General features: G+C 44.2%; 1 protein-coding gene across 3 annotated transcripts; it reads left to right on the forward strand.

Annotated features, from left to right (window-relative positions):
- The first annotated feature begins 31501 nt into the window (after positions 1 to 31501).
- Positions 31502 to 60747, forward strand: LOC120940169 (protein QNR-71-like). Of its 3 annotated transcripts, none has more exons than XM_040352852.1 (11): positions 31502 to 31592; positions 34134 to 34277; positions 35699 to 35842; positions 35921 to 36079; positions 36489 to 36647; positions 37637 to 37987; positions 38076 to 38252; positions 38332 to 38431; positions 39016 to 39221; positions 40148 to 40235; positions 41522 to 41777. In XM_040352852.1, the coding sequence occupies exons 1-11, from the start codon at positions 31520 to 31522 to the stop codon at positions 41673 to 41675; spliced, it is 1755 nt and encodes a 584-aa protein (XP_040208786.1). In that variant the 5' UTR covers positions 31502 to 31519; the 3' UTR covers positions 41676 to 41777. The 3 variants fall into 3 exon arrangements, with proteins under 3 accessions (XP_040208786.1, XP_040208787.1, XP_040208788.1); XM_040352853.1 differs by lacking the exons at positions 34134 to 34277; positions 35699 to 35842; positions 35921 to 36079; ... (5 more) ...; positions 40148 to 40235; positions 41522 to 41777 and adding exons at positions 53121 to 53264; positions 54561 to 54704; positions 54784 to 54942; ... (5 more) ...; positions 59052 to 59139; positions 60491 to 60747 and having other exon boundaries at positions 31505 to 31592; XM_040352854.1 differs by lacking the exons at positions 31502 to 31592; positions 34134 to 34277; positions 35699 to 35842; ... (6 more) ...; positions 40148 to 40235; positions 41522 to 41777 and adding exons at positions 50480 to 50595; positions 53121 to 53264; positions 54561 to 54704; ... (6 more) ...; positions 59052 to 59139; positions 60491 to 60747.
- The last annotated feature ends 5327 nt before the right edge of the window (positions 60748 to 66074 follow it).

Genomic DNA, 66074 nt, shown 5'->3' on the forward strand with positions numbered 1-66074 from the left:
TAGAGATGACTGGTCACCATCTGGTCACCAGTCATCTCTATGCTTTCCAGCAGCGCCGACCGATTCGCTCTCTGGGCCCCCGATGGCACGGGAGAGCCTGGAGAAGCACCGGATGGTGGCGGGAGGGGGGGCGTCCCCTCCCGCTGCCTATAGGAACGATCAAGCGACAGGATCGCCGCTTTCATCATTCTTATCGTGCACAGAATCGGCGGCTGAAGACGGCGATATCTGAATGATGCCTGTATCTGCCCCCATCATTCAGATATCACCGCACAAAGCCAAGGACGTCCCAGGCACGTCCTCGGTCTTCAAGAGGTTAAAGTTAGGGTGCGTGTTATACGCCGATAAATACGGTAGTTTAATAAACAGCAAAAGTGGCCACCCAGCATATGCAGACATTAGTGTTTATTATTTCCATCTGGCCAGATAAGTTAGGACAACAATGATTACATCTTCACTACAACACACTTTGAACAAAGAATTGGAGTCTCTGACCCAATGTTATATTTTTCCATAGTAGGGCCCAGAAATAATAGTGTACACAGGCTGCCAGATCATGTGATCACTGTGAGTGGTTGTCACAGTGTTTGGGAGACCCTCCTACTGGTTCATCACTCTGTGACTGGGTGCTGTCAGGTGCGACTGAGTGCAATTCCAGAACAAAACGCATATGTGTGGCAGCGTGGAATAAGATTGACTCAGTGCTGCAATGACTATCAGGAAGGGGTTAAGTACATGCAATTCAGTTATTTCTTTGGACTTTTATTGCAGCCTTTTTCTCCTCCTCATAGGTGCATAGCAACTGCTATTGCACCTCTTTCTGCTCTTTAAGGGTGCACATTTCAGCCGCCTCTTTGAACTCCTAGTGCATCCTTCTCATTAGATCTCCAAAAACCTATGTTAAGAATGAGTGTTGGGGATCTGGCAGTGAGGAGGAGGAGGGTTGCTGTTGTTGGTAGTGAAAAGGGAATCTGGATGTTTCACTCCTCCTTGGCACAAGGATAAAATTGGGGATCCATTGCCACCATTCCAGAGGGAACTAAAATTCCAGTACTATGAGGGGGTCGTGCATTAGCAGCCATATTTTATATTTTAGCCATATTTTAGCAGCTCTCTTTTGGAGGTATGTGCTACTCCAGTGTCAGGTGCCCCACTGACATTATTTGGTTCAGAAGGTGTCACTCTCAGGGATCAGGCTAAGGGACCAGTAGCTATAGCAGTAGAAAGGTTCCTACGGACCAGCAGGATACGTACACAAGCAGGTCACCCTGGCGGATGACAGGGGCTCACCCAAGGTACAAGGTCTAAGCACTAACCTGTCTCCACCAGAGCTCCTGATGGTGAAGATGGCTTTCAATGCCTGCTAGTGCCAGTCGTGGTCCTCAGGATCACCCCACCAGGAGGTGAGCAAGACAGGGTCTAGTAATGAATGTAGTAGATAGGGATTAGGCAGAAGCATAGTCAGTAAACAAGCCAAAGGTCGGTAACAAGTGGCTGCAGATTGGGATCAAGCAGAAATGTAGTTGAGGATAGCTAAAGTTCAGTAACAAATGGTAGTGAAAGATAAGGGCAACTGCAGGTACGCAATAAGCAAAATATTGTCTTGAAGTGCAGAGGCATGGCTCAAATCAGGAAATTCTTTAGTGGAGCAAATAGTTAAGAGTTCACAAGATACAAGGCTAGGTTGTCCAAGGGAGCAGAGAAGGAGCTGTCCTGTATTTCAGGTGGCTTAGCAAGAAGAACTACAACCAGATACCACAGAGGTCCCAGGTTCAGATCTGGACCCACACAGAAGGTCTTTGGCCAGCACCATTATTTTGCAACCAGAGTGTTGGAGAGGTTAAGAGAAGGAGGAGCATTGGAAGTGAGGAGGAGGAAATATTTCAAGGAGGCTTCAATACGGGGGCGTGGCTTGCGTGCGATCGTGATGGACGCCTAAGCAGACAGCTCTGACTTGAATCAGGGGAATCAGCGGCAAAACGATCGATATACCGATCATCCAGATGCCAAAACTATATACCCTGGAAGAGGGGACCACAACCGATGCAGTCCCGCAAGCGGAACAAAGAAAATCACCCTAAAAAGCTTATTGACACATCTGTTATGTCAGCAACAGAGGAAGATCAGCTACAAAATGGCGCCCGCAGCTCTGAGGTAAATCCAACCTCCTCATACACTGATCTCCCAGATGAGAATCCGAACGCCTGGGACTCTGAAACTCACATAGTAAACGCGGGGATCTCTCCTTTACACAGTCAATCTTCCCAAAGCCTGGCTAAAGCTAGGATGCGGTATGATTATACTGACCAGACCTTAGTCAGTGACATGGCGTCGCTATGTCAGGATCAAGTAGGCCTCAAAATGGCATCACCTATTGCCCACTATCCTACTTCAGGCCAACCGGTCCTTGATACAACCATGAAGGACGTGCTTCTGTCTCTTCAATCTTGACTCATGGTGAATATTTCAACTATGTTTAATAACTTTACTGTTGAAATGAAAGGCTTAGGAGAGAGAGTTTGTCATGTGGAAAATGAAATGGAAAAACAAGCTCATACTGTGAATGACTTGGTGGATGCATACAAAGAGCAAATGGAAGATGCAGACTGGATGCGCGCAAAAATCGCAGATTTGGAAGATCGCTCAAGAAGAGAAAATCTTAAATTGAGAGGGGTACCCGAATCAATCACTCAGGCGGATCTACAAAAATTTGCAGGTGATATGATAGCAACTTTACTACCAGACATATCCCCTATTGAAAGAATGATAGATTGCATACACCTCATCCCTAAGCCTAAACACCTAGAAGCATCCATCCCATGTGACATTCTTATGAAAATCCATTTTTTTCCCACTAAAGAGAAGTTATTGGCTAAAGCTAGGTCACAACCGGAGCTTCCTGCACCTTATAATGAGATCCGTATAGACGCAGACTTATCGCAATACACTTTAAATATGAGGAGACAGCTAAAATCTACCACAAAAGCCTTGAACAACCATAAAATCCCATACAAATGGAGACATCCTGCCACACTGCTGATAACCTATAATGGGATGACTACCGCCATCTCTAAGCCTCTAGATCAGGGGTGCCCAACCTTTTGAAGAGCGAGGGCCAATTAAGCAACTTGGTAACCGGTCGCGGGCCACAATGACTGGAGCGGGTGGATGGCATGTCCGTGTCTGCTCTGCATATGCAGAGCGGACGAGGACACAGCCCACTATACTCTTTTTTTTTTTTAGCGGATCGGATTGGAGGTAGGACACAAGTCGGTTTATGTCTGCCACTCCTTAGAGGTAAATGGAGGGTCCAATTAGCCGGACTGTCGGTCTGATAGTGTGAACAGCTGCTTTCACACTGATGCGCTGCGGATTACTCACACCGCGGGTGCAATACCTTTGGCATTCCTTTCTATTATATTCTATTCCATCCCAGAGCAGGAGGTCGCAGGCCACATGTGGCCCCCTGGTTTGGCACCCCTGCTCTAGATGGACTGTGACTACTTCACTCATGGGGCATCATCCCTGAAATTTCTACTGAAGAAAGAAAAGCCATGGAAGGAGCTCGCCTAGGGAAAGGAAGAAGCACAGAATATCATAACCCTTCTGCAAAGTGACACAATGGAAAATTGATTTTTGTTTCTATTATTTTCCATTGCAACGATCTCCCCTAGATACTTGTCTTGCACCCTTTTACTGTTTGAACATTACCCACCATTTTTGTCGGCCTGATTATTTTACCCGACACTTGTTATTTTTACTACATATGTTATTGTATTACTCATTGTCCCACGGTTGTGGGAAATATTTTTTTTTTTTTTCTGATAAACATAAGTTGCTATAGAATAGCAACATTTTTAGTTTTGTTTTGCTTTAGCAACTTATTGCTACATATTTTATCTTTGTTTTTGTTTTTGTTTTGCTCCTTTTTCTTCTTTATTTATTTTGCTTATACAGAGGTGATTTAATATAGGTAAATATTTTCTTCACAAACCTTCAATCTCCAGAGTTTTCCAACGTTTTCCAACATATAACTTATCTTCATCATTTTACAATACAAGTAATTCAACAATTCCTTGAAATGTCCATACATTTTCTGACGTAATGTGAAAGGGTTAAACCACCCGGCCAAAAGAACTTCACTGTGGAAAACTGCTATCTCCCATAACAGTGATGTACTCTGCGTACAAGAGACGCACTTTATTCATGGAGCAACTCCTCAATGTTGTCATAAATCTTTTCCACACATTTTTAACCACTTGAATACCGGCCGCATGTAAAATGACGGCTTCACAGTGGCTCTGGAAACTCAACAGGACGTCAATTGACGTCCTGGATTTCTCCGGCCACTGGGGGGCGCGCGCGCGCCCGGCGCGTCCCCGAGATGCCGATGCGCGTGCCTGGCGGTCGCGATGTCCGCCAGGCACCCACGATCAGCAGTGACAGAGCAGGGACGTGGAGCTCTGTGTGTAAACACAGAACTCCACGTCCTGTCAGGGGACAGAGGAGACCGATCTGTGTCTCTTGTACATAGGGACACAGATCGGTCACCTCCCCCAGTCACCCCCCTTCCCCCACAGTTAGAACACACCTAGGCTACACATTTAACCCCTTACTCACCCCCTAGTGTTAACCCCTTCAATGCCAGTCACATTTATACAGTAATTAGTGCATATTTATAGCACTGATCGCAGTATAAATGTGAAAGGCGCGAAAAATGTGTCAAAAGTGTCCGGTGTCTCCGCCATAAGGTCGCAGTCCCAATAAAAAAATCGCAGATCGCCGCCATTACTAGTAAAAAAAATAAAAATAATAATAATAATAATTCTGTCCCATATTTTGTAAGCGCTTATTGCGATTTTTTTTTTTTTTAATATTTTTTTTTTTTTACCAAAAATATGTAGAAGAATACGTATCGACCTAAACTGAGAAAAATGTTTTTGGAAAAAAAATTGGGCTATTTATTATAGCAACAAGTCAAAAATATTGATTTTTTTTTCAAAATTTTTGCTTTTTTTGTTTTATAGCGCAAAAAAAAAAACCCGCAGAGGTGATCAAATACCACCAAAAGAAAGCTCTATTTGTGGGGAAAAAAGGACGCCAATTTTGTTTGGGAGCCACGTCGCACGACCGCGCAATTGTCAGTTAAAGCGACGCAGTGCCGGAAGCTGAAATTTCACCTGGTCAGGAGGGGGGTATATGTGCCCGGTATGGAAGTGGTTAAAGCTGACTTTTCCAAGAAACAAAGGGGAGTCTTCATTGCTATCCGAGACACTCTATCTTTTCAGTTACTGTCTTGAACTACTGACCCTGGCGGTAGATTTATTATTTTGGTCTGTATGTTGGACAATGTCCTATATATACTATTGCAACATCTATGCACCAAACCACGGACAAATAAAATTTCTTAAATCTTTACTTAAAAAAATGTATGAGGTAAAGAATTTACTAATATGTGGGGATTTTAATTTGGTTCCAGATATGACTATTGATTCATCCTCCAGTCCTAAAAGGCTATCATCTCCACTAAATTCCTTTTTTAAAGAAAATGATATGTTTGATATATGGCGGTGTTGTCACGCGACAGAGAAGGATTATACGTTCCTTTCTTCACGTCACAACACTTATTCCAGAATTGACCTATTCGTGTCTGATAAATGGTTATTGCAAAACATATTAGAATCTTGCATCCACACTATCACCTGGTCGGACCATGCACCCGTTAGTATTAAATTGGCTAAAAACACTTCTAAACAAAATTCATACATATGGCGTATCAATAATTATTTAATGCAAAACCCAACTAATGCTTCTTTTCTTAACCAAAAATTGGCTAATTTTTTCTCTGACAATATCGGATCGGTGTCCGACCCGACGGTAGTGTGGAACGCTCGCAAATCTTTTATGCGAGGCCTTTTTATTCAACTTGGATCACGGGCTAAAAAAAATTATAATTAAGAAACTGGATGACCTGACTACTAAAATTGCAGACGCAGATCTAAAGAATAAAACTAATCCATCACAGTACCTTCAATCCCAACTATTTAAACTTAGACATGATCTACGGTCCCTACTCCTTGAATCTTATGAGTTTAAACTAAGAAAATTAAAAGCCACCTCATACACTGCCAACAATAAAGCGGGTAAGATTATGGCCAACCGCATTAGAGGGCTTAGATTTAAAACTAGAATAGCCTATCTCTATCACCTATCTCTATTAATCCTCAATCCATTGCTGATGCATTTAGTACATACTATAATGACTTATACAATCTCAAATTGGACACCAACACTCACCAACCAACATGCGAGGAAATCAATTCTTTCCTCGATCATATTAAACTACCTAAACTATTGAAAGACCAACTTGAACAGTTGAATGCCCCCTTTACGGAAGCCGAGATTCTTAAGACCATAGACAATCTACCTTCATCTAAATCTCCTGGCCCAGATGGTTACACTGGAGAATATTTTAAGTTATTTAAAAGCTTACCAACCCCACACTTGACAACATTATATAACTACTCAGTCTCCTCCTCTTCCTTTCCAAACGAAATGCTATCGGCCATTATAATTACTTTACCCAAACCTGGTAAGGAACCCACCTCTCCCTCCAACTTTAGACCAATATCCTTACTCAACGTTGACTTGAAAATATACGCCAAACTAATTGCGAATAGACTAGTTCACATTCTCCCAGGACTGATTCACACGGACCAGACTGGTTTTACCAAAGGATGTCAAACTTCAGACGCTACTAGAAGACTGATAAATATAATACACAATGTGGAATTGACCGGAACGCCTTCTCTGCTTCTTTCTTTAGATGCAGAGAAGGCGTTCGACAGGGTTAATTGGGATTATCTGAACATGACCCTTCTAAAATTTGGCTTTATGGGTACTATTCTCGATGCTATATTGGCCCTTTATACCACTCCCACAGCCCGAGTCTTTACTTCCGGCCTTCTTTCTAAACCTTTCCAAATCTCTATTGCCCACTGCCCCCTCTAATTTTTAATATGATGATTGAACCCCTAGCTGAACATATTAGAACTAATGCCAACATATCAGGAATTCATATAGGAAATCAGGTCCATAAAATTAGCTTATTTGCTGACGACATAATCTGTTAACCAATCCTTTTTCCTCTTTAACAGAAGTTCAACATTTTTTATCCTGGTTTGGTGAGGTCTCATTTTACAAAGCAAATGCTTTAAAATCATCAATTTTGGACATTGGAATTAATGCTGTGTCTAGAAATTTATTACAACACCAATTCCCTTACATCTGGGAGGACACTAAAATTCCATATTTGGACATCCACCTCACCAGAACTACTAATTCACTATATAAATATAATTACCTTACCCTTAGGCCTCGTACACACGACCGAACATGTCTGCTGAAACTGGTCCACCGGACCAGTTCCCGCGGACATGTTCGGTCGTGTGTAGGGCCGACCGGACAATTTTCCGGCCGACCGGACAGGTTTCCAGCGGACAACTGTTTCTTAGCATGCTAAGAAACATGTCCGCTGGAACCATGTCCGCCGGACATGTCCGATGGTCAGTATGACTCACCGGACATGTCCGCTGGCCCGAGAACCCGCGCATGACGTTGAAGTGATTCGACGCATGCGTGGAAGCATTGAACTTCCGGGTTCGCGCACGTTGCCATCACGTCACCGCGCTGTCTGTCCGCGGGGATTTTGGTTTGATGGTGTGTACAACCATCAGACCAAAATCTCTGAGCGGACCTGTCCGATGAAAACGGTCCGCGGACCGTTTTCATCGGACAGGTCCGCTCGTCTGTACGCGGCCTTAGAAGCAAATTACAGGCAGACCTTCAAAATTTGAGTAAACACGAATTCTCTTGGTGGGGCAGATTATCTGCTTTTAAAATGATTCATCTTCCACAGGTTTTATACTTTTTTCGGAATTTACCTATTCCTATTCCCAATATTTTTTTTAAATCCTTGCAAACACTTTTATCTAAATTTGTTTGGAATGGAAGGAAATCCAGATGTGCTCATAACAAATTAATTAAACATCGTATGTCTGGAGGAGTGGGATACATTGACTTTCAAGATTATTATCATTCCTCCATTCTAACACAAATGAGGGAGTGGTTTTACACTACTTTTACTACTCAATGGGGTAATATTGAATCCAGTTACTGTACATATGGTCCAACCAATCTTTGGTTGTTTGGGGCCATTTTGGGTATTAAAATCCCAACTCATTTACCACCTACAATGGATGTTTCCATTAAAACATGGCTTAAATTCTTAACCTCTTATGAACAGACAGATCCCAGCATAGATATTAAGATCCCTATCCAAACTTTATACCTTCTTATTAGTCACATTCCGATTGCTTCCTGGCACAAAAAAGGCATTAACTATCTACAGGACTTTTATTCGAATGGATACATTAAATCCTTCCAATCTATTCAGTCCGAATAAGACCTGCCTCACATCAATTATCCCCAATATACGCAAGTAGTACATTGTCTATATAAGCTAGGCCATTTCTCTAAGCTCAGTCACACTTCGGCTTGGTCCTATTTGACATCACCAGTACAACAAAAAAAAGGCATTTCCTTATTCTATAATTTAATGCAACAAAAACGTACTTTCACTAAATCTTCTTCTCATCTACTGTGGGAAAAAGACCTTAAATGTTCCTTTACGGCTAACCAATGGCATAAGGCTTGTAAAGCCAATCAATATGCTTCTAAATGCACCTCCCTATGAGAATTATCTACCAAAATTACTCTACGTTGGTATTTTACTCCAGCAGTAATGTCCAAATTTAATTCCCAAACCCCTAACACATGTTGGAGACTTTGTCCCACTAAAGGGGACATATTCCATTACTTGTGGAGTTGCCCTAAGCTTAATAAATACTGGACAGAAATTTTCAAAATTATTTCTGATATGACACAAACACGAGTAGCACCCGATCCAGCATTGGCTCTGTTATCCCTAGGAATAGAAACTTTCCCAGCTAATCTACAAAGAACAATAACTCACTTCCTCTTAGCGGCTAGACTATCTATTACTAGAAAATGGAAAGATTCTACTCCACCATCTCCCGATGATGCTGTTGACCTTATCAACCTTCATAACTCCTATGAGAAAATTCTAGCATCGTCCTTAGGCTTGCTTCACAAATATGCAATCCAATGGGCTTCTTGGAATCTCTGGTACGATAATATGACATGATTTACTTTTTTAATTTAATTCCAATAATTATTATTTTTTTGTTTAGTTGACATTTCTTGTGGAGGGATTGCCTCCCGAGCACTATGAGTCCCCTCGGGGGTGTTCGGGAGAGTCAGTCCTACCTTCTATGATTGATGTTAGATTTTTATTTCAATATTAAATATAACTAGGAATTCTTTTACCTTACTTATACGGCATTGCATGTATCGACTTCCTAAATAGCATTTTATCTATGTACTTGAAGATATATACTGTTTCACCTCTTGTATACTGTACAGCATTGTTATTTCATTTACTACTATTGTAAAATTTTGAATAATCCAATAAAAATGCTGTGTTCTGCATCTTCCCCCTGTGATATCCACCTCCCCCATGCTCTCCGCTGCCCCCTGTGCCCTCCAGTTCTCACCCAGTGCTATCCATCCCCTGTGCTCTCCTCCTCCCTCCTGTGCTCCCCACCTTCCCCCATGCTCTAGGCTGCCCCCTGTACCCTCCACCTCTCCCCTTGTGCTTTTTACCTCCTCCTGTGCTCTCCACCTCCCTAAATGCTCTACAGTCTCCCCCTGTGCTCTATGCTGCCCCCTATGCCCTCCATCTCTCCCCCTGTGCTCTTCACCTCCCCCATGCTCTACGCTGCCCCCTGTGCCCTCTGCCTCTCCCCCAGTGCTCTACGCTGCCCCTATGCCCTCCATCTCTCCCCCTGTGCTCTCCACCTCCCCCATGCTCTACGCTGCCTCCCTGTGCCCTCTGCCTCTCCCCCAGTGCTCTCTAGCCTCCCCAGTGCTCTCTAGCCTCCCCAGTGCTCTCCACCTCCCCGTGCGCTCCGCCTCTCCCCTGTGCTCTCCACTTCCCCCTGTGCTCTTCACCTCTCCCAATGCTCTCCAGCCCCACCAGTGCTCTCTAGCCCCCCCCCCCCAGTGCTCTCCACCTCCCCCATGCTCTCCACCTCCCTCCTGTGCTCTCCACCTCCCCCATGCTCTACGCTGCACCCCTGTGCCTTCTGCCTCTCCTCCTCCCCCTGTGCTCTCCACCTCCCCCTGAGCTCTTCACCTCCCCCTAAGCTCTTCACCTCCCCCCAATGCTCTCCAACCCCCCCCTCCAATGCTCTTTAGCCCCCCCCAGTGCTCTTTAACACCCCAGCCCAGTGCTCTCCACCTCCCCCCATGCTCTACGCTGCCCCCCTGTGCCCTCCGTCTCTCCCCCTGTGCTCTCCACCTTCCCAATGCTCTACGCTACCCCACCTGTGCCCTCCACCTCTCCCCCTGTGCTTTTCACCTCCCCCTGTGCTCTCCACCTCCCCCATGCTCTATGCTGCCCCCTGTGCCCTCTGCCTCTCCCCCTGTGCTCTCGACCTCCCCCTGTGCTCTTTTCAATTCCCCCTATTTCTCTCCAGCCCCCCCCAGTGCTCTCTATCCCCCCCAGTGCTCTCCAGCCCCCTCTTCTCTCCACCTCCCTCCTGTGCTCTCCACCTCCCCCCATGCTCTATGCTGCCCCCTATGCCCTCTGTCTCTCCCCCTGTGCTCTCCACCTCCCCATGCTCTACGCTGCCCCCTGTACCCTCTGCCTCTCCCCCAGTGCTCTCCAGCCCCCCCATTGATCTTCACCTACCCTCTGTGCTCTCCACCTCCTTCCATGCTCTCTGCTGCCCCCCCTGTGCCCTTCGCCTCCCCCAGTGATCTCCGCCTCCCCATGTGCTCTCCTGCCCTCCCTCTGCTCTCTGCCCCACCCCTTGCTCTTTCCATGTCCCCTCGCCCCCTGCACATTTGCAGGATTTCCCCCTCCCCTCTCCCGGGGGATCCGTCAGGATGGAGAGTGGAGAATGGGCCGGTTAAGATGTCATGGGCTGCTCATTCCAAAATGCCCGGGCCTATTTTTTGTCCCAGTCCGGGCCTGCTGACCAACCATCATATCTATGGACTATTAGTTGTCAAATGCGTAAAATTTCCTGGAGGTGGCCTAATATGTGCTTTAGCTACCAGCATGCCCTGTCAGAGAGGGCCTTCACCTCAGCAGGGGAAATTTGTGACTGATTTTAGTGCACTTTTTTCAAGGGGTACAGTGAGGTCAAAAAAAGGCAGCTCTTCAATAGTTGTTAGCAACAATTTCCTAATGTGGTCCATTCACCCCCGGCTAAAGGTCATAATCTTAAAAAAATAAAAAAAATGGCCAGCAGCAGCTAAATTTTATACAGCTATTTTATGCCCAGAGATTCTCACAGCAGTGAAATACCATCAGGCAGCAGAACACTTTTAAATAGAAGGGCTAAGCCAAATTTACTACTGACAAGCGCACAGGCTGGGGCTTTATTATATGTATGAAGATACCAAGAAGAGCTGGGAGTAAGTGAAGGGCAGTGGTGAGGACGCGGGAATATGACCCTTTTATGTCTGCTGCTGTGAAACTTTTCAACATGGATGAGGATTCTTCATATAAAAAAAGTGCGGAAGATGCCGATGCAGCAGGAAGCAGAATAAATGTTTTTACAACTGTATATAAGAGAGATATTTGACTGTAACATCTGTGCAATCCGTTTCGTTACAAATAAAAATGTGGAGGAAATTATTGTTATTCGGATGCACCTGAATTTCCGAATCACAACAGTAACAAATTTCAACTAATCTAAAATGAATTCTATCAAAATTAATTATCTGAATTCAAATGCAAAAATAAATTCAATTTTTAATTTGAAAATGAATTTGAATTTGGAATGGGAACATTTATGTGATAAATACATATATAAAAGTGAAATAAGATGATGATTCTTACTTATGCCCTGTACACACGATCGGATATCTGATGGAATCTAATCCGATGGATTTTTTCGTCGGATATCCGATGAAGCTGACTTTCATCAGTCGTGCCTACATACCATCAGTCGAAAATCCGACTGTGTCCAACGTGGTGATGTAAAACACAACGACGTGCTGACAAAAAATAAGTTCAATGCTTCCAAGCATGCGTCGACTTGATTCTGAGCATGCATGGATTTTTCTCCGATGGAGCTCCAAACAGACGATTGTTTTTTTTTGTTTTTTTTTATCCATACGAAAATTTTAAAACATGTTCTATTTTTTTTCACTGATGGAAAACAAACCGATGGGGCCCACACACGATTTCATCAGACAAACCGATCGTGTGTACAGGGCTTTAGACTGCTTTAGAGAATAGAGTAGAACAAATATAGGCATTTTCTGAAATTCTAATTTTGAATAAATTCAAATTTCAAATCAATTTTAAAATAACGGATATACAAAATGAATCTCAATATACAAAACTAATTCCAAAAACAAATTATTCTAACATAATGAATATGATGGAAAAAAATTATTAACTTAGTGAGTGAATCCGGAAACTAAGCGAAATACATTTTTCCATTGTGCACATCTCTAAACATCTGTCATCCCATTGAACACTAGTGTTGATTTGGCAAATTTGACTGGCTAGGTCAGTGTCCTCCTCCCTTACCACTCTATGGCCACCCCAGTAGACATCAAGGGTGTACTTAATGCTGCTTTCTCTTGCTAGAGCATACAAGGGAGTGTTTGTCAGTTAATGTATTCCAATGGTCAGAATAAATTAATATTATGGCCAATGGAAATGGAATCAATTATAAAACAAGAAGTGCAATCAGTGCAAAAATATTTAAAGATAATAACCTCCCACCTATGCAAGCTGAACACTGAAGGATAATCACAAAAATCCAATGACAAGTATAAAAAGGTAGGTATAAGTGCAGCGCAATAGAATAATCAAAATTAATAAGCAAATTCCAAATGATGAAAAGGTGGAATAAAGTCCAGAGAATTGATGGACAACAGGTTCCAGAAAGCCTTCACCAGTGACGTGAAATTTATAATAAGTGGTGATCCCTCCACCTCTGGTATGGTTGGCTACTCTCACCTTAAGGCATGGACCCCTGTGTTACCAGGCAGTCATGCAAGCAGAAACCAATATCACAGACTAAACACAAATCCTATGCTCGTTTCAGTTTCGAGGAGATATCTCCATACCGAAGGTGGAGAGATCACCACTTATTATAAATTTAACATCATTGGTGAAGGCTTTCTGGAACCTGTTGTCCATCAATTCTCGACTTTATTCCTCCTTTTCATCATTTGGAATTTGTTTATTAATTTTGATTATTCTATTGCGCTGCACTTATACCTACCTTTTTATACAATGGAATCTATTAATGCTCAAATGCTTGATGCACCTTAACGCATGTTCTATACACAATTTTTAAGCAGCTTTTCTCCTGCGGGGATAAAAGATGTTCAGAGAGCCTGAACAGATGCCCTGTGTGCAATGAGGCCTAATGGACCAGGTTCTGGGAACATAAGGTTCTCCATGTGCCCAATTAAGTTATAAACTAGTAGTCATCAGTCAATGGAACTTGGTCCCTCTGAACACCTAAAAACTTGATTATTTTGGCACCCATTTGCAAGAGCCATAAAACCATTTTCAGTCCTTATAAGCTTACAAGGCTAAAACAGAAGAGATGAAAACAAAGTGATGTGAAGGTAAGATGACTTTTCCTGACCTCAGTTAAACTCTTTGCATCTCCAGATACTATTTCCTTGTTTAGGACCTCACTCCAGACTAGCCCCCGAAAACAGTGGGGTTTATTTACTAAAGGTAAATAGATTGTGCACTTTGCAAAGTGAAATTGCACTCTGCGAGTGCAGTTGCCCCAGAGCTTAGTAATTGAGTAGAAGTTCTGCTGACTTCCATCATCCCATCATGTGCAAGAAAAATGCTGTTTTTTTCTTTTCCTTGCATGTGATTGGGTATTCTTTACAAAGTGGAGCTATACATAGTTACATAGTTAAATAGTAGGTAAGGCTGAAAAAAAGACAATAGTCCATCCAGTTCAACCTGTGTAGGTGTACTTGTGCCAGTGTCTATAATATTTTCCCATATCCCTGTAGGTTGTGTTTGACTTCATTAACTAAGCTCTAAAGCAGTGATGGCGAGCCCGTGACACAGCTGGCACGCAGAGCCTTCTCTGTGGGCACCTGAGCAATAATTAGAAGAAGAGCACACACTGACTGACCAACGCCAGTGCGTCCCCCCACCCCCCCTTACATCTCCCACAGGGCTCTGAGACCAGGAGTGACATGTTCAGGATGCGTGTTGACAAGACAAGACGAGGCCGCCAGGCCGCATGAATACTGAGACCAGCACCAAAATAAAAATATGCTCAGATAATACGGCTATCTGAGTGGGACCGAGCCTGACCGAGAGAGTGGGCGGAGCACGACTTCTGGGGGTGCAGGGGAGGACGTATATGTACATGGATCTCATGTATCATGTCTGCAGTCTCTGAGTATCTCCTGTATCCTGTCCGCAGTATCTGACCATCTCCTTTATCATTCCTGCAGCCTCTGACTATCTCCTGTATCATGTCTGCTGTCTCTGACAATCTCCTGTATCATGTCTGCAGTATCTGACCATCTCCTGTATCATGTCTGCAGTATCTGACCATCTCCTGTATCATTCCTGCCGTCTCTGACAATCTCCTGTATCATGTCTGCCGTCTCTGACTATCTCCTGTATCATGTCTGCCGTCTCTGACCATTTCCTGTATCATTCCTGCAGTCTCTGACTATCTCCTCTATCCTGTCTGCAGTCTCTGACTATCTCCTGTATCCTGTCTGCAGTCTCTGACTATCTCCTGTATCCTGTCTGCAGTCTCTGACCATCTCCTGTATCATTTCTGCTGTCTCTGACCATGTAACATGCCCGATGATTTTGTTTTGTTTCTCAACAAAAAACTGTATGATTGAAGCTCTGTTATTGTGTATTTCAAAAAAGGCTAATTCGTTTGGACAACTGTATACGTTGTTTTTTCTAAACTCAAACCTCTGTATTCAGGCTCATTGCAGTGCTGGCACTTAGAAATAATTGCATTGGCTTTGTGTTGCAGTTTGGGCACTCGGCCTCAAAAAGTTTGCCTTCACTGCTCTAGAGCAGCTACACTTGCAGTGTGCAACTGCAGTTTTCAAAGTTCACAGTCTATTTGCCTTTAGTAAATCAACCACAGTCTATCAGATTAATACTGTATGTTCTTTATAATGAAGTTTTTATTACAGCGATGTAACAGTCACAGTGGATTTAGCCATTTACCCTGGAGCAGATAAAAAAAAATAACACTGAATGTTTTGTGCAGCAGTTATAACATGCAAGAAATGTTGTACGTCACAAAACGCTGCTTTTGTATTCTTGTGCAATGTAAATAAATTCATAACAGAATCACATGTTTAAAAAAAACATTTCAAGAGGGAAAGCAAAATCTTAGAAAAATATCGCTGACCACTTTAAAGCAATGTAGAGAGTTCCCAGCAAAAAATAGCCCTGAAGGTCAGAATCTCCTGAAAGTGCTTGTAGACTGTACACAGTCTGAAATCATTACTGAGAAAAAAAATCATCACAAAGCCAGACATTCATTTTTCAAACCATGTTTTACATCCCTTGGCTTGTAACGTCAATGACTGCATAGGTGGAAACCCCCTCTTTGCCTGTGCTACCCTATGGCACAAGGGCACCCTCCATAATGGTACATTCAGCACTGGCTATCATCAAAACAAAATGTAACGGAACAAACCAAACTTGAAAAGGTCTTATAGCCAAACGAGTAGCTTAAAGCTGTAACATGCATTTAAAACCTTTCTATGGTCAAAATTTGGAAAGCATATATTAATTTCCACATTGTATTTCAATTATTTCTAGACTATGCCGATTAATCTGCATGATCTTGAAGTTTGTAAACTTACTTTGTGAAGCTCCCCACACATTTACTGTACAGTGGAACGTCAGTTTAAGGCCGCGTACACACGGTCGGTCCAAACCGATGAAAACGGCCTGAAGTCCAGTTTCATCGGTCCAAACCGCCCGTGTGTACGCCCCATCGGTCTGTTGTCCTTCGGTCAAAAATTTTAGAACTTGCTTTAAAATCGAACCGATGGACCGCTGCCCGATAGGTCCAAACTGATGGTTAGTACACAAAAGCATCGGTTCAAAACCCTCGCATGCTCAGAATCAAGTCGACGCATGCTTGGAAGTATTGAACTTCGTTTTTTTCAGCACGTCGTGTGTTTTACGTCACCGCGTTCTGACCCGATCGGTTTTTGAACTGATGGTGTGTACGCACATCAGACCATCAGGCCACTTTAGCGTTGAACCGATGAAAACGGTCCGTCGGACCATTCTCATCGGTTTGGATTGACCGTGTATACGCGGCCTTAGGCCCCGTACACACAAGGGGATCTCCGCTGGAAACGGTCCGCCGGACCGTTTCCAGCAGGGATTCTTCCTCCGGATTTGGATCCGATGGCTTGTACTCACCATCGGATCAAAATCCGCGCGGAATTCATCCGCGGTGACTAGTTGCGCCGTTGCCACGATGATGACGCGGCGACGTGCGCGACGCTGGAAGGTAAGTACTTCCACGCATGCGTCGAATCATTACGACGCATGCGAGGGAGGGGAGCGGACGGATTGATCCGGTGAGTCTGTACAGACCACCGGATCAATCCGCTGGACCCGATTCAAGCGGATAAATTTCTTAGCATGCTAAGAAATTTATATCCGCTTGAAATGGATCGGGCCGAGGAATCTCAGCGGATAAATATCCGATAGGCCGTACAGACGACCGGATTTGTCCGCTGGAACTGATCCGCGGATAGATCCGGTCGTGTGTACGAGGCCTTAGAGTAACTTGGTTTGAGAGAGTTTTGATTTGCGAGCAACTTTTTCTTTTTAATTCTGACTCGGTTTGCGAGTGTTGACTCGCAAGACGAGCAGAATTCAAGCTAAATAGGCCTGCAGTACCTCATTTGGCGTAAGGTACGGGGGCGCAGGAGCCGAGAAAAGCTGAAAATTGGCCAGCAGTACCTCATTTGGCCTGAGGTGCAGGAAACGAGCCAAAGTGTCCTCTGGCCTTTTCGGGCCGTTTTCGGCGCTCCCTGGCACCCCACACCTCTGGCCGCATTCATTATTGCATCCCATTGAAGTCTATCTTTTCAGGGACTGTAGTAGGTGCAGGTAGAGTATTAGTCTTTTTCACAGACACCGTACCTCTGAAGTCTCTCTTCACACGTTTTCTTGTAGGAGACGGAGACTGGATTAGATACACAAAACTGGCAAAAATTGCACTAAAAGCTAATTTTTTACATTTGTTTTACATGCATTTTGGTGTGTTTATGGCGCCAAAATCACTGCAATCACCATGGTAGCATGTGTATCTTTTCCAAAAATGTGGTGTGCTGGATTGAGTGTAGTTGAGAATGCAGGCTCTGTTAAATGTGTGACACAGCAGTGTCTGCATACAGGGCATTTTCAAGGAAGTACAGTTGAACCTCGGATTACGAGCATAGTCCGTTCCAGGAGTATGCTCGTAATCCAAAGTACTCACATATCAAAGCGAGTTTTCCCATTGAAGTCAATGGAAACCCAAAAAATTAGTTACAAATTTTTTGGGTTTCCATTGACTTCAATGGGAAAACTCGCTTTGATATGTGAGTACTTTGGATTACGAGCATACTCCTGGAACAGATTATGCTCGTAATCCGAGGTTCAACTGTACTTCCTTGAGAATGCCCTGTATGCAGACACTGCTGTGTCACACATTTAACAGAGCCTGCATTCTCAACTACACTCAATCCAGCACACCACATTTTTGGAAAAGATACACATGCTACCATGGTGATTGCAGTGATTTTGGCGCCATAAACACACCAAAATGCATGTAAAACAAATGTAAAAAATTAGCTTTTAGTGCAATTTTTGCCAGTTTTGTGTATCTAATCCAGTCTCCGTCTCCTACAAGAAAACGTGTGAAGAGAGACTTCAGAGGTACGGTGTCTGTGAAAAAGACTAATACTCTACCTGCACCTACTACAGTCCCTGAAAAGATAGATCAGAGCAAGAAAATCAAGAGCGCAAATTGCCAATGTCCTACAGATAATAAACCATACCTACTTAGGAAGTGTATAGGCTTCAGATAGAAACCCTTGCAAGAACGCAAAGAGCTGTTAAAGAAATTTGGGGTTTATTTTAAATGCTGTGTTTCCACAGAACACCATGCTAAAGACTATAATGCCTCGTACACACGACCGGTTTTCCCGATGGGAAAACTACCATGTTTTATTTTTGTCGGGAAAACCGGCCTTGTGTATGCTCCATAGCAGTTTTCCCGACGAGAAAACTGCCCGCAAAAAAATTAGAACCAGCTCTCTTTTTGCCCGTCGTGGTTCCTGGTGGTCTTTTTCCCATCGCGAAAAACCACTCGTGTGCATGCTTTTCCGAGGAAAAAAAAAAAACATGTATGCTCAGAATCAAGTATGAGACGTAAAACTAGCATTAACGTCTGCATGCAAGACAGGCTGGAGAGGAATCACGTCGGGGAAAACATCATTTTTTTTCCTAACAGGAAAAACGGTCGTGTGTACGAGGCATCCGGCTACTATTAATGCAACAGTGATGATCAAGTGCAAGCGCTTCATCCATTTCAAGACAGTCTCAATGGACAAAACCATGGCGGGTAGAGAATACACCAAAAAGGGCCTCATACTCCAGGTTTCTCTACATGTAATGATGTCTGTGGAGAAGGACTCTGTGACAAATCATGTGGCAAAATATGCTTATGTAGCAAAGTCCCGGGCCTCTCTAGGCCTAATGGTGACCTCAAGAGTTAGGGACAGCTGACATCCTTCTGTGTAGAGTGGGTTACAAGGCATGGTGGATGTAATGCAAAGTAGATTGATGGGTGCCAGTCACTTCTTTGATGCAAAGAGATTTATTGTCTCCTAAACAGAACTGTGGGAGAGAGGGTTGGGGCCAGGACACCCTTAAGTAGATGCAATGTTAATTGGCAGACTCTGAGACTTCTATAGGCAGACACCCATGCAGATAAAGGCATCTAGCCAGACACCACATCTGCATGTGTGGAAACACTTTCCCCTATGGCAACAGTCTTGTAACAGTTTCTAACAGGTTGCAATGAACTCTTTCACGTCTTCTACAATCTTCTATTGTAGAACTCAGAGAGCCTAGCAGCCAGATGTCCTGGGATAGGCCCAAGCCTTATGGCCTAGCAACCCGGGGCATTACAACACACATCCACCCAGACAACCGTCCAGGTGGCACAGAATCCTGATCACCTGACTCCACCCGAATAAACAGGCTCTCCCAGCAGGCCAAGGGACCCAAGAAAATCCCTGCCCATTGGCCGAGACACCCAATTCATTCCTAATCTGTCTTTGAAATACCCTTGTCATATCTAATGTCACCAGATACCCGGCCATCTATTGATAGAAGAGAGAAAAGCAACAATTCCTGAATTAGGGTGAAATCAATTGACCACCTTTGAATTGGCCAAGGCAACTATCACTTGGCAGATAAATTTAATAGCCACCCTAACTAAACCTCAGGGTGCTAAATCTTGTTTGTGTATACCCCAAGGGTCAACCTGAAATAAATGGAAGGCCTCGTACAGATGAGCAGACATGTCCGATGAAAACAGGATCATTTGGTCTGATGTGTGTACACACCATCAGACCAAATTCCCAGCGGACAGAATACACGGTGACGACGCGGTGACGTGGCGGCGACATGGCGGCGACAATGACGCGGCGACGTGCGCAAACCCGGAAGTTCAATGCTTCCACACATTCGTCGAATCACTTCGACGACATGCGTGTGTTCTCGGGCCAGCGGACATGTCCGATGAGTTGTACTAACCATTGGACATGTCCGACGGACAGGCTTCCAGCGGACAAGTATCTTTTGTCCGCTGGAAACCTGTCCGCTAGGCCGGAAAATTGTCTGGTCGGCCCTACACACGACCGAACATGTCCACGGAAACTGGTCCGCGGACCAGTTTCAGCGGACATGTTCGGTCGTGTGTACGAGGCCTAAGACTTTATAATATTCGAGATGATCAGAGTAACAGATCTCTTGCAATATCAAACCTTTTTGATTTGTTAAACATAAACAGAGATGCTTTACCATACACCCTGGGCACCTGTGCTGGCATTACAGAAGTTTCAGGCAGAAGAGCCACTGGTCTTGTAGTAGCACCCATGAATGTCAGTGTAGAAATACCATTGCCTACTCCCATCAAGTGCAACTAGATTGCAACCAACAGAGAGAAGATCCCTACTCCTGCAGCTGCCTCTCGCCGCTCAAAAGAGACCACTAATCCTGTAACACATCCTGTGCCAAAATATGAGAGGCTTAGTTGACCACGTACCAGCTCTTGACAAAAATTCTGATATTCTCTTACTTCTCGGCAGGGAAATCCCAAGGGTATACAAGGTTTATCAACAAATCAATGAGCCACATGACGCATTATACCGGTATGCACATGGACCTAGGCTGGATTATCATGGGCAATGTCTGTCTGGGTAATTTCAGGAGGACTTCCACAGTTTCTTCTTTCGAGACACATGTCCTGCCAAATGGTTGCATTATTTGTTTTGAGCAGTGCCCACATCACTACCATGTCAAAGAAAGACTTTAAAGTAAAAGCATGCAGTAGTTCTTCACAAACTGCAATAAAAAAAGACCCTTCATGTCTGGCATGAGAATGAATACACCACAGTTTTTGATGTAACAACTAAAGACAATGAGCTGACAGCCATCATTGAAGACAAGGAATTCCTAAAAACGATGGCCCGGATTCACGTAGAAGCGCGTATCTTTGTGCGGGCGTAACGTATCCTATTTACGTTATGCCTCCGCAACTTTGACAGGCAAGTGCAGTATTCTCAAACCAAAGTTGCGGCGGCGTAGCGTAAATAGGCCGGCGTAAGCCCGCCTAATTCAAATGTGGAAGATGTGGGCGTGTGTTATGTAAATTTGATGTGACCCCACGTAAATGACGCTTTTTACGAACGGCGCATGCGCCGTCCGTGAAAGTATCCCAGTGCGCATGCTCCAAATTAACCCGCAAGAAGCCAATGCTTTCGACGTGAACGTAAATGACGCACAGCCCCATTCACGGACAACTTACGCAAACGACATTACATTTTCAAAATTTGACGTGGGAACGACGTCCATACTTAACATTGCTATGCCTCATCTACGCCTCATATAGCAGGGGTAACTTTACGCCGGGAAAAGCCTAACGTAAACGGCGTATCTGTACTGCGTCGGCCGGGCGTACGTTCGTGAATTGGCGTATCTAGCTGATTTACATATTTCTAGCCGTAAATCAGCGTACACGCCCCTAGCGGCCAGCGTAAATATGCAGTTAAGATACAACGGCGTAAGAGACTTACGCTGGTCGTATCTTAGTGAAATTTTCGTGTATCTGATTCTTAGAATCAGGCGCCAAGATACGACGGCTCGGACTCAGAGTTACAACGGCGTATCTGGAGATACGCCGGCGTAACTCGTAGGAGAATCCGGGCCTATGAGTAAGGTGTTCTAACAAGACAATTAGAGTACAATAAGCGTACTCAATCTTTCTAAGCATAGCCTGCTCTTCAAATTGAACCCATTGACCACAACAAGTTACTTTGAGTTGGAGGTCACATAGGGAAGTCCAATCTCTTCAGCGAAGAACAGAATCCCCTTATTGTCCCAGGTTGATATTACATCAATGTGCTGCTGGTTTGACATTACCACAAGCAAGTTCAGCACCAAAGACAGCACTTTACATGAGAAGCAGTAAGATCTGCAAGGATTTGGATTGTCAAGATAAAAAGATGCATATCCTCCATCCTTCACAAATGTTTCAAGTATCCAAAATGGCAAGGAAGTCACCCTCCGCCCCTCCCACCAGCTGCAGCTACTGCTGGGGCACACATGGAAGTTGTCAAAATGCAGAGCGGCAGGGAAGAGGGGCTGGTAAACATGTGTTTACCAAACCTCTTCTTTTCATGAATAAACACAGTGAGTGATCAGTACCAATCACACCTGTGTTCGTTCATCACTGAAGCATAGTAAACTTTGTCTATACAGAGACTTCTATTCACATCTACAGTACAGCTGAGGCTACAGAGAGGGGGACTATCTAATGCTATCTAAAAAAAAAGTGACATTAGAGGTCTGTTTGGACCCCTGTTATCTCACCAAAGCTCCCGTTCCCCCCCCCCCCAAAAAACATTTGTAAAATATATTAAAATTAAAATTGTACCTGTTAAATAAATAAGTAAAATTGCAAGAAAACAAACAAACATAGTAAGGTCTTGTTCTCGCAGGTAAGTAAGGTATAGTAAGGCCACGTTTACCTGCACCAGGATGCATAGGTGCTCCATGCATCCCCATGCAGGCAGTCCCATTAATGTCAATTGGGACACAGCGGCTGTATGGGAATGCACAGGTGTTCTGTTCATCCCTGACACAGAGGCTACATGGACACAACCACTGCTCCCAAGTGTGGGTGCTTGTCCGTGAACTGACACTGTCTGCATTTGGGACAATCAATGACTCATCAGCTGTCAGCGGGCTTCCCCGCTGACAGCTGAATGTATAAAAAAAGAATTGCCAGCTAAAAAACAAATTGTGAAAAAAACAGCATTATCATGGTAAACTCACTGGCCCGGATTCAGAAAGGATTCAGAAAGGAGTTACGTCGGCGTATCTCCAGATACGCCGTCGTTACTCCGAATGCGGGCCGTCGCATCTCGGCGTCTGATTCATAGAATCAGATACGCCTCAATGTTGCCTAGATACGAGCAGCGTAAGGCCCCGTACACACCATAGAATCCATCCGCAGATAAATCCCAGCAAATGGGTTTCAGCGGATAGATCCTATGGTGTGTACACGCCAGCGGATCTGTTTCTGCGGATATATCTCCCCTGGGATGGATTCCAGCAGATCGAATATTCGCTGACATGCAGAACATATCCATCTGCTGGAGTCCATCCCAACGGATGGATCCGCTGGTCTGTATAGACTCACCGGATCCATCCGTCCGAAGGGATCCCCCGCATGCGTCGTAATGATTCGACGCATGCGTGGAATTCCTTATATGACAGCGTCGCGCACGTCGCCGCGTCATAATCGCGGCGACGGCGCGACACGTCATCGCCAGAGGATTTCGGCGCGGATTTCAATGCGATGGTGTGTACACTCCATCGCATGAAAATCCGCCAGAAATCCTCGAGAGGATTTATCCGCGGAAACGGTCCGCTGGACCGTATTCGCGGATAAATTCTATCGTGTGTATGGGGCCTTAGTCTCCTACACCGTCGTATCTTAGGGTGCAATATTTACGCTGACCGCTAGGGGCGCTTCCCAAGACTTCCGTGTTGAATATGCAAATTAGGTAGATACGCCAATTCAGAAACGTACGTCCGCCCGGCGCATTTTTTTACGTCGTTTACGTAAGGCTTTTTCCGGCGTAAAGTTACCCATGCTATATGAGGCGTAGCCAATGTTAAGCATGGACGTCGGGCCAGCGTCAAATTTTGCATCGTTTACGCCGTTTGCGTAAGTCGTTCGTGAATAGGGCTTTGCGTAAGTTACGTTCACGTCGAAACCAATGAGGCTTTGCGGCGTAATTTGGAGCATGCACACTGGGATACGTCCACGGACGGCGCATTCGCCGTTCGTTAAAACCGTCATTTACGTGGGGTCACACTGAATTAACATAAAACACGCCCACATCTTCCAATTTTGAATTAGGCGGGCTTACGCCGGCCCTCATACGCTATGCCCCCGTAACTTAGGGCGCAGCTTCTTTCTGAATACAGAACCTGCCTCACTAGGTTACGGCGGCGTAGCGTATCTGAGATACGCTACGCCCGCACAAAGTAACGCCGGGCTTTCTGAATGCGGGCCACTTTTCCTTAATTTTCATTTCCTGGGGCATCTTGATAACAGCATACACTGGGTTGTGATTCCACCCCCACAACCATATAGAACTGGTTAACTATATGTTTCAGCTAGGCCCCAGCACAGCATTTTCTGTAACTATCACCTCAAGGGTGGTAATCTGTATGCTGCCATTAAGATGCACCAGGAAAGGAAAATTACAGGAAGGTGAGCGTACAATTTTCAGTTTTCCTGGCCCATCATGGCAGCATACACTGGGATATAACTGCCACTTGGGTGGTGCAAGAAAAAAACTAAAATGTATTAGCCGAGACCGGCCTGCCCCACTTGGATAACGGATCTGCCCAGCTCTACTGTCGTAAGCTGTGCCTAATCCATGTGATAGTGCGAAATAAACATATTCCTAGGCAACTATGCTGCCACCTTACAGATCGTTTCTGTAGAGACTCTGCTATCCGGAGGTTGCCATTGCCCTCGAGGAATGTGCCCATGAGCCCTTCGGAGTTGGACGCTGTAGGATTGAGTTGGCCTTCTTTATGATCTTGATCAACCAAGAGGATATGATGTGCAAGGATGCTGATGGAGCCCTTCTGCCCCAGTGGTGGATTACTAGAAGGTTATTCGGTTTTCTGAATGATTCAGTGACTGTCAGGTATGCCTTTATGTGCAATCCAACATCTAGTGGATGCAGTGTTCTTTGATCATTGAGAAAGGATGGCAGAATGATCTCCTGATTGAAATGGAAGGTGGTACTCACCTTCAGAATAAACCGTTCAGACGGTCTTTGGATTACTCTGTCTGGGTAGAATATAAGGTGAGGCTCTTTAGTAACAAAAGCTTAAATTTCAGATATTCGCTTTGCTGAGGTTATGGCGATGAGGAAACACACCTTTAGCGTTAAGTACCTTCTGAGGTTGACCCTAGCGGATGAAAATTTGAGTGTGATAATGATGACAGATACCAAGCAGGGAATATCCGTTTTCTGGGTGGCCTGGTTTTTAGACATGCTCTTATGGATGACCTGGGGATTCACGGCCCATTTAATTCCTGTAATGGCTGACACCTGGACTTAGGGTACTTCAATTCAGGCCCTTGTCGAGACCCATTTGCAAGAATTCCAGAACTTGCTACACTGCCGGATTCCAGGACCGCCGCTGGAAGAGGAAGCTCTGCCATATTTTTTGATTTGTGTTGTTTGTGGAGCTTTTTCTGGGCAACCAGACCTATGAACCTGTGCCTTTCAGTTTCCAGGCCATCAGATGCAGCCTTTCCGGAGCTGGGTGATTGATTGGTGCATTGTTGCTCCATCCTATTGCACAATAAAGGAACTCTGGAAGGTTTTCGTGTTCCATTGGGCCCACTGAATCATTGGAAACGCAGAGGTCATAGACCCCAGGATACTGGCACAGGATCTCACTGGCAGAGGTAATGCCGACAATGCTGTTTTTATTTTGCAGATTGAAGGGCCTATCTTCTTCCTTGAATCCATGCTGCCTTAATATCCATAAAAATACCACGCTGCCCTACAGGTAATCCGCTAACACTCCAAATAGACAAATAGCAAAAAAAGTCTTGGAGTCGAGACAAATGCTCCTGTTGAGGCCTTTTAGGTCTAGTACCAGGCGCAGATCCCCAGTTTTTTACTTTCTAGGAACAAAGGGGAGTAGAATCCTCTGCCCTGTTGAGATTTTGGCACGCTAGCGCGTTTCTGAAGAAGTTCCATGATGTATTTCACCATTATCTTCATGGGAAGGGTGATGTGCCTGGCTAAGCGCATAAAAGTTGCTTCAACTACTGCAGCTGTGATCAGAGGGTTTACCCTGCATTCTTTCAATGAGTATATCTTGCCAGCCTCCCACTGAAACCTGTATTTTTGTCAGGTTTTTGCCATTCATCCATGATAAGTTCATTGATAAAGAGAAAGATATATTGGGGCAAATCCACAAAAACCTAGCCTAACTTAACTTTTACCATTTAAGTTACACTGGCGGAAAATTTCTACCTAAGTGCCTGATCCACAAAGCACTTACCTAGAAATTTTCGGCCGTGTAACTTAAATGTCTCCGGCTCAAGGCGGTCCTCTTCTGCAGGGGGCGATGACAATTTAAATGAGGCGCGCTCCCGCGCTGGCCGTACTGCGCATGCTCGTGACGTAATTTTCCCGACGGGCAGCGCGCAAAATTACGTTACGCCGGGCTTTGTGGATTGCGACGGGACAATAAAGTTGCGTCGGGTAAAAAAAAAGTTACGCGCCGAAAAAAATAAAATTCAAAATTTAAAAAAAATTGTGGCGATCGAAAAAAAGGTCTGTTTTTACAAGGTGTAACTAGTTTACACTTTGTAAAAGCAGAACTAATTTTACGTATGCAAACGTAAACTTACGCAGAAAACACAAAGCTGAAAAGCTTTGTGGATCTCCGTAAGTCCTCATTTGCATACGCTAGGCGGCATTTCGACATGAAATGCCCCCAGCGGCGGATGCGGTACTGCATCCTAAGATCCGACAGTGTAAGTCTCTTACAGATGTCGGATCTTCTGCCTATCTTTGGAAAACTGCTTCTGAGGATCAGTTCCAAAGATAGGCACAGGGATACGCAGGCTGAACAGCAGTTCCGCCTGCGTATCCCTTTTGAGGATTTGGCCCATGGTACCTTTTTACGGTTGAGAAAATATATTTTGACTTTGTGCGGTTCTTCCTCTGCCTCCTGCCAGCCAGTGGCTTCCTTGACTGGTTCCACTAGGGATTAATCGAATCCAGATACCCCTTCAAATTCCTAATTTTAAGAGGAGCTATTCCACTTTTGTGGAGCTCGCGGAGCTGAAGCAGCGGTACTTTGGGCTTCAGCCTCTAAGTCGGGAGCAGATTCCTCCAAAATTGACCCCCTGATGGATTATCTGAATAAGTCCATTACCTCTCTGACATTTGCTTCTTTAACTTTAGTTTCCTTTTCTATACAGAAGCGGCAAGCCAGCTTATCTGGTAGGTACGGAGCCCCGCAAACCCAGTATGCATTATCCCCTGAGCAGGAGTTGTGACCCCAAGAGGCTGGACAATTGTGCAGAGAGGGTCACCTTGCTTGCTGGGAGGGATGATGATGATAGGAAGACCTGGAGTGACTTTTCCTTGACCAGAGGGTTATTTCCGTTTTGAAGAGGATGACCTGGGAGGCCTGTTATAGAACGACAGCATCAGTCATGTGCCTCTCTATTGATCTATATTCACTACTTACCCAACCACCTACCTTTTGTAAGCTGGGAGGTCTGCTTGGGTAGCGGTCTTCATAGACAGAAGGATAGTAACACCTAATGTATATAGTCCATGAATCGACAGACCATACAAGCGAAACCCAGCAAAGTGACAAGCTAACATAGCTCCATACACTTACATACAATGTGCCAGGAAGAATGATACAAAGGTACAGGCTAGAAGAGCAGCAGGGTCCCAACCTCTGTGAAGCAAAACCACCAGAGCAGCAAAGTCATAAAAACAGGAATTGCAGGGCGGAAGTGATGTTTTTGCCGAGCTTGCTCAAACGCCACCTGTAGACTCCAGAGCCATCTTGGAAACTGGCAAAGGAGATCCCCGCTGTTGTCACTGCCGGCATGCTCAGAATCCCTGAAGCATGGCAGCTTAGACACGAGTTTCACAACTCGCATTCGGCGCTCTATAAGTATTTATTCCAATCCAATCCAATCCAATCCATCTTGGAAAACATGAAGACAACAGGGCTTAGGAGAACAACAGCAGAAACATAAAAAAGGAAAGAAGTAAAAGAGAACCGCTGCAGAAAACCAGGTTTATTTAAAGCACTTTGCAATGCTGGCCAACACACCCCCAGGACCACCATACTGGGGTTCCCTCCATAGAGCTTGTTTAGAGGCTGTACAGGATGGGGGCTGAACCTAACTGATGCAAATGTGGTAAGGGGTAGTACGCAATCCGTCCAGTCCCAATCAGGTGAGGACAAAAAAAAGAGAATGTTGTGCTGGGGCCTGAAAACGTATAGTTAACTAGTCCTATCAGGTTGTGGGGGCGGAGCCACAACCCAGTGTATGCTGCCATGAAGATGTGCCAGGAAACAATATTGTCTGAGGCCGCAATGCAAATTGGTTGTGGCTTAAACTGCATCCAATTCGCATAACATTATAAAATACATTGATTTTAATGAGGCTGGTTCACATATGTGCGATGCATTCGCACAGCGCATTGCCCAAAAAAGTGTGCGTTTTCTAGGCATTGCGGTGCGGCTCAGATGCGAATTCAGGCCCATTATCTTCTATGGGCACGCATCTGATTCGCACATGTGTTGCGTTCTAAACAGGGATCAGAGGGGGAACTCCACGCCAAATTTCAAATAAAAAACTGGCATGGGTTCCCCTCCATGAGCATACCAGACCCTTAGGTCTGGTATGGATTTTAACGGGAACCCCCTACGCCGAAAAAACAGTGTGGGGGGTCCACCCCAAATCCATTCCAGACCCTTATCCGAGTACGCAGCCTGGCTGGTCAGGAAAAGGGGTGGGGACGAGCGAGCGCCCCCTCCTAAACAGTACCAGGCTGCATGCCCTCAACATAGGAGGGGTGGGTGCTTTGGGGCCGGGGGGCGCCCTGTGGCCCCCCACCCCAAAGCACCCTGTCCCCATGTTGATGAGGACAGGGCCTCTTCCCGACAACCCTGGCTGTTGATTGTCGGGGTCTGTGGGCGGGGGGCTTATCGGAATCCGGGAGCCCCCTTTACTAAGGGGGCTCCAGATCCTGGCCCCCCACCCTATGTGAATGAGTATGGGGTACATCATACCCCTACCCATTTACCTGGTGGAAAAAAAAAATCAATAAGAAACACTACACAGGTTTTTAAAATAATTTATTAGGCAGCTCTGGGGGTCTTCTTCCGACTCCGGGGGTCTTCATCCAACTTCGGGGGTCTCTTCCGACTCTCCGGTCTCTTCTCCCGCTCTCCGGTGCTTTCTTCCTTCTGCCGGGCACCACCGCTTTCTTCTTGCAGCTCTTTTACTAGTGGAGGCCCGGTCTTCCTCGTTACCTTCCTCCCTCTTCTCTTCTTGAGATGTTGACTCGATGCTCCATCTTTCTGTAATGCCGGTTGCACGGTGCGCAACGATTTATATAGGTGTAGCACTACCCCCAGTGGAGCTGCTGGATTTTTGGGCGGCACATTACCTCACGGCTCCTCAGAATTCCTAGGGGTGAATGATGCGTATTGCATATAGTAGTAAGTAAAGGAGTAAAGGAATGTCCAGACAGGTGCTCTTTGCAGTGCTCTTTATTACCCAGCCGGGTAAAAACAATAAACTTGTGGTGAGGAAAGTAAAGTTGAAGAAGAAGGGAGAATAGCAGATTCAGGCGTGATAATAGGGAAACAGCCCTGCTCCCAAGCGTAACACTTCTCTGCGCCACTCCTGCCTGAGTGGGTTTAGTGTACCCGGACAGGCCTCTCTGACTGACCTGGCACCCGGAGCATAACTCGGACAATTGTAGGATAAAGTCTCTGCCACAGACCCTCCTTGGTGAACTTGAACTTGAGGAAATAGTCTCTGCCACAGACCTCCCTCAGTGAGCCTCAGAAAGACACCTCTGCCACAGGCCATCTCTGGATTGAATTCTTGTAGATATCCCTCCTTGGATAAGTTACGCCTGGATCTCTTTTAACTTGTCGCCCAGGTACCGACTGACAAGTTGATCAATCCCTCAGTGTGCGGCTACCTTGATTTCCTGGTGGTTTGTCCAGGCCCTTTTGGGCCACCAGCCTCTCAATGGCGCTCCTCAGACTGACTTCCCACCGAACAGCAGTACAGCTTGGGATCTTCAAAAGTGGGAACCCAGTCTCTCACTGGGTCCCGGTCGCTGTTCAGATGCTCCGGGCCAGCATGGTCCCGGAACCAGGAACACCGCGTGGCACGCACGCCCAGTCCAGGTAGGCCATAACGCCGGTGCGCCGTGATGTTGTCACCCTAAAGGTGGGTGCCACATTCGATGAAGAAGACCCAGAACCGATCGTGTCTGCCCCATAAATACCCCTCCCCAGCATGCACAGCGAGGACAAACCCTCCCGATTGGCTGCTGGAAAAGAGCACCCAAACCTTGACTCCACTGCTGCCACCTGCAGCACCGGGGCTGGAAGAACACCCCACCGCAACAGAATAGCCCACAGCACAGCCAAGCTGAGACAGAGACCCTGTTTTGCACTTAACAATCTGGTTTAGAGTTTAACTACACTCTGATCTACCCTTAAATTTAACTAGCACCAGTACCATAAAGTACACAGGCATAGTACATAGGTATGGGGCGTGGTCACCGGGTGATGCCAAACGGTGACCACACCCCCGTATGACCTCACAGTCCCATCATTCCCCGGGACTGTGAGGTCATATGGGGCATGGTCACATCACCCGGTGACCGCGCCCCATGCCTATATAAATCGTCCCCACCCCCTTTTCTGACCGGCCAGGCTGCGTGCTCGGATAAGGGTCTGGTATGGATTTCGGGGCCCCCTACACCGTTTTTTCGGCGTAGGGGTTCCCGTTAAAATCCATACCAGACCTAAGGGCCTGGTATGCTCATGGAGGGGAACCCATGACGTTTTTTTATTTGAAATTTGGCATGGAGTGCCCCCTCGTGATAACAGCGGCGAGACTTCCCTCCCCTCTCCAAGGTCATCAAATTCGCAGCTAAAACGCAAATGAACCGCTGAACAGCTGATTGAGAACTTGGCAAAGAGAACGGAGCTCAAAAACACAACGCACAAGTGTGAATCTGGCCTGAGTGACACAGAAAAAGCAGACAGATCAGCAATGTCCACATTCTTTATCTTGTATACTTATCCCAGGTCCACCACCCAAAGTACTAAGAGGGTTACCATAACAGCCAGGCAACTAGCATATATATATGATGTGATTGCACAATCTTCTTCGGATTCGCCAAGTTGATATAGTGCTTAGCGCTTGTCTAATTAAATATAAGTTGAATGGATTGTTTAGTCCTTGGCACTACATATTTTCTGGTAAATGTCTATGAGATTGTACAAAGGGTGCACAATTTATAATGTGTGTTGCCAGCTTAAAGTGAAACTTTAGTGCTATTATATACAAAATGTAAACGTCAAGAAATGTGGACAGGGACAAGTCAAACAATTTGGTCAATTGGATCTGAAGTTGAAGCTATTTTGGGTGTAATTTGTCCATGATAAACACAATATTAAAATGATAATTGTCATCTCCTCAGGCAATGATAGCGATCACACCTCTGAAATTTGAAAAAATTTGTTAAAATCTGAGATTCATGATGTGACCCAAAAGCACATGACTGATGAGGCAGGGCGCAGGGCCCAGGACACAGAATCAGGCAACTTCCATCACATGATGAACCTGAAGGCTTTTCATACACAGGAGGAGGAAACATTAGAACTCTGATTTCTATTACCCTCAGCTGTGATTAGTAGAGTTTAAATACCGCTGTGCTGGAAGGAGAGGAAACAATTCACTTTTTTGCAATGCAGGCTGCAGTGGTGAGGGGTTGGTTGGTGCTCAGTGTCTGGCTGATCTCTGCTGCCCAGGCAGGAACACGTGAGTTTGTGTTTGAAGTTTTTTTTTTTTTTTTTTTTTTATTAATGGGATATGCTTATTGTTAAAGGGTCTTTCTTTTGAATTGTGTGAGGTAGTTTAAACTATAACATAATTTCTCAGTTGACTAAAACTGACTATTTAATGAAAAAGGTAATTGGCTCATTAGTTAATGCATGTATGGTCACCATGAGATCCTACCCCCCCCCCCCCCTCTTTCCCTGAATACCTCCTTTGAGTAGTTGCTCTTACTAGTCCTGCAGTATCACCCTATATGGGGGATATTGGTAATAACTCTAGGCTTCCCTGTAGGTAGAAATCACTACTTTTTTATATCCCTTTCTAAATTGTAGATGGCTGTGCCTATATACTTTGTGCTAAAAGGGTCTCTATTTCAGAGAGCTGGTAATCTGTGCATCTGTTTAGGTAGGTCCTTGCGTTTTTATGTGGCTTGCTTAATCCTGAAGACTGCTCATACGTTTGCTGCACACCCTTACAACCTGAACAGCACTTGCCTCTGTTTTAATTCTGGTGCTCTTCAAGTTAACGGAGTTCCACCCAAAAGTGGAATTTCTGCTTTAACTGTTTCCATACAGGGCTTTTATACACACATCCATACCAGGCCTATTCTGGCACTTCTCTCCTACATGTACAAATCATAATTTTTTTTTTTGCTAGAAAATTACGCAGAACCCCCAAACATTATATATGTTTTTTTTTTTAGCAGACACCCTAGGGAATAAAACGACGGTCATTGAAATGTTTTATCTTGCACGGTATTTACGCAATAATTTTTCAAACGCCTTTTTTTTTTTTTGGAAAAAAAATTAACAGTAAAGTTAGCCCAATTTTTTTTTTTTTTTTTTTTTTTTTTTTTTTTTTTTTGTAAAATATGAAAGATGATGTTACGCAGAGTAAATGGATACCTAACATGTCACGCTTTAAAATTGCGCACACTCATGGAATGGCGCCAAACTTTGGTACTTAAAAATCTCCATAGGCAACGCTTTGAAACTTTTTACAGGTTACCAGTTTAGATTTACAGCGGAGATCTAGTGCTAGAATTGTTGCTGGCACTCTAATGCACGCGGCGATACCTCACATGTGGTTTAAACGGTGTTTACATATGTCAGTGGGACTTGCGTGTGCGTTTGCTTCTGCACGTGAGTTACTGGGGACAGGGGCGTTAAAAAAATTTTTTTTTTTTACATATTTATTTCTTTTTTTTTTTTTTTTTTTTTACAGGTACTCTTTATGGAGAGATGCGGGGTCAATAAGACCCCACATCTCTCCTCCAGGCTGGAAAGCATGAAATCGGTGAAAAAAAATTCACCGATCTCATGCTTACTGTTGCTTAGCAGCTGCAATTGCGGCTTTGTTTACTTACGGGGACCTGTGCGTGACGTCATCACATCGCGCCCGGGTCCTCCAACGGTCATAGAGATGACTGGTGACCATCTGGTCAACAGTCATCTCTATGCTTCCTGCCAGCGCCGGACGATTCGTTCTCCGGGCCCCCGATGGCACGGGAGAGCCCGGAGAAGCACCGGATGGAGGTGGGAGGGGGGGGGATGTCCCCTCCCGCCGCCTGTAAGAACGATCTAGCGGCGGAACCTTTACAACCCCCTTTAAGCAAGTTTAACGTTTTGCGTTGGGATGCTCAAGTGCTACATTTAATAGTTTTGCACTATAAACAAGAGCAGTGATTTTTGAGAAAAATATCTATCTATCCTAGCTTTAGTAAATAAGCCCCATAGTGTCTGTATAGCAGTGCTCTGAAAGTGTAGGGAAATGTGGTTTGGGTCAGGCAGGCTCCTGTCAGTAGTATTCCAGGAACTGTTTTTATTTTGGCTATTAAGGCCTAAATTTTGGTTTCTGTGACTACTTCCAGCTTTCCTAGTGGCTACAAAATTGGTAGCGGTCAAATTCTAGTTGTACTTTAAAATTTCAATAGTCCACTTTAAACTTGCCATGGGAGCTTTGATGCGTCTTGTAATACTTTGGGCCACCACAAGAAACAATGTAAAATGGCATATGTTTGGCAATGATTAATATTTGGGAATTTTTTTTAATGTAGTTTAAGCAAGGGTCACAGTCCAAAAAATTTCAGAAAGGAAGCAAATATAAACTTTACAGCATAGTACTAGTGCCTTTCGCCAAGTGTCTTTGACTCTATTGAAATCCTGTGACTTTAATAGACTGCCTTTTGCAGCTAATTTAAAATTTGGTTGGAAGTGGGCTGGGTAAACTGTTCCACTAGAATGCCATAAATTCTAGTGATTCTCTAGGTCTAAGTAACTGTCCTAATAGTTTATTTCCAAAAGGTATACTGGTGACTCCAAACTTTCCTCAACTGGTCAGTCTCAACATGTGTTTTTATGGTACATGCATAACTCCTGTGGCAAATGCTTGTAATCTGGTAAGACACAACTTGTAAGGGTTGACCAATTCTTTCAGATTCACACGTTTGGTAATGCATGTCGGCATCAATCAACCTTTTTTCATGGTTTGGAATATCAAGAGCTAAAATTGTTTTTCTTACAGGTTTCCAAGATGTGTCAGAGTTTGAAAGGACTGGCCATGACAATCGCCTTGTACATGGTTGGTCCCCGACCAGCAGCTCTTGGGATGACAAGCTTTATCCTGCCTGGAAATCTGGTGATCCTAGATGGGAAAACTGTTGGAGAGGTAATGTCTAAGCTGTCACCATAATTTCATTACTACAATTTTTACAAGCTTTCAGGTACTAAATACAATGTTTCGTTTTTATAGTGGACCTGGCATGACATGTTTCTAAATGCATAAGTCTTCCAATGTGAGCACTTCAATGACTACTGCCCAAAAGGCATTACCTTAATGTCTGAGAAAGGCAAGGCCAAACCAGCCAGTCATGCCCTACTCATAACTTTGCTTTATGTATACTATATTTGTCAGAAACCTACTAGGTCTGTAGTTTTTGTCTTACAATTACTAGGACTAAACTATGGCCTCTGACTAAAGAGGGTTAGGGCTAGGACACCCTTGGGCAGTTGCGTTTTTTTTTTTTTTTGGTAGACTCCAAGACTTCTAAAGAGACAGCCATGCAGGGAAAGGCATCCAGGAAGACCCAACATCTGTATGTGTAGAAATGTGGTCTCCTATGGCAACAGTTTCTAACACAAGTTGTAAAAGTTCCTTCACTTCCACTACGCTCTTCTTTTACTTCAACCCACTGAGCCCCCAGTCTCGCTAGACTAGATTCACTGCCACTGAATCCTTTGAGGTCCTCCAATATTCATCATAGTACCTTCCTTAAGCGTCATGTGCCCCCCCCTGCTTCTCTGCTGGGTACCTAGCTTGGCACTTGACACACACACAAGACTGCTCTGCAAGCGTAACCTCTGCTGACTTGATACTTGCTGAAGTTTCCTGATTCTTCACCATCCTTGGTTGGTGAGAATTCTGATATTTGCTTCAGCTACTCGCTGTGGTCCCCGATTATAAGGTAGTTGGTTCTTTAGTGACGAGAGGTTCTCCGTCTGGCATAACTGTCCATTCTGGCTGGACTGCAAGCCCCAATCCCAACCCTGCGCTGCTCTCCTGGTTCTGGATAGGCCCTCAAACAGCCTAGCAGCCAGATGTGCCCAGGATAGGCCCAAACTCTGGCCTAGCAGTAAAACGCTTACAGCTATCGCACAGACCGCCAATTGCTTGACTCCTCCCAAATATATAGGTTCTCCCATCAGGCCAAAGGATTTAAGAAAACCCCTGCCCATTGGCTGAGATTTGCTCTTGTATTTAATGTCACCACCTACCTAGCAGGAGAAGTGCAGCAATTCTAGACTTGGGGTGAACTGAAGTGATGTCTAACAATGAGCCAAGGTAACTACACCTGGCAGATGCATTTAGGAGCAACCTGCCTAAACACCAGGGTGCTACACAAGATGTGTCAAATTAATAAGTGAAGGGTGGGCAGAGTTGAGGACTTGGTTGGGGAAAATCTAGCAACCTTCACCACTTATGTACCAGAAGCATGTCACTGACAAGTGGCCAGTTATACCTTTTTCATTACATTGATGTCTTTGCTACTGGAATCTGCCTTAACCTAACACAGGGTTTTTGTTTTTTAGGTGGCAAAGTAGTGGCACGTTTGACCAGTGACAGTCCTGCACTGATAGGGTCAAATGTTACATTTTCTGTGGCTCTGCAGTTTCCCAGATGTCAAAAGGAGAATGAAGATGGGGATATAGTCTATCAACAAGGCTGTGCTAATGGTATATAGGTGTATGGTTTTATCCATAACTGTCAAGAGGTAGGTTTGGCTGGCTTTCTCTAATCCTACTTTATTTCAGCTTCCTTTAGTGATCAGTATGTGTATAACTGGACCAAATGGGTACAGTTCTGTAATGAAGGAAACTGCAGTTTTTCAAACCAGTTTCCAGATGGAAGACCCTTTCCTCACCACCATGACTGGAGACACCATAACTTCATCTACATCTTTCAAACACTGGGTTGGTATCATTCTTAGTTATTCTCTATGTAGATATCATAGAAAATGGCTGGCTGAATTACAGCTTTGACAAGTTGAGGTATGGTTGGGAGGGGGGGGTTCTTTTCCCCTGAATCTGTGCAGAGATTCTATTCAGGCTCCTGCCATACTGCACAACCAAGGGCAACTTTCTACACATAGTAATATAGCCAGTCACTTGGCAGCTAGTTTGTATGGGCCTTTTGTGGATATCGTGCAAGTGATAACATTTGGATATGCCGTGTTCATGTGCAAATTGGCTTCAAAGTATTTTCTTCCGATTTCCTGAGGCCCAAATGTTTCTGGGGGGAACTAGACTGAATGCTGTGGGGGGAACTAGCCTGAATGCTGTAAGAGGTTGACTTGCTTCTGAAGGTATTTTCTATATCCAGGCCAGTACTATCAGATGACTGGAAGATCTTCAGCTGTTCTCTCAATAAATACTACAAACATCACAGCTGGTGCACAGATGATGGAGGTGACTGTTTTTAGGAGAGGCAATCGAAGACATTACCCTGTTGCTAAAGCAAGTGGCCTGTACATTGTAACAGGTAAGTGAAGATGCTGATCAAAACTTGTCTGTACATATTCTTGGTTCTGGTGACTTGGGAAATGTAGTTATAAATATAACATGCTTTAAATTATCTGCATCCATATGGTGCATCAAAGTAGAGAACACTTAGAATCCTGTCTTTGTGGAACTTTTTCTTTTCTGTTGGCAATTCCTTCATTTTGGTATTGGTGACAACACTGCCTGCCACTATGACTGCAAGAAAGCTGACTTATAACCCCCAAATGGTAATTGTCCACACTCCATTACCACCTCTGGGTTAAAGTGGTGTTGGCCGTACATGTCAAATAAAACCAAAGAATTTCCAAGCTTAACTTGCCAACCAGCCTGTGACCAACTGAATTAACCTGTCTAACAGTATGTGTCAAAAACGGTGGTTTGGTAGCACACATTTGCAAATGCATGCATAAGCTGCAGGCCAATGCATCCTGCAGACTCTAAATTTGAAGAGTCTCCACAGTGGGAGCACATGTATTCCTGCAGCAATAGTCTGGGGGGAGAAATGCTCAAATATTGAAATATTCTGGGGGGGGGGGGGGGGTTAGAAATGCATGGTTGTCTTTCCCCAGGAAAGTAGGGGGGGGGTCTACCAATGGGGACACTAGTTCTGGTGATTTGGGTATCCCAGTCAATTCTCTATTTTAACTTGCAGAGATCCCCCACTTTTTTTTTTTTTTTTTCCTTCCTCTAGATTTTGCCTCTAGTTCTACTTAAAGATCATTTATTTTCACACCAAGCCTCCATAAAGATTAGTAATCTGAGGTTTGTTGGGTATTATGTTTTGATACATGTTTGAAGGGTAGCTTTTGCGGGGGGGATTTGCAAATATGGCGTACAATTTCTACACCAGTCCTACTATAATGGTGTTATGCGCTTCAGCACAGATTTCTGTGAAATGCAATGTGGATGTTTGTGTACAGAAACGTAACTTCTTGCATGTATTGGCTCACTGTTTCTTCTTCTCTTCAGATCAAATTCCTTTCTATGTGAACATTTCCCAGAAAAATGACAAGAATTCCTCTGACCACATCTATATCAAAGATTCTCCAATTTCATTTGATGTTAAAATCCATGATCCGAGCCACTACCTCAACAAATCCATTCTGTCTTTTAACTGGACCTATGGTGATGGCAATGGCTCCTTTGTGTCCAATAACCCAGTCTCCACTCATACTTACACCTTGCTTGGAAACTTCAGTCTGAACCTAACCATCAAAGCTGCCATTCCAGGACCCTGTCAACCCGTTACACCTACAACAAGAGCACCAACTACACAGATGCCAACAACCACCACACCCCATACAACTACAAACACAACTGGTAGGTGTGTGTGTGTGGTTTGTAATTGTTTTGCTTCTTAAGTGTGTTCTTATGCAACAAGGATTAAAATAACTGTTTTGTCCAAAAGGTAACATCACAGAAGTGCCACCCTTCATAACCGAGACCTTTCCACTAACTACAGAAGAACAGAATACTACTACCCATGCTACCCCCACTACCCATTCAACTGTACTGACAACTACCTCTGTACCTGGGTGCTTTATCTACAGATATGGCTACTATAATGCAAAAATTACAGTTGTAGGTAGGTGGAAAGCATTCAGATCTTTTTCATGGATTAGAATGTGGCCTAAATGTTTAACTTATATATTTTTTTTATTTAGATGGCATCCTTGGTATGAATATTATTGAAATGAACACCATCCAAGTGCCCTCCCAGGCTGACAATTCTGTAATTGATTTTGTGGTGTCCTGTGAAGGCAGGTAGGTATGGGGCATTTGATGTATAGATGGGTCGAGATGGAATGGGCTATACTGCAGTCTACAGTGCTGCTTTTCAATTGCAGGATGAATCTGCCCCAATTGCTTTCTTCTACTGGCATATTCCCTTGCATCAGAGCTACATGTGGAGTGACAGTGCACAGTATTGACGGCACAATTATACTAGTTCACTGCAGGCAAACTAGGGTTTCAGTTTGGCCCCCAGGACATCTTCTTTGCCTAGGCTCCTAACTGTCCCTGATTTGGAACCATTTCCTTCTTTGTCCCTCATTTTGGTCTGATCTATATAGTTGTATACAAAATGTACTATATCAAAAAGTGCTTCCCAGTGCTAAACCTTTCATCCAATTTCTAAATGGCTGCATTTGTAAATTCCAATAGAGATGAATAGTAGTGGTAAAGCACTGGGGGGGGTCACACTTTATTGGTTAAATCTGCAATTCTCCTTAAGGGGGGGCATGTCCTATGCTTGCATACTTTTGCTAATAGGTATCCCTCATTCCCATCTCAGAGTTGGGAGGTATAGACTCCTGTTCTTCAGTATTCTAATAATGTTCGTCTTCCAGCATGCCTACAGATGCCTGCACAATTGTTTCAGATGCTTCTTGCATGATTCCTCAGAACATGGTATGTGATCCAATTCCAGCTTCAGACCAGTGCCTCTTGACCCTACGAAGAACATTTGCAGAACCAGGATCCTACTGTGTCAATATTACCCTAAGTGATGATGCAAGTCTGGCTCTTGCCAGTACCCTGGTCTATGTAGATGCAGGTAATAGTAATGTGGTGGGTGTAATCTTAAAACTGGAGGGGGGGCACGATTGACCTTGCTGTGTAGAGGGGTTTGTTGGTGAAGCCGTGCAGACAGTACTGGAGCACACTGACTAGTGTTATGCAGGACAATAAGGCTAATTGGTAGCTAGAGATGCATTAAGGGCCCAATGAAGGCAGTTAGACTTTAAAAAAAAAAAAAAAAAATGAGCTTGAGTATTTGCAAGCGAGACCAGTTGGGTGAAGAATAGGCTTGTGCATTTTACCAAGGCAGCTAAATGACTTTGCATGGACACTCATAATGCATTTGTTTCTAGTATGCTATAGTGCAGGTACTTAAAGCATTATTCCAAAACACATTACCATTTGTTAAACTAAGGATGAGCTCCAGCGTGTTTGCAGAGCCCACCAGGAAGTCGGCACTGCGCTAATCGCTGGCAGTTAGACATTTCCTGCTCTCTGCAGCTGCACATTGGGACAATGTCTCACTGCATGTGATTAGCACAGCGCTGACTTCCTGGCAGGCTCTGCATGTGGGCACTGAACACGCTGGAGCTCATCCTTGATGTCCCAAGACCTGAATCGGAACTGCATGTCTTGGCTAGTTCACACCAGTAGTCTTTAGTGCTGGAACACTGGCCATTATGAAGTGTTGAAATACCTTCCCAAGTTCAAATCTGCTACTTTACAGCTGTAGTCACAAGGATTGTGACAGTGCATGCACACAGGTAGCTTTGTGGCACCTTACTCTAGACATGTGAAAGGCGATGTATATGACCCAATACTGCAGGACCAAGGATACAGCGCCATGGCAAGCGTTACCTTGCATAAATCAGGAGGACAAGCTAGCAATACCATATAGGTATTGAAGACTAGAAAATCCTACTTGTGCCTTGAGGGATAAGCCTAAAGCTCTTTCTCTTCTAGGATCTGGAACAAAAACAACCTCTGTAGTCCTGGCTATATTTGGATTGGTGGTCCTTGTTGCAGCAGTGGCTGGTGTTCTTCTGTACAGGTGAGTGCTTCAGCTCGGGGGGTTTTTTTTTTTTTTTTTTTGTACAGACTTGATGGCATAGCTTGCCTTCTTGAGATGACACAATGGACTGGTTTCTGTAACTAGTAGCTAGTAAGACTAGCTGATCTTTAGAAAGGCATTGGCTTTCCCTTCCTAGTTTAATCTTGTACTACGTCTGCACTACCCACCTGACATGCCATATTTGCTTCTTTTACCTAATCTTATTGGCCATGCATGTAGATCGTCTGCCAATAACAGCAGTTCAGTCTAAAATGACTGGCCACTGCCATCTCTTGTCTAGGCTCAATACTCTGGGCTGTGCACCTTAGGATTATACAGCAAGTATCTTTACTCAACACTAGCCTTTACTTCAAATGTGTGGTGCCAGCCTCACCAGTGGCATACAAAATGTGTTGGGCTACACTAGCACCTGTGAGTTAATGCTTTTCACACATACTGTACCTGGGTCTGCAGACCTTGAACCCCCTGATGCCACTCTGAGCTGTAAAAAAAATGGGAGCCTAAACTAGAGCTTACCTTAACCGCTTAATGGCCAAGCCTCTTTCTGACACTTGTTGTTTACAAGTTAAACAGGGTTTTTTGCTAGAAAATTACTTGGAGCCCCCAAACTTTTTTTTTTGGGGGGGGGGGGATACTTTTTATAATAAAATTGGGCTCACTTTTTGTAACAAGGTAATGCCGTGTAAATTGATACCCAACATGTCACACTTCAAAGTTGTGCCTGCTCGTGGAATGGCAACTTTTTTTTTTTTTTACACCCGTAATCTCCATAGGCGACGTTTAAAAAATATTCTACAGGTTGTTTTTTTGTTATTTAGAGGAGGTCTAAAATTGCTCTACCAATCGGTGATGCCTCACATGTGTGGTTTGAACACCGCTTCCATACATGGGTGCTGCTCACGTATGCATTCGCTTCTGCACACTGATTTATAATAAAACTTTTATTCCTATTGCATGACAATCTCTTAAATATGAGATCTGGTGTCAAAAAGACCTCACTCGTCTCTATAGTATGAAGGTGGGGGGTAATTTCCCCCATTCACTCGTCTCTATACCCAGCCATCAGAAGGACGCAATCGGCTATGCCGACTGCTCTGGCGGGAGGGGGTCCCCCTCTCCCGCAGAGACCACTTCTATTGGAAACTGAAATATTCAGGTACACTTGATGGTAATCTTTACAGATTTTCTGATCATGGTATGGGAGAAAATTTAAGAAATGCATGGTCACCTGCAGCTTTTAAACCAACTGAACTTTTATCTCTTAGGAAATACAAGGAGTACAAGCCCATCAGGAATGCAACAGATGGAAGTGGAGGCAGTCAGATCAATGTGTACTTCAGACAAGTCAAAGATGCCTTGCTTCATGGAAACCACAATGAGTATGATCCACTGCTGAAAAACAAATCTGGAATAATCTAACTTGCTGCAATGCCCTTGCACTGTTTAAACTTGCATGATCTTGGATACTGACTGTAATGTTTGTTAGATGGGGTATAATAAAATATGCTCCCTCCTTTAAAATTATGTATCAGTATTTTTATTTTATTTTTGCAAAGTTGTGGGGAAAATCTTTAACTTGCCATGCCTCTTACTAAACTTGGGATGTCTACTTTCCAAAAATGGGTCATTTTGGGAGGTAGTTGTAACTTGCTGGGTTCACACTGGTAGGACATGACTGTTTTCGACTTTGCCCTGCGGAGTCTGACTATGAATCTTTAGGGGAAACTCATGCCAAAACCTGGCGTAGGTTCCCCCTCAAACCATAACGGACCCTTCGGTCTGTATCACCCCCCCCCCCCTGCAGACCCAAGCACACAGGTCAGGAAAGGGGGTGGGGATGAGCCATGTTACGGGGGGCATGGCTCAAGTCCTGAGATGAACAAATATACATTTTCTGGAATATACATATTTCTAATTATTATTTTTTTTGCCTAAAATTTAATGACTGGAAGGTAGACAATAGTGTAATGATTCTGTTAAACTAGTAAATACCTATTTAATTCCTTCATCTATATCACCTCCGGCTTCTAGTTTCTGTTCTCTCATTCACTTCCTGGTTTGTGGTGCTCGTCCATGAAAGAACTACATTTCCCAGTAATGCACACCTCCTTGAAGTCTCTAACATGTAGAGTGTCCTGCCGCACAGATGTAGTTCCCAGGAGGGGGCGAGCACGTCACTGACCACCGCAGTAAAGCCTCCCATCACGGTGGTCAGTAACAATCAGACAAGCAGGAAGTGAACAGAGAAGTAATGGAGCAACTTCTGAGCAAAAATTAACAATGAGGAAGTGAAAAGAAATGTCTCCAGGTAAAGGATGCTTGTTATGAAGAAAAAAAGTTTCCTTTACAACCCCTTTGGAATATCTGCTGATTGTTAAACATCTGGTTTGACTTCAAACATCACAGCACCAAGGTTGTTATGGTGTCTAGTAAAGTGTTATGTACAGACACTGATTGAACTCATCCCCATGGAGAATTACATTTTCTAGCACGGTGAGCTATGCTTCACCTTCTGCTAAGACTATCTGCACTTTTGGGTATGGTGTCCAGTTCTGCTTATCAATCCTCAGGAAGGATGTGTTGGAGCTGGGGAGAGTCCAGCGACATTAGTAAGGGGACTGGAGGACCTTGGTTACAAGGAAAGACTACAAACATAAAACGTATTCTCCCTGGGGAAAAGAGTCCTCTGGCTTTCTGATTACTCCCTGAAACTATTCAGTTTCAGGGAGTATAGAAAGACACGGGCTACGTAATCAAATTGTAGGAGAAGCCGTTTAACCTTAACCTCTTCAGCCCCGGAAGGATTTGCCCTCTTAATGACCAGGCTATTTTTTGTGATACAGCACTGCGTCGCTTTAACTGACAATTGCGCAACTCTGTACCCAAACAAAATTGATGTCCTTTTTTACCCACAAATAGAGATTTATATTGGTGGTATTTGATCACCTCTGTTATTTTAGAGCAAGAAACAAAAACCACAATGTTGAAATAAAACTACATATCCCCTAAAAAATTAAATTATTTAGGCATCAGTTTCGGCCGATATTTTTCGTACTGGTAATGGCAGCGATCTGCGATTTTGAAGCGGGACAGACATTGCACTTTTTGGGGACCAGTGATATATTCCATTGATCAGTGCTATAAAAATGCACTGATCAATTTAAAAATTACACTGGCAGGGAAAGGGTTAACGGTGCTCCCTGGGTGTGTTCTAACTGTGGGTGGGATGAGCTCCCTGGGACATGACAGAGATCACTGTTCCTGATCACTGGGAACAGAAGCCCTCTGAAATGTCATTAGGCAAAACGGGGAATCGCCTTTTTTACATAGGCAGTTCCCAGTCTGCCTTTGTACACAGCAATCGTGGGTCGCCAGCGGACATTGAGTCCATGGAACACATGGGCTTGCTCCTGTGGTGCACCTGCTATCCTCCTTGCACGGACCGACGTACACCTACAGCGGTTTGCGCAGGAGAGCCGACCTGCTGCCGTATCATAAAACAAAAGAGAAAATATTTGGACAGCCGCACTCCTGGAAAAGATTCCTGAATTGTCCTTTAATGGTAAAATGGAATACACTACAATCCACAGCAAAAGGTGAAAACGGGATACACAGCTGACGCTTCACACTAATACTCAGTGCTTACTCATAGCTGACTATACAGCTCATATAGTCAGCTACTCGTATCATGACGGCAGCTGATACGTAGAGTTTTTTACTCAGTGGTAAGGCTGTGGAACTCTCTTCCACAATCTGTGGAATCACATTCACCTAAGTGATGATCAGTAATATGATCAAAAGGTAATCCATGTCACAAAGACATAGCCCAGCACCATACAAAACAACCAAAACGGAAAGCACAAAACCGCCAAAAGCAACCACTTCCCTTTTAGTACATCACTTCCTCTTTGAAAATATATTTATAGACAATGATTTACTGTAATCACATTTATGTTTTCTACATGTTTCGCTGTATGGCTTCTTCAGGAAAGAACGTGGCCATTCATTTGTTAGATATAAGGATCTACAATCAGTCAACTTTAATTGTGCAAGGTACAAAATGAAATACAAATTGCAGACATACCCCGCTTTAAGTACACTCACTTTACATACACTCGCGAGTAAGGACATACCCGTGAGTGTATGTAAAGTGCCTTACAAGTACTGTACAGACATTTTACAGCCGCAGTAGGAGGAGCTGAAGTTCCGAGAGCATAGCCCACCATGTTCCAGTGTGCCCCTGACACCCCCACTACAGCCCCTGAGACCTCAACTACAGCTCCTGACACCCCCACTACAGTCCCTGAACTACACCCTAGAAGTGAAAAAAAGGTATTGTTTCACTTTAAGTACATTTTTGTTTTACATGCTCTGGTCCCATTGTGTACTTAAAAGTGGGGTATGCCTGTAGTACATCAAATATACACATGTATTGTCTTTCTATATACATATGGCTAAAATTTCCACATATGGTGAGTAGCATCTAAGCAAAAATCCATGTTTAGAGCCAATAGTCCATGACCAACTTAGCCAGTGGGTTCTCTTGGTGACCACAATAGATGGTGCAGTTCAGAAACCATATAAAAGGCAGGAAGTCACCAGCATTCCAGAAATTTTCTTTTCATATATTTTATTGCACAGACAGCATCAAATAAGTCAGAGTAGTTGACATGTGTGGGCTTTACATAGTCCCTTCCTTAGGGAGGTATAATAACAGTTTGCCACTGGAGTCCTCTTCCACGACGACATCACGGAGCTGGTGAATGTTAAAAACCTTGCGCTCCTCCAGCTTCCATTTGAGGATGCCCCACAGATGCTCAATAGGGTTTAGGTCTGGAGACATACTTGGCCAGTCCATCACCTTTACCCTCAGCTTCTTTAGCAAAGCAGTGGTCGTCTTGGAGGTGTGTTTGGGGTTGTTGTCATGTTGGAATACTGCCCTGTGGCCCAGTCGCCGAAGGGAGGGGGATCATGCTCTTCTTCAGTATGTCACAGTACATGTTGGCATTCATGGTTCCCTCAATGAACTGTAGCTCCCCAGTGATGGCAGCACTCATGACACTCCCACCACCATGCTTCACTGTAGGCAAGATACACTTGTCTTTGTGCTCCTCACCTGGTTGCCGCCACACACGCTTGACACCATCTGAACCAAATACATTTATCTTGGTCTCATCAGATTACAGGACATGGTTCCAGTAATCCATTTCCTAAGTCTGCTTGTCCTCAGCAAACTGGGGGCTTTCTTGTGCATCATCTTCCTTCTGGAATGACAGCCATGCAGATCATTTTGATGCAGTGTGCGACATATGGTCTGAGCACTGACAGGCTGACCCCCATCCCCTCAACCTCTGCAGCAATGCTGGCAACACTCATACATCTATTTACCAAAGACTACCTTTGGAAATGACGATGAGCACGTGCTTGTTTGGTCGACCATGGCGAGGCCTGTTCTGAGTGGAACCTGTCCTGGTAAACCGCAGTATGGTCTTGGCCACGTGCTGTAGCTCAGTTTCAGGGTCTTGGCAATCACTTATAGCCTATGCCACCTTTATGTAGAGCAACAATTTTTTTTTCAAATCCTAGAGTTCCTACAGATCCTAGAGTTATTTGAAATGTGGTGCCATGTTGAACTTCCAGTGACCAGTATGAGAGAGATAGAGAGCGATAACACCAAATTTTACACACCTGCTCCCCATTCACACCTGAAACCTTGTAACACTAACGAGTCATATGACATCATGGAGCGAAAATGGCTAATTGGGCCCAATTTGGACATTTTCACTTAGTGGTGTACTCACTTTTGTTGTCAGCGATTTAGACATTAATGGCACTGTGTTGAGTTATTTTGAGGGGACAGAAAATTTACACTGTTATACAAGCTGTAGACTTACTATTTTACATTGTAGCAAAAGTGTCATTTCTTGAAAAGATATAATAAAATATTTACAAAAATGTGAGGGGTGTACTCACTTTTGTGAGATACTGTATATACCCCAGTGTAACCCCTCACAACCAAAGTGACACCTGTCACTAATCATAATGATATCATAAACCTGACAGAACAAGTAAAATGTACCTACAAATAAGTATAAAATAAACAACAATACATCCCTGCAAATGCAACACAACACAGTAAAAACAGGACCTGGTAGTTGCATTGTGGTACACTGCACAGCGGGTCTGTCAGCCTGTACAGTCTACTTTATTTGTTCATTAGTGTTCTTTTCTGAATGAATGGCATCCCTACACACCACACAGAGTGGCTTGCATTAGTGTGCATCATGTTAACATGTAGTAAAATGCAGCAGTTTACTGCTGATTAAAACAATGTATAGATATGAATTCAGTCTCAAGACATTATTTCTGCAGGACAGACCCTGAGAAATCTTTTTAGAATTCATGTTTAAAAAAGCAGATTTCTTAGTATATTTTGTAAAAAAATATATATATATATATATATATATATATATATATATATATATATATATATATAATATGTATGTGTGCAGCCATTTCTGCTTATTACATAAACAGGCTCTGCTTCCTTCTTTATAGTTCTACATGGGTTGTACTTTACTACTTCTTTTCACAATGCATGACTATGGGTGTGCACTCCTTTCTATTTAATTCCCTGTCCAAGGATGTTAACCACTTCAATACAGGGCACTTATACACCTTCCTTTTTAATAATTTTATTCCCACAAATAGAGCTTTCTTTTATTGGTAGTTCACCACTGGGATTTTTATTTTCTGCTAAACAAATAAAAAAAGACCGATTTTTTGTTGTTTTGTTTCTGTTAAAAAACGTTGAAAATAAGTACACTTTCTCCTTCACTGATGGGCACTGATGGGCACCAATGGGGTGGCCCCAATGAAGTGGCACTGATGGGTACTAATATGCAGTGCTGATAGGTGTCACTGATATGCAGCACTGATGGGCACACATAGGTGGCACTGATGGGCACCGAAAGGCGGGAATGATAGGGGGCATGGATGGCCACTGATGGACATTGATGGGTGGCACTGATAGATGGTTCTGATGGGCATCACAGATTGGCAGGCATTAGTGTTTCATATTGATTTTTCATAACTTATGGGCACTGATTGGTATCCATTGTGGGCATGGGTGGCATAACTGGTGGTCACAAGTGGTGGGCATCCCTGGTGGTCCAGTGTGGGCATCCTCGGGGGGCTGCGCTGATAATCAATCAGCGCAGACCCACCCTGTCAGACGAGCAGCCAATCCGCTCTTTTCTACTTGCATCTGACAGACATGAGTAACATGATGTATTTGACCATTATCTTCATGGGAAGGGTGATGTACCTGGCTAGGCGCCTAAAAGTTGCTTCAACCACTGGAGCTGTGATCAGAGGGTTTACCCTGCATTCTTTCAATGGGTATATCTTGCCAGCCTCCAACTGACACCTGTCTTTTTGTCAGGTTTTTGCCATTCATCCAGGATAAGTTCATTGATAAAGAGAATGGTATCTGGTACCTTTTTGAGGTTGAGAAAATATTTTTTGACTTTGTGCGGTGCTTCCTCCGCCTCCTGCCAGCCAGTGGCTTCCCTGACTGGTTCCACTAAAGAATAATCAAATCCAGATGCCCCTTCATATTCCTAATTTTCAGAGGAGCTATCCCACTTTTGGGGAGCTCGCAGAGCTCAGTGGTACTTTGCAGCCTCTAAGTCAGGAGCAGATGCATCCAAAATTGTCCCCCGGACGGATAATCTGATTAAGTCCATTACCTGCGCAACGATTTATATAGGCATGGGGCGTGGTCACCGGGTGATGCTACCCGGTGACCACGCCCCCATATGACCTCACAGTCCCATCATTCCCCGGGATTGTGAGTTCACATGGGGCGTAGTCACCGGGTGGCATCACCGGGTGACCGCGCCCCATGCCTATATAAATCGTTGCACACCGTGCAACCGGCATTACATCGGGACAGAGCGTTGAGTCGAGTCAACATCTCAAGAAGAGAAGAGGGAAGAAGGCGACGAGGAAGACCGGGCCCCCACTAGTAAAAGAGCTGCAAGAAGAAAGCGGTGGTGCCCGTCAGAAGGAAGAAGGCACCGGAGAGCAGGAGAAAAGGCCGGAGAGTTGGAAGAGACCCCCAAAGTCGGAAGAAGACCCCCAGAGCTGCCTAATAAATTACTTTAAAAACCTGTGTTGTGTGTTTCTTATTGACATTTTTTCCAACAGGTGAATGGGTAGGGGTATGATGTACCCCATACTTATTCACATAGGGAGGGGGGCCGGGACCAGGGGGCCCCCTTATTAAAGGGGGCCCCGGATTCCGATACGCCCCCCGCCTGCAAACCCCAAAACCAATGGCCAGGGTTGTCGGGAAGAGGCCCTGTCCTCATCAACATGGGGACAGGGTGCTTTGGGGTGGGGGGGCCACAGGGCCCCCCCTGCCCCAAAGCACCCACCCCCCCATGTTGAAGGCATGCGGCCTAGTTGCGGTTCAAGGGGGGGGGGGCGCTCGCTCCTCCCCACCCCCTTTCCTGACCGGCCAGGCTGCGTGCTCGGATAAGGGTCTGGTATGGATTTGGGGGGGACCCCTACTCTGTTTTTTTCGGCGTAGGGGGTTCCCGTTAAAATCCATACCAGACCTAAGGGCTCATGGAGGGGAACCCATGCCGTTTTTTTTATTTGAAATTTGGCGTGGAGTGCCCCCTCATGATAACAGCAGTGAGACTTCCCTCCCCTCTCCAAGGTCATCAATTTTGCAGCTAAAACGCAAATGAACCGCTGAACAGCTGATTGAGAACTTGGCAAAGAGAACGGAGCTCAAAAACGCAAGTGTGAATCCGGCCTGAGTGACACAGAAAAAGCAGACAGATCAGCAATGTCCACATTCTTTATCTTGTATACTTATTCCAGGTCCACTACCCAAAGTACTAAGAGGGTTGCCATAACAGCCAGGCAACTAGCATTTTCAGAAGGAGACAAGCATGCCAATATTTATGTTTCTTTCAGGACAAGTTTCAATATTATACCTTATAGCTGGCCATATACATTACGATGTGATTGCACAATCTTCTTCGGATTCACCAAATTGATATAGTGCTTAGCGCTTGTCTAATTAAATATAATTTGAATGGATTGTTTAGTCCTTGGCACTATATATTTTCTGGTAAAGGTCTATGAGATTGTACAAAGGGTGCACAATTTATAATGTGTGTTGCCAGCTTAAAGTGGAGGTTCACCCTAAAAACTCATTTTTAACATTAAAGCCAGCATACTAAGTACATTTACTTTTGGCAGGTCATTTTTTTTTTCTCTGTACATACCTTTATATCCTGATTTTGTTCAGGGCTTCCGCGTTCTGATGACTCCGGGACTGGGCGTTCCTATCCCTGCCTCAGGGTTCCGATGACTGCGGGACTGGGCGTTCCTATCCTTCGTTTCGATGATTGACGGCTTGTGAAACAGGTCCCCTGTCGCACAACGTGCGTCACCAGATTCCCAGAGATAGCCGAGCTGCGAGTCGGCACTATACGGCGCCTGCGCCCGCCGTGTAGAGCTCACTGCACAGGCGCCATATAGTGCAGACTCGCAGCTCGGCTATTTCCGGAAATCTGTTGACACGCGTTGTGCGACAGGGGACCTGTTTCACAAGCCGTCAATCATCGAACCGAAGGATAGGGACGCCCAGTCCCGCAGTCATCGGAACCCGGAAGCCCTGGACAAAATCAGGATATAAAGGTATGTACGGAGAGAAAAAAAATGACCTTCCGAAAATAAATGTCCTTAGTATCATTAGTATGCTAGATCTAATTAAAAAAAACATTTTTTTTGGGTGAACCCCCGCTTTAAAGTGAAACTTTAGTGCTATTATATACAAAATGTAAACGTCAAGAAATGTGGACAGGGACAAGTCAAACAATTTAGTCAATTGGATCTGAAGTTGAAGCTATTTTGGGTGTAATTTGTCCATGATAAACACCATATTAAAATGATAATTGTAATCTACTCTTGCAATGATAGCGATCACACATCTAAAATTTGAAAAACTTTGTTAAATTTAAATCTGAGATTCATGGTAAGTGACCCAAAAGCACATGAGTGATGAGGCAGGGCGCAGGGCCCAGGACACAGAATCAGGCATCTTCCATCACATGATGAACCTGAAGGCTTTTCATACACAGGAGGAGGAAACATTAGAACTCTGATTTCTATTACCCTCAGCTGTGATTAGTAGAGTTTAAATACCGCTGTGCTGGAAGGAGAGGAAACAATTCACTTTTTGCAATGCAGGCTGCAGTGGTGAGGGGCTGCTTGGTGCTCAGTGTCTGGCTGATCTCTGCTGCCCAGGCAGGAACATGTGAGTTTGTGTTTGAAGTGTTTTTTTTTTTTTTATTAATGGGATATGCTTATTGTTAAAGGGTCTTTCTTTTGAATTGTGTGAGGTAGTTTAAACTATAACAGAATTTCTCGGTTGACTAAAACTGACTATAGATATTGCTCTGGAGTTTACATCACCTATATAGTGTAATAGTGACCATGTACTATATTGGTTCTGCATAGAAAATAGTCTATTCCTGGATATGCAGCATCTTCTCTTGTGAGAGTGTGATGGAAACGGAGGTGATCGATAACGGGGGGATATTGGTAATAACTCTAGGCTTCCCTGTAGGTAGAAATCACTGCTTTGTATATCCCTTTCTAAATTGTAGATGGCTGTGCCTATGTACTTTGTGCTAAAAGGGTCTCTATTTCAGAGAGCTGGTAATCTGTTTAGGTAGGTCCTTGCGTTTTATGTGGCTTTCTAAATCCTGAAGACTGCTGATAAATTTGTAAGGGTGTGCAGCCAACTTAACAGCACTTGCATCTGTTCTAATTCTGGTACTTTTCAAGTTAAAGGGGAGTTCCACCCAAAAGTGGAATTTCTGCTTTAAGGAATCCTAACCCCCCCATGACATTCCACATTTTGCATGGTGGGGGGGGGGGGGGGGGGGTTTTGTACCCAGCTCCTGCCACCTAAGCGAAGTTCTCATCTTCTCCATGCCTGCAGTCTTCTGGGACATGGCATAGGTCGCAGCAGATTGCTTGGCTATTCAGGGTGTGCACCTGCCTGTGAAGCTGCAAGCCATCACAGCCCAGTGCCCATACTGGTGGTGTGGAGGGGAGAGAACTGAGTCTTCGGGTGGCCGCATTGCTGGACTGTGGGACAGGTGAGTACTGTTTTAGAAGTCAGCAGCTACTTTTTTTTTTTTTTTTTTTTGGAGCTGCTGACTTTAATGACTGGAACGCTGCTTTAAAAGGGTTGTAAAGGTACAATTTATTTTTTTTCTAAATAGCTTCCTTTACCTTGGTGCAGTCCTCCTTCAGTTACCTCATCCTTCCATTTTGCTTTTAAATGTCCTTATTTCTTCTGAGAAATCCTCACTTCCTGTTCTGTCTGTAACTCCACACAGTAATGCAAGGCTTTCTCCGTGGTGTGGAGTGTCCTGCTCGCCCCCTCCCTTGGACTACAGGACAGTCAGGATGCTCTATATGTTGCAGATAAAGGAGCTGTGTGTTAGTGGGTGTCCTGACTCTCCTGTAGTCCAAGGGAGGGGGTGAGCACAACGCTCCACACCAGGGAAAAAGCCTTGCATTACTGTGTGGAGTTACAGACCGAACAGGAAGTGAGGATTTCTCAGAAGAAATAAGGACATTTAAAAGCAAAATTGAAGAATGAGGTAAGTAAAGGAGGACTGCACTAAGGTAAAGGAAGCTATTTAGGAAAAAAATTGTACCTTTACAATCCCTTTAAAGAAGTTTTAACATTTTGAGTTTGGATGCTTAAAGTGGAGGTTCACCCTATAAAAAATTTCTAACACTAGATCCAGCCCAGTTCTGCATATACTGCATGACACTGACCCTTTTTTTTTTTTTTTCGGAGATATCGTTTAGCCTTAGAATTCACCGCGGCTTCCGGGTAGGGAATCCCGCGGGAGTGGGCGTTCCTATTGACATGCCAATTGATTGACATGCTAAATGACGGTGCACACAGCACGTCACGACTTCCCGAAGGAAGCTCGGGTCGGCGCCGAAAAGAGCCGACCCGAGCTTCCTTCGGGAAGTCGTGACGCGCTGTGTGCACCGTCATTTAGCATGTCAATCAATTGGCATGTCAATAGGAACGCCCACTCCCGCGGGATTCCCTACCCGGAAGCTGCGGTGAATTCTAAGGCTAAACGATGTCTACGAGGGGAAAAAAAAAGTCAGTGTCATTTTATATGCAGAACTGGGCTGGATCTAGTGTTAGACATTTTTTTTATAGGGTGAACCTCCACTTTAAGTGCTATATTTAATAGTTTTGTGCTATAAACAAGAGGTGTTTGTCTTTGGGCCACCACAAGAGCATTTTTTAAATGGCAGATGTTTGGGAAATTTTATATCGTAGTTTAAACAAGGGTCCAAAAAAAATTCAGAAAGGAAGCAAATATAAACTTTACAGCATAAGTACTAGTGCCTTTCGCCAAGTGTCTTTAATAGACTGTTTTGCAGCTAATTTAAAATTTGGTTGGAAGTGGGCTGGGTAAACTGTTCCACTAGAATGCCATAAATTCTAGTGATTCTCTAGGTCTAAGTAACTGTCCTAATAGTTTATTTCCAAAAGGTATACTAGTGACTCTAAACTTTCCTCAACTGGTCAGTCTCCACGTGTTTTTTTTTTTTTTTTTTTTTTATTATATATGGTACATGCATAACTCCTGTGGCAAATACTTGTAATCTGGTAAGACACAACTTGTAAGGGTTGACCAATTCTTTCAGATTCACACATTTGGTAATGCATGTCGGCATCAATCAACCTTTTTTCATGGTTTGGTATATCATGTGCTAACATTGTATTTCCTACAGGTTTCCAAGACATGTCAGAGTTTGGAAGGACTGGCCATGACAATCGCCTTGTACATGGTTGGTCCCCGGCCAGCAGCTCTTGGGATGACGAGCTTTATCCTGCCTGGAAATCTGGTGATCCTAGATGGGAAAACTGTTGGAGAGGTAATATCTAAGCTGTCACCATAATATTTTCATTACTATTTTTACAAGCTTTCAGGTACAAAATACAATGTTTCTTTTTATAGTGGACCTGGCATGACATGTGTTTCTAAATGCATAAGTCTTCCAATGTGAGCACTTCAATGACTACTGCCCAAGAGGCATTACCTTATTGTCTGGGAAAGGCAAAGCCAAACCAGCTAGTCATGCCCTACTCATGACTTTGCTTTATGTATACTATACTTGTCAGAAACCTAGGTCTGTATTTTTGTTTTTGCCTTACAATTACTAGGACTAAGCTCTCGCCTCTGACTAAAGAGGGTTGGGGCTAGGACACCCTTGGGCAGTTGCGATTTTAGATAGACAGCCATGCAGGGAAAGGCATCCAGGAAGACCCCACATCTGTATGTGTGTAGAAATGTGGTCTCCTATGGCAACAGTTTCTAACACAAGGTGTAAAAGTTCCTACTCTTGTACTTCAACCCACTGAGCTCCCAGTCTCGCTAGATTCCCTGCCACTGAATCCTTTGAGGTCCTCAAATATTCACCATAGTACCTTCCTTAAGCGTCACATGGGCCCCCTGCTTCTCTGCTGGGTACCTAGCTTGGCACTCCAGATGCTTCACACAAGACTGCTCTGCAAGCGTAACCTCTGCTGACTTGATACTTGCTGAAGTTTCCTGATTATTCACCATCCTCGGTTGGTGAGAATTCTGATATTTGCTTCAGCTACTCGCTGTGGTCCCCGGTTATAAGGTGGTTGATCCTGTAGTAGCGAGAGGTTCTCCGGCCGGCAGAACTGTCCATTCTGGCTGGACTGCAAGCCCCAACCCTGCACTGCTCTCCTGGATGCTTACAGCCATCCTGGTGGCACAGACCGCCAATCGCTTGACTCCTCCCAAATATAGGTTCTCCCATCAGGCCAAAGGATTTAAGAAAAGATTTGCTCTTGTATTATCTAATGTCACCAGGTACCCAGCTACCTAGCAGGAGAAGTGCAGCAATTCTAGACTTGGGGTGAACTCAATTGATCCTTAACAATGAGTCAAGGTAACTACACCTGGCAGGTGCATTTAGAGGCAACCCTGCCTAAACACCAGGGTGCTGCACAAAAGATGGGTCAAATTAATAAGTGAAGGGTGGGCAGAGTTGAGGGCTTGGTTGGGGGAAAATCTAGAAACCTTTACCATTTATGTACCAGAAGCATGTCACTGACAAGTGGCCCAGTTATACCTTTTTCATTACATTGATGTCTTTGCTACTGGAATCTGCCTTGACCTAACAGTGTTTTTGTTTTAGGTGGCAAAGTAGTGGCACGTTTGACCAGTGACAGTCCTGCACTGATAGGGTCAAATGTTACATTTTCTGTGGCTCTGCAGTTTCCCAGATGTCAAAAGGAGACTGAAGATGGGGATATAGTCTATCAACGAGGCTGTGCTAATGGTATATAGGTGTATGTTTTTATCCATAACTGTTAAGAGGTAGGGATGGCTGTCTTTCTCTAATCCTACTTTTATTTCAGCTTCCTTTAGTGATCAGTATGTGTATAACTGGACCAAATGGGTACAGTTCTGTAATGAAGGAAACTGCAGTTTTTCGAACCAATTTCCAGATGGAAGACCATTTCCTCACCACCATGACTGGAGACACCATAACTTCATCTACATCTTTCAAACACTGGGTTGGTATCATTCTTAGTTATTCTCTATGTAGATATCATAGAAAATGGCTGGCTGAATTACAGCTTTGACAAGTTGAGGTATGGTTGGGAGGGGGGGGTTCTTTTCCCCTGAATCTGTGCAGAGATTCTATTCAGGCTCCTGCCATACTGCACAACCAAGGGCAACTTTCTACACATAGTAATATAGCCAGTCACTTGGCAGCTAGTTTGTATGGGCCTTTTGTGGATATCGTGCAAGTGATAACATTTGGATATGCCGTGTTCATGTGCAAATTGGCTTCAAAGTATTTTCTTCCGATTTCCTGAGGCCCTAATGTTTCTGGGGGGAACTAGACTGAATGCTGTGGGGGGAACTAGCCTGAATGCTGTAAGAGGTTGACTTGCTTCTGAAGGTATTTTCTATATCCAGGCCAGTACTATCAGATGACTGGAAGATCTTCAGTTGTTCTCTCAATAAATACTACAAACATCACAGCTGGTGCACAGATGATGGAGGTGACTGTTTTTAGGAGAGGCAATCAAAGACATTACCCTGTTGCTAAAGCAAGTGGCCTGTACATTGTAACAGGTAAGTGAAGATGCTGATCAAAACTTGTCTGTACATATTCTTGGTTCTGGTGACTTGGGAAATGTAGTTATAAATATAACATGCTTTAAATTATCTGCATCCATATGGTGCATCAAAGTAGAGAACACTTAGAATCCTGTCTTTGTGGAACTTCTTCTTTTCTGTTGGCAATTCCTTCATTTTGGTATTGGTGACAACACTGCCTGCCACTATGACTGCAAGAAAGCTGACTTATAACCCCCAAATGGTAATTGTCCACACTCCATTACCACCTCTGGGTTAAAGTGGTGTTGGCCGTACATGTCAAATAAAACCAAAGAATTTCCAAGCTTAACTTGCCAACCAGCCTGTGACCAACTGAATTAACCTGTCTAACAGTATGTGTCAAAAACGGTGGTTTGGTAGCACACATTTGCAAATGCATGCATAAGCTGCAGGCCAAGGCATCCTGCAGACTCTAAATTTGAAGAGTCTCCACAGTGGGAGCACATGTATTCCTGCAGCAATAGTCTGGGGGGAGAAATGCTCAAATATGGAAATATTCTGGGGGGGGGGGGGGGGGGGGGTTAGAAATGCATGGTTGTCTTTCCCCAGGAAAGTAGGGGGGGGGGGGTCTACCAATGGGGACACTAGTTCTGGTGATTTGGGTATCCCAGTCAATTCTCTATTTTAACTTGCAGAGATCCCCCCCCCCCCACTTTTTTTTTTTTTTTTTTCCTTCCTCTAGATTTTGCCTCTAGTTCTACTTAAAGATCATTTATTTTCACACCGAGCCTCCATAAAGATTAGTAATCTGAGGTTTGTTGGGTATTATGTTTTGATACATGTTTGAAGGGTAGCTTTTGCGGGGGGGATTTGCAAATATGGCGTACAATTTCTACACCAGTCCTACTATAATGGTGTTATGCGCTTCAGCGCAGATTTCTGTGAAATGCAATGTGGATGTTTGTGTACAGAAACGTAACTTCTTGCATGTATTGGCTCACTGTTTCTTCTTCTCTTCAGATCAAATTCCTTTCTATGTGAACATTTCCCAGAAAAATGACAAGAATTCCTCTGACCACATCTATATCAAAGATTCTCCAATTTCATTTGATGTTAAAATCCATGATCCGAGCCACTACCTCAACAAATCCATTCTGTCTTTTAACTGGACCTATGGTGATGGCAATGGCTCCTTTGTGTCCAATAACCCAGTCTCCACTCATACTTACACCTTGCTTGGAAACTTCAGTCTGAACCTAACCATCAAAGCTGCCATTCCAGGACCCTGTGAACCCGTTACACCTACAACAAGAGCACCAACTACACAGATGCCAACAACCACCACACCCCATACAACTACAAACACAACTGGTAGGTGTGTGTGTGTGTGTGTGTGTGTGTGTGTGGTTTGTAATTGTTTTGCTTCTTAAGTGTGTTCTTATGCAACAAGGATTAAAATAACTGTTTTGTCCAAAAGGTAACATCACAGAAGTGCCACCCTTCATAACTGGGACCTTTCCACTAACTACAGAAGAACAGAATACTACTACCCATGCTATCCCCACTACCCATTCAACTGTACTGACAACTACCTCTGTACCTGGGTGCTTTATCTACAGATATGGCTACTATAATGCAAAAATTACAGTTGTAGGTAGGTGGAAAGCATTCAGATCTTTTTCATGGATTAGAATGTGGCCTAAGTGTTTAACTTATATATTTTTTTTTTTTAGATGGCATCCTTGGTATGAATATTATTGAAATGAACACCATCCAAGTGCCCTCCCAGGCTGACAATTCTGTAATTGATTTTGTGGTGTCCTGTGAAGGCAGGTAGGTATGGGGCATTTGATGTTTAGATGGGTTGAGATGGAATGGGGCTATACTGCAGTCTACAGTGCTGCTTTTCAATTGCAGGATGAATCTGCCCCAATTGCTTTCTTCTACTGGCATATTCCCTTGCATCAGAGCTACATGTGGAGTGACAGTGCACAGTATTGACGGCACAATTATACTAGTTCACTGCAGGCAAACTAGGGTTTTAGTTTGGCCCCCATGACATCTTCTTTGCCTAGGCTCCCAACTGTCCCTGATTTGGAACCATGTCCTTCTTTGTCCCTCATTTTGGTCTGATCTATATAGTTGTATACAAAATGTACTATATCAAAAAGTGCTTCCCAGTGCTAAACCTTTCATACAATTTCTAAATGGCTGCATTTGTAAATTCCAATAGAGATGAATAGTAGTGGTAAAGCACTGGGGGGGGGGGGCACACTTTATTGGTTAAATCTGCAATTCTCCTTAAGGGGGGGCATGTCCTATGCTTGCATACTTTTGCTAATAGGTATCCCTCATTCCCATCTCAGAGTTGGGAGGTATAGACTCCTGTTCTTCAGTATTCTAATAATATTGTTTGTCTTCCAGCATGCCTACAGATGCCTGCACAATTGTTTCAGATGCTTCTTGCATGATTCCTCAGAACATGGTATGTGATCCAATTCCAGCTTCAGACCAGTGCCTCTTGACCCTACGAAGAACATTTGCAGAACCAGGATCCTACTGTGTCAATATTACCCTAAGTGATGATGCAAGTCTGGCTCTTGCCAGTACCCTGGTCTATGTAGATGCAGGTAATAGTAATGTGGTGGGTGTAATCTTAAAACTGGAGGGGGGGCACGATTGACCTTGCTGTGTAGAGGGGTTTGTTGGTGAAGCCGTGCAGACAGTACTGGAGCACACTGACTAGTGTTATGCAGGACAATAAGGCTAATTGGTAGCTAGAGATGCATTAAGGGCCCAATGAAGGCAGTTAGACTTTAAAAAAAAAAAATGAGCTTGAGTATTTGCAAGCGAGACCAGTTGGGTGAAGAATAGGCTTGTGCATTTTACCAAGGCAGCTAAATGACTTTGCATGGACACTCATTATGCATTTGTTTCTAGTATGCTATAGTGCAGGTACTTAAAGCATTATTCCAAAACACATTACCATTTGTTAAACTAAGAATAAGCTCCAGCATGTTCAGAGCCCACCAGGAAGTTGGCACTGCGCTAATCGCTGGCAGTTAGACATTTCCTGCTCTCTGCAGCTGCACATTGGGACAATGTCTCACTGCATGTGATTAGCACAGCGCTGACTTCCTGGCAGGCTCTGCATGTGGGCACTGAACACGCTGGAGCTCATCCTTAGTTTTAACATGTCCCAAGACCTGAATCGGAACTGCATGTCTTGGCTAGTTCACACCAGTAGTCTTTAGCGTCGGAACACTGGCCATTATGAAGTGTTAAAATACCTTCCCAAGTTCAAATCTGCTACTTTACAGCTGTAGTCACAAGTATTGTGAAAGTGCATGCACACAGGTAGCTTTGTGGCACCTTACTCTAGACATGTGAAAGGCGATGTATATGACCTAATACTGCAGGACCAAGGATACAGCGCCATGGCAAGCACTACCTTGCATAAATCAGGAGGACAAGCTAGCAATGCTTTATAGGTATTTAAGACTAGAAAATCCTACTTGTGCCTTGAGGTATAAGCCTAAAGCTTTTTCTCTTCTAGGATCTGGAACAAAAACAACCTCTGTAGTCCTGGCTATATTTGGATTGGTGGTCCTTGTTGCAGCAGTGGCTGGTGTTCTTCTGTACAGGTGAGTGCTTCAGCTCGGGGGGGGGGGTTTTTTTTTTTTTTTGTACAGACTTGATGGCATAGCTTGCCTTCTTGAGATGACACAATGGACTGGTTTCTGTAACTAGTAGCTAGTAAGACTAGCTGATCTTTAGAAAGGCATTGGCTTTCCCTTCCTAGTTTAATCTTGTACTACGTCTGCACTACCCACCTGACTGACATGCCATATTTGCTCCTTTTACCTAATCTTATTAGCCATGCATGTAGATCGTCTGCCAATAACAGCAGTTCAGTCTAAAATGAAGGGCCACTGCCATCTCTTGTCTAGGCTCAATACTCTGGGCTGTGCACCTTAGGATTATACAGCAAGTATCTTTACTCAACACTAGCCTTTACTTCAAATGTGTGGTGCCAGCCTCACCAGTGGCATACAAAATGTGTTGGGCTACACTAGCACCTGTGAGTTAATGCTTTTCACACAAATACTGTACCTGGGTCTGCAGACCTTGAACCCCCTGATGCCACTCTGAGCTGTAAAAAAATGGGAGCCTAAACTAGAGCTTACCTTAACCGCTTAATGGCCAAGCCTCTTTCTGACACTTGTTTACAAGTTAAACAGGGTTTTTTGCTAGAAAATTACTTGGAGCCCCCAAACCTTTTCTTTTTTTTTTTTTTTTGGGGGGGGGGGGGGATACTTTTTATTATAAAATAAAATTGGGCTCACTTTTTGTAACAAGGTAATGCCGTGTAAATTGATACCCAACATGTCACACTTCAAAGTTGTGCCTGCTCGTGGAATGGCAACTTTTTTTTTTTACACCCGTAATCTCCATAGGCGACGTTTAAAAAATATTCTACAGGTTGATTTTTTTTTTTTTGTTAGAGGTCTAGAATTGCTCTACCAATCGGTGATGCCTCACATGTGTGGTTTGAACACCGCTTCCATACATGGGTGCTGCTCATGTATGCATTCGCTTCTGCACACTGACTTTTAATAAAACTTTTATTCCTATTACAAGGAATGTAAACATCCTTGTAATATATAAAAAGCATGACAATCTCTTAAATATGAGATCTGGTGTCAAAAAGACCTCACTCGTCTCTATAGTATGAAGGTGGGGGGTAATTTCCCCCACCTCACTCGTCTCCATACCCAGCCATCAGAAGGACGCAATCGTCGATGCCGACTGCTCTGGCGGGAGGGGGTCCCCCTCTCCTGGTGATGCTGCCGCAGAGACCACTTATATTGGAAACTGAAATATTCAGGTACACTTGATGGTAATCTTTACAGATTTTCTGATCATGGTATGGGAGAAAATAAGAATTGCATGGTCACCTGCAGCTTTTAAACCAACTGAACTTTTATCTCTTAGGAAATACAAGGAGTACAAGCCCATCAGGAATGCAACAGATGGAAGTGGTGGCAGTCAGATCAATGTGTACTTCAGACAAGTCAAAGATGCCTTGCTTCATGGAAACCACAATGAGTATGATCCACTGCTGAAAAACAAATCTGGAATAATCTAACTTGCTGCAATGCCCTTGCACTGTTTAAACTTGCATGATCTTGGATACTGACTGTAATTGTTTGTTAGATGGGGTATAATAAAATATGCTCCCTCCTTTAAAATTATGTGTCAGTTTTTTTTTTTTTGCGCAAAGAGTTGTGGGGAAAATCTTTAACTCACCATGCCTCTTGCTAAATTTGGAATGTCTACTTTCCAAAAATGGGTCATTTTGGGAGGTAGTTGTAACTTGCTGGGTTCACACTGGTAGGACACGATTGTTTTCGACTTTGCCCTGCGGAGTCTGACTATGAATCTTTAGGGGAAACATGCCAAAACCTGGCGTAGGTTCCCCCTCAAACCATAACGGACCCTTCGGTCTGTATCACCCCCCTGCAGACCCAAGCACACAGGTCAGGAAAGGGGGTGGGGATGAGCCATGTTACGGGGGGCGTGGCTCAAGTCCTGAGATGAACAAATAGAAATTTTCTGGAATATACATATTTCTACTTTTTTTTTTTTTTTTTTTTTTTTTTTGCCTAAAATTAATGACCGGAAGGTAGACAATAGTGTAATGATTCTGTTGAAGGAATTAAATAGGTATTTACTAGTTTATCTATATCACCTCCGGTGTTCTAGTTTCTGTTCTCTCATTCACTTCCTGGTTTGTGGTGCTCGTCCATGTAAGAACTACATTTCCCAGTATGCATTTCAGCACGCCCAGTAATTCACACCACCTTGAAGTCTCTAACGCGTAGAGAGCGTCCTGCTGCACAGATGTAGTTCCCAGGAGGGGGTGAGCACGTCACTGACCACCGCAGTAAAGCCTCCCATCACGGTGGTGAGTAACAATCAGACAAGCAGGAAGTGAACAGAGAAGAAATGGAGCAACTTTTGAGCAAAAATGAACAATGAGGAAGTGAAAAAAAAATGTCTCCAGGTAAAGGATGCTTGTTATGAAGAAAAAAAATGTTTTATCTTGTACTGGAGTCAGACCTTAAAGTCCCACCTGGGGGTAATTTGCTTTTCTTTTCTAAACTACCAGGGATGTGGTCACTCTTCCAGTCCAGGGACCTATGACCCCTCCCCCCCCCCCCCCCCCCCTTTTTCATATGAAGAGAATTTTTTTCCTTTACAACCCCTTTAACAATCAGCAGATATTCCAAACATCTGGTTTGACTTCAAACATCACAGCACCAAGGTTGTTATGGTGTCTGGATGATTGAAGCGCATTATTGTAATCTGAAATGCTTCAACTCACCATAATGCAGAATCGGCAGCCCTGAGCGTTTCACTTGTCACATCGCCTCCTTGCACCAAGTGGCATCACTAAGGATGGTGTCTTCTCCCCTCACAATAACCCCCCTATGTAAAATGTATTGGGATGCCTGCCTTTATGCGCACATGAACTTCCATGGCATCCCAGCCTTATTCTGTAGGGTTAAAGCGGATGTGCCACGGGAACAAAATATTAAAAGCCAGCAGCTACAAATACTGCAGCTGCTGACTTTTAATATTGGGACACTTACCTGTCCTGGAGTCCAGCGCCGATCGCAGCAGAGCACGAGCGATCGCGCGTCACTCTGCTGCTCCCCCCCGCCATCCACGCTGAGGGAACCAGGAAGTGAAGCGCTGCGGCTTCACTGCCCGGTTCCCTACGGCGCATGCGCGAGTCGCGCTGCGCCCGCCGATTGGCTCACACGCTGTGTGCCGGGAGCCGAGTGTTCCCAGCACACATCGGGCGAAAGACGGAATGCCCGTCTTTTGCCCGTAGCGTGTGGCCGGAAGTGGGTGCAAATACCTGTCTTTAGACAGGTATCTGCACCCCCCTCCCCCCTGAAAGGTGTCAAATGTGACACCGGAAGGGGGGAGGGTTCCGATCAGCGGGACTCCACTTTAGGGTGGAGAACCGCTTTAATTAAGTTGGCACACCCTTTGCAGCTATAACTGCTTCAACCCTTCTGGGAAGGCTGTCCACAAGGTTTGGGAGACTGTCTATGGGAATGTTTGACTATTCTTCCAGAAACGCATTTGTGAGGTCATTGGTGTTGGATGAGAAGGCCTGGCTCCCAGTCTCCGTTCTCATTTATCCCAAAAGTGTTGTATCAGGTTAAGGTCAGGACTCTGTGCAGGCCAGTCAAGTGCCTCCACCCCAAACTTGCTCATCCATGTCTTTATGGACCTTGCTTTGTGCAGTGGTCCAAATCATTTGGAGGGGGGGGGATGGGATTATGGTGTGGGGTTGTTTTTCAGGGGTTGGGCTTGGCCCCAGTGAAGGAAACTCTTAAGACATGAGCATACAAAGACATTTTGGATTTTTTATTTTTTCAATGCTCCCAACTTTGAGAACAGTTTGGGGATGGCCAACATGACTGTGCACAAAGCAAGATCAATAGACATGGATAAGCGAGTTTGGGGTGGAGAAACTTGACTGGCCTGCCTCAACCCGACAATCTTTAAGATGAATTAGAGGAGACTGCAAGCCAGGCCTTTTCAGCCAAAATCGGTGCCTGACCTCACAAATGCACTGCTGGAAGAATGGTTAAACATTCCCATAGACTCCTAAACATTGTGGACAACCTTCCCAGAAGAATTGAAGCTGTTATAGCTGCAAAGGGTGTGCCAACTCAATATTTAACCCTACGGACTATGACTGGGATGCCATTAAATGTCATGTGTGTTTGTAAAGGAAGGTGTTCAAATACTTTAACAATATAGTATTTATCAGGGGTCTTCAAACTACGGCCCTCCAGTTGTTCAGGAACTACAATTCCATCATGCCTAGTAATGTCTGTGTTACAATGCCTCATGGGATTTGTAGTTCTACAACAGCTGGAGGGCCGTAGTTTGAGGATCCCTGGTATATATGAACAAATACCTTGAGCAGAGTGCAACGGATCTGGAGAAAAGGAAAAAAGAAAACTAAAAAAAAAAAGGTGAGGGGCAGGGGTTTGGGGGGAAAAAAAATCAGGGAGGCCTCATGGGGGTCAAAGCAGGCAAAAGGGGCCAAAGATAAGGGCCCCAGCAATCAGAGTAAATTCAAATTTACCTAATAGTACACATTGAAAGACAATTCATCAATGATGATCCTGAACGGATGCAGGAATAGAGGGGCCCCCCAAAGTCCATGGATAAACACCAAGGGGACACGGTAATAAACAACCAAAATATAAAAAAAATTATATGTATGTTCCAGAATGGCTCAAACATCCATCTGCTGTTAGTCACTAAAATAAAAGTGGCTCTGAAAACTGACCTTATTTTCACTTTGCTCAACCAAGTGGAGAGGGAAGGGGATAAATATGAGCAAAAGATTCAAATGTTGTTAAACCAGACTAATAACTCTCCAGAACTCCTCTGATGGGATGATTGAGTAGAGATCCAAATTGACATCACAAAAGAACTTGAAAGTACAATCCCCAACTAATCCTAACTAGGACCCTGTCCAGCAGTAACCTAAATAAGCAAAGCAGGAGGAGAAAGGTAGCCACAAGCCCCCCCCCCCAAAAAAAACAACAGGTGGTTATCCCTTAAAGGGCAGAGAATGCTGTTCTGCAGTTTAGACTATACATCTTCCCAGCTATCTTCTGGGCTATCTCTGCCAGGGATTGGCTAAAACAGTATAAATATTCATGCTATCCATTTGCCTTGCTCCACATCTGTGTTCCAGAACAACACACATTTTTCTATAAGGGAGGCAATCAACAATGCTCCAACCTGTCTAGGAGGGTGCTACCTTATGGGGCCTTAAAAATCAATAGCACTCTGAAAGCTGTAAGGGAAAAAAAAAAAAACGTACCAACAGAATTGTAAAAATGGTCTGGTCACCTGAATTTAAAAGTGGAGCACAGGGCCTGGCAGTAAAGTGTTATGTACAGACACTGATTGAACTCATCCCCATGGAGAATTACATTTTCTAGCACGGTGAGCTATGCTTCACCTTCTGCTAAGACTATCCGCACTTGGGATATGGTGTCCAGTTCTGCTTATCAATCCTCAGGAAGGATGTGTTGGAGCTGGGGAGAGTCCAGCGACATTAGTAAGGGGACTGGAGGACCTTGGTTACGAGGAAAGACTACAAACATAAAACATATTCTCCCTGGGGAAAAGAGTCCTCTGGCTTTCTGATAGTTTCAGGGAGTATAGAAAGACACGGGCTACGTAATCAAATTGTAGGAGAAGCCGTTTAACCTTAACCTCTTCAGCCCCGGAAGGATTTGCCCTCTTAATGACCAGGCTATTTTTTGTGATACGGCACTGCGTCGCTTTAACTGACAATTGCGCAACTCTGTACCCAAACAAAATTGACGTCCTTTTTTACCCACAAATAGAGATTTATTTTGGTGGTATTTGATCACCTCTGATATTTTAGCGCAAGAAACAAAAACCACAATGTTGAAATAAAACTTTTTTTTTTTTACTTTCTGCTACAATACATATCCCCAAAAAAAAAAAAAAAAAATTATTTAGGCATCAGTTTCGGCCGATATTTTTCTTACTGGTAATGGCAGTGATCTGCGATTTTGAAGCGGGACAGACATTGCACTTTTTGGGGACCAGTGATATATTACATTGATCAGTGCTATAAAAATGCACTGATCAATTTAAAAATTACACTGGCAGGGAAAGGGTTAACATTAGGAGGTGATCAATAGGGTTAACGGTGCTCCCTGGGTGTGTTCTAACTGTGGGTGGGATGAGCTCCCTGGGACATGACAGAGATCACTGTTCCCGATCACTGGGAACAGAAGCCCTCTGAAATGACATTAGGCAAAACGGGGAATCGCCTTTTTTACATAGGCAGTTCCCAGTCTGCCTTTGTACACAGCAATCGCGGGTCGCCAGCGGACATTGAGTCCATGGAACACATGGGCTTGCTCCTGTGGTGCACCTGCTATCCTCCTTGCACGGACCGACGTACACCTACAGCGGTTTGCGCAGGAGAGCCGACCTGCTGCCGTATCATAAAACAAAAGAGAAAATATTTGGACAGCCGCACTCCTGGAAAAGATTCCTGAATTGTCCTTTAATGGTAGAATGGAATACACTACAATCCACAGCAAAAGGTGAAAACGGGATACACAGCTAACGTTTCACACTAATACTCAGTGCTTACTCATAGCTGACTATACAGCTCATATAGTCAGCTACTCGTATCATGACGGCAGCTGATACGTAGGGTTTTTTACTCCGAGTGGTAAGGCTGTGGTACTCTCTTCCACAATCTGTGGAATCACATTCACCTAAGTGATGGTCAGTAATATGATCAAAAGGTAATCCATGTCACAAAGACATAGCCCAGAACCAAACAAAACAACCAAAACGGAAAGCACAAAACCGCCAAAAGCAGCCACTTCCCTTTTAGTACATCACTTCCTCTTTGAAAATATATTTATAGACAATGATTTACTGTAATCAAATTTATGTTTTCTACATGTTTCGCTGTGTGGCT

This window comes from Rana temporaria, chromosome 5, assembly GCF_905171775.1.
Source record: "Rana temporaria chromosome 5, aRanTem1.1, whole genome shotgun sequence".
NCBI classification, from domain to species: domain Eukaryota; kingdom Metazoa; phylum Chordata; class Amphibia; order Anura; family Ranidae; genus Rana; species Rana temporaria.

Coding starts and splice junctions, on each gene's coding strand:
- LOC120940169 (XM_040352852.1), top strand. CDS start 31,520: ATGCAGGCTGCAGTGGTGAGGGGTTGGTTGGTGCTCAGTGTCTGGCTG. Junction 35,843..35,920: donor TCAACAAGGCTGTGCTAATG/GTATATAGGTGT, acceptor ACTTTATTTCAG/CTTCCTTTAGTGATCAGTAT. Junction 38,253..38,331: donor TGCAAAAATTACAGTTGTAG/GTAGGTGGAAAG, acceptor TTTTTTATTTAG/ATGGCATCCTTGGTATGAAT.